The following is a 60,444-nucleotide window of genomic DNA, read 5'->3' as shown; positions in this document are numbered from 1 at the left end:
TATTGTCAATTAAAACCTAAAAAGTACACGGATGTTTTATTTAAAGTGAAGAAAAACAGAAAGAGAATCCCTCAGATTAATAAGTAATCATGTGTAATGTCTGTGCTGCATGTGAGGCCATCCAGTTGACAGCAAATTGACAACACAGCTCATCCTAAATAAAACAACCACATGTGTGTTTTGAGGATTCATCCGCAGAATCCGCAGCGGCCTCAAACAAGTCTTTGGGGGGATCTTCTCCCCCGCATGCATCCCACCAACACCGCTAGACGTCTGCCCTCCCTGTCTTAAAGCAGCCTTGGGGTGCTGGAGCTGCTAATCTCGCGCGCTATACAGCGAAAAAAATGGAAATGTGTATGTGGTGTGCACGCCGGATGGGAGGAACGGGCTGGGAGAGGAGAGAAGTGGCTGCCCCTTGCACCTTGGCGAGATGAAAAGCCCTCAAAGCCTGGAGAGGAGGAAAACACTGGCAGGGCAGAAGTCAACCTCCCAAGGCCGAGAGAGAGAGAGAGAGAGAGAGAGAGAGAGAGAGAGAGAGAGAGAGAGAGAGAGAGAGAGAGAGAGAGGGAGAGAAAAGGAAAGAGAGAGAGGGAGATCTTCCAAACTTTTTCTCTTGCCCCGCAGCAGATTGTGTATCTGGTCAAACCGAAGACCTGGTGTGGAAACTCTTTTGATTAAGACTGATTGTAAAATGTTGCTGTGCTCCGTGTGGGGGATGAATCCGTGCGCACCAAAAAAAAACAAAAAATAGTTTCAGTTTCGCTGTTTTATCGACAACGTAGTAACTATAAGTGATTAAATGAGCAACAGAGAAGCTCTTAAAGTCTCCCTCCGCTCAGATATGTGTTGTTCTTATTGTTCCTTCACTTGGACGTCTGACCTTCGTCGCACAGAGTGATGGATGTGCAGCGTTTGACACGTTGTTTATTGAATTCTTTTCACATTAATCCGCTGAAGGAGGAAAAGTTTCTTTGTGCTCAAATAAAAGTCTGAGTTTAACGCGCGTGTAGTCGGAGGATTTACTAACCGCGAGGAGGCCAAACGAGTCCTCGCGTGACGTGGAGACGCGAGGCGGCAGCTGTCCAGCTGTCACACTTTTGAGAATAATTATAATAATTACAAATTCACAGAGAGTCTGTAATTCCCAAAGAGGATGATGTAGGTGTAACACCCGGCGTATAAGCAGTCATTTTGGTGGAAAAAGGTGTTATTCCTAAGTTTCTAGACATCGAATCCTTAGATGCACAAAGAAAATGTTGTGAAAAGAGTGATGGAAACACGACACGCTCACGCTATGTGACACGTGTTGAAGTGAATATGTAACAAATGAAATCAACAGGGATTTGGAGAATCATTATAACTTATTAAACAAACAAAAAGTACAATTAATCTGCTCTCCTGAAAGACTCGAGTCAGACAACAGTCATTCAAACTCAACAGAAACTAAATAAAAGTCAAAAGCTTTCAACTGTTCCAACAAATCCCCAAATCTGGTTTGTGAGTTAGAAAGAGACACTGATAAAAGTAACAGAAATAACACTTTAACAACGGGAACGGAGTCCATCAACTAGTTGAAGCAGGTTTTCCATCGTCTAACCTGCTCAACACCATCATTTGGGTGGACAAGGAGTGTTCTTTTCTAAATGTCTAGCCTCCTAATGAATCCTGAGACGCAGTGGAAGCTCAAACAAGAATGCACGAAGAGACTTTCACCATATCGTTCGTGAGTTAAGTTCCTGGGACTTTATGTGGGTCAAAAAGCTCCATGAAGCTTCCACTGCAGCTCCAAAAGAAACAGCCGAAACATACGGATAACAGCTGAAACATACGGATAACAGCTGAAACATACGGATAACAGCTGAAACATACGGATGACACCAGACGAACGTCGCCTCATGTCAGCGCTCATCCTGCGCCCCGTCTCACAAACCACTCCGTGAACGCTCGACCCACAATTCCCTCCGTCTTAGTGCTAAACAGTCTTTAAAACCCTTCAAATGCATGTCCTCCAGCTCTGGCCGTGTTGACTGTAATCATTTCTTTGTCTTGTGCAGAAACTACAGTAAATTCACCCATTTTACAAGGATCAATACGGAGAAACACACACACACACTGCAGAGGCCTGAACAGCTGCTGCTGGAGGTGAAGCGTTCACATAAGAAGTGTTCGTGCCGAGAAAAGAAAGTGTGAAGCACAGACGTGATCCGTGTCCTCCAGCAGCACCTCGGCACCCTTGATGAGTGGCCGCTGTGATCGTGTGATGTAGAAGTGATGCGGCCCCTTCAGTCAGCTGACCGTCAGCGCGGCGCGTTACTGCGACGGGCCCCCCCCCCCCCGCCATGTAGCCGTGGCCGAGTCCGCGCGGCACGGGGACGTATCGCGCAGGTATACGACAGTCGGTAGTTATTCATCGTCCATAATGTTAACGATTACAGCATGTCGATAGCAAACCCAGGAGTTAAATGAGTTTGTGCACTCAGCTACGCCCGCGCCTTTGTCGGTTCAAGGTCACTCCCTTGCTTCTCTTGACAGGACCGATGATTCCTGATTCCTGGGGCCCGGGCCCCGGGGCCCCCGCGCCTCGGCTCAAGGTCAAGCGTGCCACTATTTAGAACAAATAGATACATAAAGCACTCAATCTCGCGGGTCGGTTAAGTACGGGCCGGGACCTTGGGCTGGGATAAAAGTTGGCCCGGCAGCTCGTATATTTCGTCCTGTACTTTTATTTCAGCTCGACACTTTGTCATCCCCCCCCCCCCCCCCCCCCCCCCACCCGCTTCACTCTTTTTCCCACTATACCCGCTTTAACGCTTTGAAGTCCCTCTCATGTGACCGAACGCAAAAAGTTAGCATTGATTTTTGTCTCGTAAGAGCTCACCGGAGTGCAATGCGGACGATTTCGTCAGGCGCCTCGGGACGACAAACGTTGCGTTTATCATTTTCGACCCGGTGGCCGGCTGAAATGTAAGACTGGGCAGCCTCCTTTTAAGCTGCTCTGTCGGACATGCCACGACCAAAAGCTGCTTTTCACCTATGGATGGTTTGGGGGGGGGGGGGGGGGGGGGGAGAAAACACAGAGGGTCTTTGTGTTTGAGCAAGAGCAGGACAAGGCCGGGGCGCGTGGCGAGAGGACACACTTGATTTGGAGTCAGTTAGCAGCTCATGCCTATCGTAATGGACAATGGGTGCAAGGGGCAAGTGTCTCCCTCCCCTTAGCTTTCCACTCTCTCTCTCTCTCTCCCTCTCTTGGCGTGCTCCCCCCCCCCCCCCCCCTCATGAGGAGACACGAGCCGGGGGCTGGGCGCTCTGATGGCCAAGCGTGACATTTAAACCCCTGCCCTCCGGTAGCTTTAGGGGGGGCTTTGTGGATGAGATAGGGAGGAGAGAGGGGGGGGGGGGGTTTGCGCAGAGAGGTCCATCTGAGCACAAAAAATAAAGGGGGTCCGGACAGAGGCTCGCCCCCCTGTCCCTCGATGCACACGTACTCCCCCCCCCCCCCCTCCTGCAGAAATCCTCAGTGTGTCAGTGCGGTGGGGGCCCCATTGTGCGCGGGCCCTGCCGCTGAAGAAAAGGGCCCTTTGGTGGTAAACAATTCAGCTGTCCACTCTGATCACAACGGGGGCACATCCCATTGCTTTGAGCATCTGTTTGGTAGAGTGGTGCTCGGCACCGCTGACCATACAAGACCCGGTGAGCGACTAAATCCCTGAATCTGCAGGCCTACTGCCACCTGCTCTCACACCCCCCCCCAACACACACACACACACACACACACACACACACACACACCCCCGCCTCCTTTTTTTTATCATCCACGTATTCGGATCAATACTGTTGACTCCAGCGCGTTGTCTCTCTCAAAAGACGAGTTGAATAGCCCCGCGTTGGCTGTTTAGTGGGAATCGCATGCTTTTTAAATTGCGTACAGTGCGGAGGCCAACTGTACGAGCTGACTAAGGCATGCATGGGAGAGAAGATGCTCTCTCTCTCTCTCTCTCTCTCTCTCTCTGTGTGTGTCGAGACACGCAGCTCGTTTCCGTGGCTACTCATCGCCCCCTTGTGGTCGTTCAGGAGATTTCAGTCCTGCTTGTAAAACTTGCTTTTTTTCCTCCAGAATAAGCTTCTTACTCTGCATGTGAACACACTGTGGTGGAATACGTTTACACAGCCTCGGGTAAAACACCACAGTGTAAACGTTCACTTAAAGTGTAACTCCTTTAAATAAAGGCTTAAAAGTGTTCTTCATCCACACTGACTTTGATCAATTTACATTTTAAATCACGCTGCATGTTTTTACTCTCCTGTTTGTTTCATTCAATTCTTTTTTCTTCTTTCTTTTTACTTTTTAACATCCTCTTTGTCTTTTATATCATGTTTTAATGCAATTTCATGTCAAATGCACATCGATATGAAAAGTAAGAGTTGTGATGATGCAGAATGGACGGTTTCAGTGTTATGCTTTTATATATTGTGTTATCGGACATGTTTAATGCAAACACATATTTTAGGAGTCAAAGTCTCATCTGCAAAGTTACTACAGCTGCCAAATCAAGTGAAACACCTCCCTCTGCAATGCAGTAAAGCAGAAGTATAAAGGAGAATAAAAGGAATATTATTGAAGTAAAACTTGTACTCAAGTTACCTTTAACCTCTGGTAACATACAGTTTATTGCCATTTTTATGTAAATGTATGAAAGAGAATAAGAATGTTTATTTCCTTCACGTTTGTTGTAACCGGACTTTGTTCATTTGATTGACATATTTCCTGGATTTCCTCGGATCTCTCCCTGATTCCAAAGGGCTAACGGTGAGCGGTGCTCTGCTGGGGAACAGCTAATCAGCTCCCAAACATTTGCTGCCCTTCTGGCAAGGTCAGAGGGGTCACGGTCCACTCCACCCCCCCCCCCCCGTGCTGGAGAGCCCGGCCCCACCCTTGGGGCCCGTAGGCCCTGCAGGCACAATCACCGCAGCGCCACCATAGGCTCACAGAAGCCGGCTTTAATCTACGGCGCCCCGGGATGGACCGCGGCTGTCTGTCAGGGTGTCTTGCCTTGACCGTGTCCGGGCGGCCCCGGACCTGAGCGATGTGATTGGTCTGCCCCCCCCCCCCCCCCCCCTCCCTCCCTCCCCCCCCCTCCTGCTGTTTGGCCAGCTGATTGATCTGTCAACACTGACCGCTGGACGTGTGTCCCTGAATTTAATTTCAGAATTGATATCTGGGAGACGTGTGCGTACAGACATAATGTAGAGGCGCGGGGATGAAGTGAAATAAAACCGCAATTTAGATTCCTTTACGATTTGGGACGTGCTCCACGTGAGAACATGGTCGACCCTAAAAACGTGTTCCTCTTGCTGTTTTAAAGTGGCCCGTATTAAAGTCTTTGTGCCTCCAACACACATATGTGTGTATTCGATACATTTTGCCTTTTGGGCGTCATTTATCGGTTCACTTCTGTTGCGACGTCTGGAACCGAGATACTGGTTTATCTACAATACAGGACTAGGCCTGCAAAAGGTGCCTTTTACCCTCAATGCATTTCATCACTTATCAATACCCTGAACCCCCCCCCCCCCCCCCCCCCCGCCTGTCGTCAAAATAATAAAAGAAAAAGTGTTGAAAAACGCCAGTGGAGGCCGGGCGGTGAGGAGGTTAGGTAACCCTGATTCATTTCACAGCTCATAAAGTGCTGTCAATGCCTGCTGGAGTGTGCGTGCGCGCGCGCGTGTGTGTGTATGCGTGTGTGTGTGTGTGTGCTGTCCACTGTGGATATCCCAGTCCATTCTGTCATCAGAAATACCCATAAAAAGAACGCACAGGCGATGAAATGAACGCGGTGGCCGAGACAATGCCCTGTGTAAGGAGGAAGTGAGGGCTGATTTGATGGATTCCCCCCCCCCCCCCGCAGACACAGAGAGGTGGGGGCTGCTTGGATATGCATCACAAAGGCTTCCTGCAGTATTGATCCGCAGTGGGTTAAGGCAGTCTATCAGCAAATGTCCCTCTCTCTGGGAAAAACAATAGGAGATTAAAAACACACAGCTTGTCCGGGCGGGAGGCTGCTGATGTGGGGGGGGGCGTTATCTGGGCCCAAAGGTCACTGTGTACAGATATAATCCACTTTCACTTAACAGCTTCATTTAAGGCACCTCGCATGCAAATGCGTGGCATTTCCTGGTCTAGTCTGTGTTTTTTTCGAGGCAGGCGACGTTGTATTTCCTGTCCCCAGAGAGGTGAGAGTTCAACTGGCAGGAAGCTGAAACTGTCAAATCTTTAAAACGGTAGACGACTGTGTTTCCTCTCTACGATCACGTGCAGGTGTCTGACGCGTCTCGACTGCTGACGGAAGCGACCGCCGAGCATCAGAACTGCAATTCTGTCACAATTCACTTCATCGCGTCTCCATAATGACGTCTTATGACTTTAGCACTTAACGCCATCACTGATATCAATGCTTTTCTATAACACATCCATGCTCTGTTTAGAGTATAACCTCCTGATGTTTCATTTGTTTGTTCATATTTGGTATTTTGGTTTTGTCTGCTTGTATTGTGTAGTTGTGGTTGAGATGCTACATCTCAAGAGGTTATTCCTAATGAAGATCTTCCATATGTTCCAGTCCGCAGGGCCAGAATAAAACACACACACTACTAAACGCGTACAGACCACAATTAATGCGAGTGCACTCTGACCCGTCTTCAAGACGTACAGAAAGACTCCTGCAGTTCATTTATAGCTTCCCTATCACTGCCAGCGTACAGCTAATAAAAACAGGACTCACATAAACCCGACACGCAGCACAGCCTGACTGTAGTCTCTGCTCTTTGTAAACAGTAAACTCTCCCAGACACACAACCTCTTATCATCAGCTGGTCATCAGGATACTTGCTATCTGCTTACCAACTTTTTTTCTGCATTATATTTGATAAAACAGGGTCACTGTTTTGGGAACATTGCATACTTTCATAATTAAAAATTATTTTCTTTGGTATTTTTGTCAAAAACCGATATGTAATGATGATTGATGGGTAATAACATACATGTTGATATTGTCATATCTCTATTTGATGATGTGAGGAGACGATGTGTACAATAAGGCTCATCGTAGCTGCTGTTTACAAGCATCTGATCCTTTCCTTCTAACTCACTCCATTACTGACCTGCTGCTGCTGAGAGTTCCTGTTTAAACGCACATCAGAAGTCAAGCTCACTTGACTTTATACCAAAGTGTCACAACCAGATGTCACCGTTTTGTTGTTGTATTTTATTCAGATATGAAGTCCAGGTTAGTAAACGAGGAACAGTCAAACAAACCCTGTTAGCGACTACACTAGTTCATCGGCATTCTAACTTCAAATCCACGTTTTACATTCAAATAAACTGCGGAGCAAACAAACTGTTGCAATAAAAAAACGTCTCTGTAACTTGTTGTACAGTCAAAATATACATTTAAAAACATGTAATGTAAATGGGTACTTCAGGTCAGAAGCGCTCCTTGGGCTCGCTGAATTTGCGCCTCTTCTTCTGCGTGGAGGTGGACGGCGCGTCCTGGCTGTTGTGGAGTTCGTACTGAGAGAACTGAAAACAGCAGGAGACACGCCCAGCTGGTTAAACAACAAAACAACAACAACAAAACAACAAGCACAGAATGCTGTGTGTCGACTGACTGACACCACATCCCACTTAGTTAAAGCGAAGCGATCGGCCGCTGACTCATCCGTGAAGCTAACGGGGCTCCTACGCATTTTCCTTCACAAAGCTCCAGCCCGTCTTCAGCAGGAAGTGCTTCTTATGTAAAAGTGAGTCTTTACACATTTATACAATATTTACAGTTCAGAGGAGAGCAAGTTTCTCACACTTTTGTCCTTCATCGTGGTCGGCTCCTTGTTGTTCACTGTCAGGTTTGTCTCCTACACACACACACACACACACACACACACACACACACACACACACACACACACACACACACACACACACACACACACACACACACACACACACACACACACACATCTGATGATTTATTATCATTTTAAAGCAACAGTGTTTTTTAGTATGACATTCACTGTGTAACTGTTCCCAGTGGCTACGTTTAGCTACACGCTACTCAGGTCAATGGATTTAAACATCAGAAATTATTTTAAATAAATAAGAGTTATTTGTCATATTCAAGATGGCCGACCTACGCTCAGTCTTAAGAGAGATGAATTCTGATTGGATCGTGAACAAAGACAAAGACCCAACCACAGAGCCCCCACCGAGGTGTCGGGTCATGGAGCTGTAACAGAGGCTGACTGACCGTAATGGACGTGAAGATCCGTCCGCTCCTGGTCCTCCTTTGGCTGTCAGCGTCGGGGGACTTCTTCACCTCAGAGTCCATCTGAGGGGACAGATGGCCGTAACGTGACCGACCATTAAGGGCACTCTAAGGGGCCCCTTCTTTTACGGCGTGTTTACAGAGAACTTCATTCAGTCTGCAGAGAAACTGGCGTTTTTGGGGGAAATCTCCTTTTGAATCACTGCTTGTGTTGAGAGACATTTGTCAAAAACAAGCTATGAAAATATTTCACTTTGCTTTTATGTTAGATGGGGAACTCTGATGAATCAGCCTGATAGGAATTCTTTTTGTTTTTGTGTGTAAATCTTCTGCAGCAGAAGCTTGTAATTACTTTACGTAGAGTTAAAGTCACACGTACCTCTGTGGCTTCCTCGCAGCTCTCCATCTTCTCATGACAGCTCAGCTGGATCTCTGGAGTTCATGAAATCAAAAAAGAAAAGAAAGAGTTCATATAGATTCATAAGTCTTGTCCAATAATAGGAGTTATTATTTCTGGCTAATGAGGATCTCTGTACGAGACCTTCCAACAAGCTGGAGACCTGTACAGCTGAATGACACGACACACACACACACACACACACACACACACTCTGGAGAAGGTATGCGTGAGGGTTTACCGGTGTTGTCCAAGTCCATGTCCTCGCTGTCGGGCTTCTCCACGTCTTCAATCACATGAGTCTGAAGATGAAAACATGTTATCTGGACGCCGTGATCACAACGTGTCAACACGCGAGACAACATTTCCCGATTCATCCATTCATTCGTGGCACACCGTCTTATATTGCTACACAATGTGACACTGATGTTCAAGTTGCTGTTTTTCTCCCCTCTGACTTGCATTTATTTTCCTCAGTGTTGCAATTTAATGTTGCAACACGGCAGCGTCCGCCATGATTGTATTATAAAAAGGAGAAGGGGAGTGTTTCCGAGGTGAGCTACCGCTACACTTCCCATCTGAGATCCCCCCCCCCCCCCGCTTCACTCACGGTTTGTGGAGTCTTTTTTTAATGTCTGTTCTTCTTCTTTGCCCACTTTCTTCTCCCTTCTTTAGTTTACAATCTCAGCCCGATCTTTGTCCTCATCATCTGGTGTTATTGAATCATTTCCACCTCTGGGTTCGGATCTTTAAAATGTTAATGTAGAGCTCATTTCCTAAAAAGCTAAACTGACCTGGCGGTCATTTTTTTATTTTATTTGAGCATAAACTGAATTACTATGAATATAAAAAAATCTTATTTAAGAGTTAAAAAGCATTACATCTTCAATCCCCAAACCTACTTTGGTCATGATTCGCTCTGTGTTTTTTTAAAGCCTTTTTAGTTTTTAGTGATTATTGATCACGGCTGAGTGTGAACTAGTTGTCTGTGTGCCGACCTGCGACACGACGCCCTCCTCCTCCATCTTCAGAACCCACTTCTCCATCACCTGAACGCTCTCGTCCACCTGCAGACATTTAAGCACATGCACAGCTGGTGAGGAGACGACAGGTGTTCATTGAAGACAGTGGATATAAAACCCTTCCTCTCATTCACCTGCTCCAGTCTCTGTCTCTCTGTGGCCATGTCCAGCTTCAAAGTGTGGAAGGGAGTGACCACCTCGCCCATGGTGAGCTTCACCGGCTCTCTCTCAAACTCCAGGGTGTCGCCGTCGGCCTCCTTGAAGCCGGGCGGCTGGTAGTCCTGAGGAGTGACTGGAAGACGGACGCACAGTGAGACAAACAGATTCCCTCATCTGCCCCCGACAAGCTGCCCCTGGGCGAGACACTGATGGGGCAACTTCACAAAGAATGGATTTCACCGTGAATTGCGCATCACTTGCAACCGCTGTCTGCACCGTCTCAAGGTCCGATTCAAAAAACGCGCAATCCTTTTCATGAATTCGGCTCAGAACCTTTCGTTTCTCACTCAAGTCAGATCAGAGCGTCAGCTACACAATGTGACACAGAAGCATAAACGCTTTCAGAGCTGAAAGCTGCAGCTCATTAAATGAAGGTTTTGTAACAAACAAATCAATTAACTTGCGAGAAGCTTTAAAATGTTTTGGCTGAATTCAGTTTCTCCTGCACTGGTATAAATGATGATCCCTGCGAGTTACCGTTGTCGTAGTACGCCAGCTTCATGTTGAGGCAGACGTTGTCTGGCAGAGGACCCAGGTTCTGCATCAGAGTGTAGAGCTTCCTCACCAGCAGGGTGCTGGCCTTCTTCGTGTTGCCGCATGACATCGCCGACACCTTGTTGTCGTTGTTGCTGATGAAGAAAGGAGGCAGGATGAGAAACGCTCACCATCAATGAGAAAATGACTCTACTTCTCTCTTGATTTATTACCTCAGTAAACATTGTAAACATGAGTTTATGGTCTCAATCTCTAGTTTCAAGTCTTCTTCAATACATTTTAAAATATAGTTAAGAACGTAGAAGTGTGTTTTCAATGATATAGAGACTTTTTCGATTTTTTTATTAATCTTATGTAATAGTGCAGTTTAAGTGTTTCACTCAGAAGGTGTGATAAAGTAACAGAATCTGTTTGTTTTTTTGTTCTATACTCTCCTATAGTATGGAGTGCTTATTTCCTACTTCAAGTCTCGTGTGAATTTAAGAAATCAAAGGTGTCAAAGGGGTTAATTCATGCACTGATTAGACAGAAAATCAAGTTACTTCCTGGTAGGTGAGTGTTAAGTTAAAGCCAGAGATGATTGTATTTTTCCTTTGTTAGTTTATTGCATGAATATGAGCTTTATTTAACGTGTTATAAACTTCTCGTGAAGATAAAAAAAACCTCACCTTTCAAAGTCCATCTCTGCTCCTTCTGCTGTGTAATGGATCCTGAACTGGTAATACTCGGTCACTTTCTGAAAGACAGGTGCTGTATATGAGATACGCAACAACCCGATAAACAGCTTGTTATCTGTGCAGTAGTTTAGCATTGTTAAACATCAACAATGGCAAGAGGACAGCCGGTACATCACCTGAGGGTTCTCTGGGTCAGTGTAGATCTAAAGAGAAAGGACCAAATGAAAAAGAAACAACATGACTATTTCTGGATTTCTTTCAGGCTTTATAGAAAAGACAATGAAACAAATATCACACAAGAGAAGTCATTAACAAAATACTCACAGACATAATGACGCTCCGCAGCTGGTGGGAATAAAATAAATAACAATAACTTTGACCACATGATGAGACACGGGACAAATATGGACTCACGTAATAAACAAATGTTGTGATTTATGGAAAAGGTCGAACGTAACTTACATACTTCTTCTGGATGGCCTCAAAGCAGCCCTGCATCCTGGAAGGATTTAATTAACACACATATAATTATCTTTGACACATGCAGGGGATATTGTTTTCCTTGTGATCCTCATATCATATCAATGACTTTGGCCAGCAAAGTGTCACGTCGTTGTTATTCACCATTGAACCATCTGATTGGCACCGGGACAGCTGCGCTCCTCTTTAATGATCATCACTTTCTGATCTGTGGGAAGAAAAAACTTCTACGGTCAACAGACGTAGAAAGCTCAATGCGATGAGCAGACAAATACCTTTCCATGCGCATTACTAACCTGCAACATATTTGCTGCCGTAGGCTTTCTCTGGGAAAAGGCCCCGGAGGTATGTGATGCCGGACACTGCGATGGCCAGAAGCTTCTTCATGACAACCAGGGACTGCTGCTCAGAGAGCACCTGATTGGGCAACAGCTGAGTCTCCTGCTTGAGTGAAACAAGTCCATCGCATAGTGAGGGCTGCTTATTAATCACAGTTAACATTCAGCTAACGAGTGAGCCTAGTACACTAGTAAATGTACTTAATTAAGTTACAATTACCAACGTTAATGCTAAAACACTGTATCTAACTGTTAGTTACTAGTTAAATTAACTTGTCAGTGTGGAGTGATTTTACCTGAGAGGTTCTAACTTGCTGTACACAGGCCATTGCAGTGGTGAGAGGACACAAAATAAAAGCTGCTAAAAAAAAACAGAGAAAAACTAGTTTATTACCGTTACATTAACGTAAACTAGTTAGCAAGTTCACCTGTTAGCAAGCTAGTTTATGACCGTACATTAACATAAACTACAGCTAGCAAGTTCACCTGTTAGCTAGCTAGTTTATTACCGTTACATTAATGTAAACTACAGTTAGCAAGTTCACCTGTTAGCAAGCTAGTTTATGACGTCACATTAACATAAACTACAGCTAGCAAGTTCACCTGTTAGCTAGCTAGTTTATGACGTTACACTAACGTAAACTACAGCTAGCAAGTTCACCTGTTAGCGAAGTTAGCTAATTATCATGTTCCATTTAGCTAGGCTGCCAATGGCTAAAACGGTTTCTGACACACTAAGATGGAACTTTTATGGTACTTACATGGCAACAGATGAAAGAATATTTTCCCAAAACGACAATATAATACAATCAGTACAACTTTTTCTAAAGATTTGGAAGTAAGCTAGCTAACGGTTCACGGGTGTTAACGTATAACAACGGTTCCCGCAAATTATTTGATTGACGGGCAACAACCGAGAGTTACAGCCGCGGAGCTTGTCCAAAGTGTAATAAAAAAATATAAAATTTATAATAACATGACTGCCGATCCTAACTTCAAACTGACTGTGGTGTATTCATTAATTTATATAACACGTTTCATATACAATATATCTTTTATGTTAACCAGGTGCATTGTGTTGATGCAGTGCGTCCCCCTCTCTAGCACCGCCCCCCCAGTCTCCACTTCATAAAATCATTGGGCAACGGGGCTGTCAATCTCAGAGAATGGCCCTATTAATGGCATACTATTGGCTTCTACTTGAACCATTACTGCTCTCCTATTGGTTACTGTATATGTCGGTTAGACGTGGGAAAACGCCCCCTTCGTTGGTGATGTCACATCTCGTTACGCCATTTTTGTTGGGGAGCAGTCGTGTCCAGAAAAGGAGGATTAGATTCAGTACAGGTACATCAGAACGGTAGCTCGTATATTCATCTCTTCGAGTTGCTAACGGGGACACTCTGCTTGTCCATCACACTCACACAATGTCGTCAGAAAACCTGGACTCGGACACTCAGGTGGACTACGAGGACGAAAAACAGGTGGGTTTTCTGACTGCTGTCTTGTGGATGTTGTTGGCTAACCACCCGAGCATGCTAGCTAGAAGTGGCTAACATCAGCTAGCTAGCACAAGTGCAGTGTGTGTATGCTCTGCGCTGCTGCAGCAGGCAGAGAGGGAGGACTCCTGGAAGACATGGAGGGCTAATGACAAGCCGCTCTGTGTGTTGAGAATGTCTTTTATATCATAGCTGTCACACCTCACAAAGCACCCTGTGCCAGTGTGTCACTTTGTTTTGTCCCTTTGCCTTTGTGTCATTGGCTGGCGAGTCCACAGCAGCTCGGGGCCTCATTGGTCTGTCCTGGAGGGTCCCAAAACATGTCATCTGTGTGCAAATGAAGACACATTTTGGTGGTTTTTACCTGACGCATGCTTTTGAAAACATTTTTGTCTTGACGTGCACATGGCTAGAGATCCCTGATGGTGTTCTCCTGACAGTGACGACAACTGCAGTGTGACAGTGCTTCCGCATTTCCACACGGTACCACAACAACGACAGTGATGTGCTGGTGGTTCAACACTGTGATGATTTGTTGACATCTGAGAATCGGTCCCAACGTGCACGTGTGTGATTTGTTTTTCTCTGCTTTAAAGGCTTTTTGTTTTGCTGTTGACATTTGATAATATATACATAATACTATCTATTACACATAAATAACCATGTCATGAACTTGAGAAATAATTTAGGGGAGGAATCTGATTTGCTTTCGTAATTCAGATGTCTAAATTGTTAATGATTTAATAAAGAAACGATACAAGAAATATTTTAATGTTTTAAGTTATAGTGAATTGTAATTGTTAGGACATGCAATACTAATGCATTTACGGTTAGACTTAAATAACACTAAATTAGGGACACATTAGGGCCTCCTAACAATCATAGCAATGCTTATTTAACTGTATTTTATTTTTCCTCAATATTATTTGGGTATACAATGATGCATTTAGGTACCCAATTTTTTTTGGATGTCTTTTTAAAAGTCCTATTGAATAATAATGCTATTGTTAGTGCTATCTCTACACGTTGGAGTACAAGCAGATACAATATATATATATGTATATATATATAGTGGAAGAAATGTAATATCAAAGTTTGACACCACCTAAGGGGACATATCACAGTCCTGCTCATAGCTGTTTAAAAACTTTGCACAAAGAATCGGTTTCTGCAGTTTTCCTGCATTGGTGCCGAATATAGCAGCTCATAAATTTCTCCTCTTGGACCCGAGTGAATCAGCACAGTCGGTGCCACGCGTCCCCCCCCCCCCCCCCCAGAGAGAGGGAATGTGTTCATCGGCGTCTGTGTCCTGAGTCACATTTTATCCCTGTCCCAGCAGGCTTTGCAGGCTGAGGGCCCCGTCTTGTCTAAGCAGTGTGCTGCTGGATCTTGGTGTAGGCCTGTGTGCAGGGAGCGGCCTTTGGAGTTTGTCCTCTGTTGTTCTTCGTGCACTTTACACCAACTAATTCCTGAGACGGTTCAGCCTGCCGTCAGAACACTTGAGTCTTGCTATGTGCACAGACTAGGTGTGTCCTGGTGGCCCAAATAACTGACCTGAATATCTGCCTGACAGGGACTTGAATGACTGGTATCTCACCAGTTTGGCTAGTATCAGCCTTCTGTAAGCCAATCCTGGTGCTGTAAGAGCTGGAGAGCATTGTCAACGGATTGTTGCTTGACCTCAATTCCCACTATTCTTTCAAAAAAAAATAAAAAGTACAACACAGGAAGCTGAAGACGAGGTTTGTTATGTCCACATTCATTTTAAATAACACGATTTAGAAATTAACAGATTCTGATGCTTAAAGGGACTTTTCTGGGATTGTGAGCACAACTAGTGTGTTAAGTTATCTAATGTGGAATACTTTATTTTCAGCAAACAAGACTTGTACAGACCTGTGAGTTCATTCTTCGTCAACTAGTTTTAGCTTCAACAGATGCATACATGATGCTCTTGTGCATACAATCCTTGTAAACATGACGACCGAGGAGGACATTTAATCTAAGCTTCTAAACATCATCTAGACCTTATTTTACAAAGCGTTGTCCTCATCTTGAGTTATTTCTTCTCAGTTATGATGGTAATATGTGAGACTATAACAGAAGAACATGTTGTGACTCGTACTAGTACCTTCAGTTCACAGTAGTCACTGTCATAGCACACTTCATACAAGAGGCCCAGTTTATGGCAGTAGGCTGTCCTGCAGGAATGTAGGTGCTAGTAGCGGAGGGCGACCATGAATGTGTGTCTGTCACAATAACGACTTTTCCAGGTGTGCTTCCATTTTTCACTGAAGATGTCTCCGCTGACTGTTTGAAGGAGCCCTGCGTTGAAGTCCGGTTTGTTCTTGCCTCCACAGGACTCCCAGGAGAAGAATGCGAACCCTGTGAAGGCAGAGGAGGCCAAGCTGAAGGCCAAGTACCCCAGCCTGGGCCAGAAGCCCGGCGGCTCCGACTTCCTGATGAAGAGACTACAGAAAGGGGTAGGCCACCGCGGTGCAGTTACTACATGGTCAGAGACGGGCTGAAGTCCACCAAAGACAATCTTGGTTCGACTGAAATCCCCCCCCTTCTCTTCAACCGGTCGATGGGTCGATCGGGGGGAAAACAATTCTGTTCCTCTAGAATCTAGATGAACTAAATGTTGACTGCCCTCTACCTGGTAGCCTAAATGAACTACACATAAACATAAAAAGTGATAGGCAGCATATCAAATTCTTTTTAACCGAATCATTTTATAGCTTAATGAACACTCGACCGTGACGCTGGTGCGGTGGAAACAACGATTTAATAGTACAGAGTGAGTCCTGTGATACTGAAATGAAGACGCATTGAGAAAAGAAGTTTGTCTTTAAAGTATTTATCCTCCGTGCTGAGAAGGTTCAGTCGTCATACAGAATGCAATGCGGTCTGAAGGAGGAAGAACCCAGAGTGTTGGTTGTGTACGACTCATAAAGGCCCTCAGCACATGGTGGGGTAGGAGGAGTTCATCACTAGGACATCTGGACAACAGGGAGACCACTCATTGGTCAACCATTGAATGATTGCATCCCCATTCAGCCCCTTATCTAAGCTGACAACATCGTGCGCCTGATTAAGACACACACATACACAGTATTACTCAACCTGAGAGGACCCTCGCTGACATTCATTAACCTGACTAAGAGAATAAGGGCCAACACACTGAGTGGTCTCACGATAAAACTGTGGAAATCTGCCATCACACTGGTCCGGGGTTTTTTAAAGCCTGCACCCACCCGACCTGTTTAGAGAGCCAAGTCGCCACGCCTGCAAAACTATGCATTACCTGCAAACCACCGACTTCATGCCTACAGTAGCATCATCATAGGGACTGTGGCTCAGTGGGAACCTCGAGGTTGGTGGTGGTAGGATCCAAGTTGCTCCCCACACTGCGCCTAATGCTTAAAACGGCTTAAATGCTGAAGTCAAATGTAATGTTTTTACCTGAATGTATGTAAATAAACATGCATTTTGAATGTCTGAGAGAAAAGGACAGAGACATTTAGCCCTGCAGCTCTCCTGCAGTAGTGGGAGGATCTATGGCTCAGTTAAGATCTTGTTGTTCTTTATAACAATAGAAAAAGCAGCAGCCCAACCCTTCATTACAGACGTGAACTCTGTCTCTCGACACTAAGTACTGCTCACTGCAGGGCCAGTAAAACGCCACGTCAGGCTAGCAAATCTAGCAACTTACTAACCCGGTTAATTAAACACGTCGTTTTCTCTGGAGCTGACGATGCAAGTAGCTGTATCGCTTCCTCTTCAATAAATAATCATTAAGATTAAACATTAAAAACATGATACGTTATTCAATATTTGTAACCACAAAGGCATCGTTGTCTCTCCTCTCTCACTGTTCCTCGTGTGGAAGGAGTGTTGCTCTCTCCACCTACACGCTCCGTGTACGTCACAGAGAAGCTCCCCCTCTGGAGATCGTTGAAAGTCACTGACTATGTGTAGGAGTAGCTGAGGCAGGCTGAGGGGAAGGCCACAAGGTCAATCGCAGTACTTAATCATAAGATAACTTCCAGATTGAGCCTCATCAGAGACTAATGATATCAGAATAGTTAGAGAATCCTTTATTCTTCCTCCTGATTGAATCTGCAATACGACACTCTCACAATGTGCTCACACATAACGGAACCCTTTCTTCTTCTGGTGTTCAAAGGTTACATTGTGATACAATACTCTCGCTGTAATAATCCAATAGTCCAATATCACTTCCACATGTGACTCCAATTCAAGATATAAGGACACAACTTACAGAAGCATTACGGGGAATTTCATACATCAGAAGACCTGAGCTTTGAAACATAACTTGACAGTAACCGTCTCGATAAGAGTACGAGCATCGATAACATCCTCATTAAGAAGAGTCCTCCATAGAGCCAGTATGGACGGGGTCAACCTATCAACAGCTTGTTCTCTCTGCACGTCTCTGAAGCCGCGTTGTTAACCTCTCATCTCTTCTCTCTCACAGCAAAAGTACTTTGACTCAGGCGACTACAACATGGCCAAGGCCAAGATGAAGAAGCTCCCCGTGGCGGGGCCCGACAAGAACCTGGTGACCGGCGACCACATTCCCACGCCGCAGGACCTGCCCCAGCGGAAGTCCTCCTTGGTGACGAGCAAGCTAGCCGGCTAGCCTCCATCATCCTAGAAGCACCATCACACCCCCCCCCCCCTGGGGCTCCTGTCAAATCCCCCCCCCCGTGTCCCTCGTCCCTCCCCACCCCCGCCCCTCCCTTCCCCTTTTCATCCCCAGGCACCACTGGCTTTAACATGTCGGGCAGAGTTGTATGAGTTGAAACTCCATTTGCTTGTATGTGGGCGGGGCGGGGTGGGCCGGCTGGAGGTTTTAGGCGACCCCGCGAGGTCGCGGCCTTCTCTGCCCCCCCCACCACGCACAGCTCTGCCCCCTTCTGCGCACACTCTGCTCCACCGCCTCCCTTAATGTCTTGGTTTTTTCGGTGTTCCGAGATGCATCACAGTAGGTGTGTCATCAGGCAGGGGTTGGATGGGGTGAGTTAATGCACTTTGTAGTCTGTATAGTATGCTTTTGTTCATTTTTTTTTTTTAATTTTTAATTTTGCATCCTAAATGACACCAAAATAATGTGTGTGAGGGAGTTAGGAACCATGACCGTTGATCTTTGTGTTCCCCATCTGGCTTTAGCGGAGTTGTTGGACAGATGTGTGTGAATAACTGCTTGCATACCAAACTTGTGAGGGACAGCTGCCTAGCTTAAGCTCTTTAGCGTTCACCGACACCATATTGGGGAAATGAACAGAGCGTCCCTTCATCTCATTCTCTCCCCCCCCCCCCCCCCTCTTTATTCTTTCTCTCCGCTCATGTTGCTTTAAATCCTTGACTCCCTGAGCTCCTGTTCTCTCTAAATATGCTGCATGATTGTAACAAAACATTCAATTGAACATGTTTTTTTTGTTCGTTTTAACGGGAGCGTATCTGCTTAGTGATGGGAAGAATCAAAACAAACACACGGAGCCCTAAAACATCCTCAGTCACTTCCTTCCTTCCTTCCTTCCTTTTCCTTTTTGCTGTCCCGACAATCCACGTGCACACGCTCATCCACGTGCACACGCTCCTGTTAGCGGCCCAGGGCAGGAGCCAGCTGAGTATGTCCCTGTATTGTTTTTGAATGGCTGGACACCGTGCCAATAGTTTGGTTGCTGCTGAGTTGCATCAAGACGTGTGTTTTACTATGAGCCGAAAAGATTAGTGGGGGTATTGAAGCACCCGGCATAGAGTGTGTATGCTTCTGTAAATAAAAACAAGCACGTCATTCGTGATGAGCTTCAGACATCTTACTCGCTTGCCGTCTTTAAAAACACAGAATCTGAACACAGCTGAAGGTTAGCGTCTCAGTGTGACACACACGTGTTTTGACTAGACCGCTGTATCCGATCACAAGAAGTCCCGGTGGAAAAACAAAAAGACAGTCGCAGCCTTCACGTGTGCTGTGAGAAGTGTGGGACCGACCGCAAGAATTATTCTTAATCAAGCTGCTCGATAAAGCTTTAAAAAAAAAAAAAGGATGTTGTTTTCTCATCTTTTTGTGTGGGAGATGGGTTTTCTCCACGTTTTTAACACTTTCAGAATCCCCCTGTACAGTCAGACGTAGTGGTTCCCTTCACATTCACAAACACTAACTTAAGTAAAAGAATACTACGACTACTGCTTCCCTTAGCTGGAGTGAAACACCTGCTTCTAGTACCAGCGACCGTGTTTTCCTCCCGAAGCCGACGCACTCCACAGAGCGGTCTCTGATCTCAGGGGGTGTCAGACCCGGTAACAGCAGGTGTCAGCCGGGGCTTAAAGTGGGACACTGCATGTCTGCAGGATGCGCTCACTCCCAACACTTGGCAAAGCAGAGAGATTTTATAACACGCGGGGGGGAGGGGGGGCTCTTATCCCACCTGTTAATGTGGTTCAACCTCTGAAACTTTGACAACACACACACACACACAGGGACGCCGGCGCTCACTGGGAATCAGCCTCCTCGTATAATACTGCTTCAGGGAAACCTTCACAAAACGCACTCTCTCCACCGTGTAGGCTCGGTGACCATCGCATTCTCAACCTCACTTCTTTCTTCTTTTCTTTTCTTTTTTATTCATTGAGACTTCAAAACGTGTCAAATGTTGGCAGTGGGAGAAAGGGAACGGACCTGTACGTATGAATGCACTGCTTCTTCTCTGTTCTAGCCATTTGTAAATAGACTTTCAACAGGAAGGGATTTATTTTTGTTGTGTTGTTTCCCCACCTGCTTTTCTCTCTCTCTCTCTCATGGCCCGAGCTATTTTCTGATTCGACGGTTCCTCTCTCCTTTCCGTTTGACACTACTTCTGCTCTGTCTTAGTGAATTGCAGAGGCTCTGTGAATCTGTATCATATGAAAATACGTGTAAATGCTGCTGATTTCAGTCAAAGACAAATCTAAGCGACGATACCCTGTAAAGAACACCTGTCCTCTTGGTTCTACCAGTCCGACTCCCCGAGCGTCTCTGTTTCAGCGTCCTATGAAGCTCTTGTGGCGAAGTTGATTCAGTCGAGACTAAACCTCGATGTAACGGCTACATTTTAAAGGTGCATTGTTGCATTTAATCCCATCTTTCGGTCTGGACAGAGCCAAAAACACTCTGACAAAAACAGATCATCTAGTATCATATTGTGTTTCAGTTTGATCCTTAAGTAGAGATTGCTTCAAAGAGAATGGGTGAATAAACGACATGTTCTATGAAACGGCAGCGGACAGGAGTTCTTGAATGCTACTTGAGGTTTGGCTTTGCACAGAGCGGTTCAACGAGAGGAAATGGAGGGTTTGTTTCTAACCCAACACACAGGGTGTCTCTCGTTCATGTGCCAGAATGTATAAAGAAATGACAGGCCGCGTGCTCTGAAGTACTTTTGTGCTGCTTTTACCTGATCTGTTTTCTTGTTGTTTTTTGGCAAGTAATTGTTTCTTTTTTTTTTTAAAAATTTTCTTGTGTTCTCTTTACTGCATAATTAGTATATTTCATCCTGGCCCAAGATAACTGCAGGGAGATCAGAGGCACCCTTGCTTCCAAGAAAAAAAAACAACAACAACAAAAGGGTTTACATGATAAACGAGGATGACTGGAGAACACAGGAATGATTTTAAGACTTCAGAAAGTACCGGTGGACTTGGAATGTTTCAGTTGTGTGGGAGTAGGTGAGAGGATTTTTGTCAGTATTTGAAATAAACTTTTACATTAATACGATGTCCTTGTTGTTTTGTGTTGATGTTGGAGAAGTACCTCCCTCTGTCCACCAGGGGGAAGCACAATCGTTTATTTCTGAGCGATGGAGAGAGTTCTGGCTTTTTCCATCATTCCTAACGTTACATGGAAAATTTTAGTAGAACCAAAGGTCAAAATGTCTCACAGACTGGAATGACAGGAAGTCTGTCGGCCTTAAACTTAAGGAAACGTGTCAATTAACCCTCATGTGATATATAAAGGTTATGTTTGGTTATGTAGGACAGGGTGACTATATCTAAATTACACGTCAGTGTAGCCTACTGCCTTTATTAGTATCAGTGTCAGAGTTTAATGTCATTGATAACATGTAAACAGATCAAAGGACTTGAGCCACCGGAACTGCTGGATAACACAACTTCACTTAGATAGTCTTTCTAAAATACAATGTCATAGTATAAATACATTTAAAAAACTCTTATGTTGTTGTTCTAGCTGCTATTATTGTAATTATCTTTAAATATATTATTATTAGGCCTTATTTATATATAATATATCATATAATATATATTGTGTAGAATATATTACATAGACCTTATTTGGGCATTTCCGGTAATGACTCTTAGGTCTGAATATTTTGATGCCATGGAAAAAATCGGAGAAAATACAAAAATAACCAACAAATAACCCACAATCTTGTGGCTTCCTGTTTTTATTATTTTATTTTCGGCTTTAAAATCATCTCGACTCAGAGTCCTTCTTTATTTTATTCATATTTTATTTTAAAACACAAAAAGACCAAACCGGTTGGAAAGCCGTTGGGTTTTTTTGGTGACGTAAAGCAGTGACGCGTACTGGCGCACCCACTCACTGATACTACTTGAGGGCGAGTATACGGAGGCTCACTTCCGCCATGTAGACTCAGTGAACGCTCTAGATTAAAAAGACTAGCTCATTTTTTATTTTGGACACAGGCTAGCAGCGTTTCACTATCGCCCCTAATTTTTTTTTTTACGTCGAAACAAGCGTAACGTCCAAGGTAATCCAAATGAATATAATTCCGACTACGAAACGAGCCGCGTTTAACATGACCGGAGTCATGAGCTGTTTTATTAATCCTCAAAATGGAGTCGCGGAGGGAGCCATGCGCTACGGCTCAGGAGAGTCATCCCCGCAGATAGCCATGGGCTCGGCGAAGGACTCTCACAGCAACGGTAACCTGGTGGGGTCCTCTAACGACACGCCGAAGCGGTCCAAGATGCTCTTGGCGGTGAACTCCACCAACGGCTACGCGACGGCGACGGCGAAAGCGCTCCGGGACGACAGCCAGGACATCGACAACGGCTCGCTGCCGTGTACCCCGGATGCAGACGGAGGCGAACTCGACGTCTCCGGTTCTTCTGCGGTTCTGGAGAACGACACGAGGCAACTCATTAGCCGCTTCCTGGGAGAATTTACTGGACTTTTGAAATCTCAGTGGAATGAAAGCAGAGAACTAAAAACAATGAAAAGAGTCGTAGAGGACGTTTTGGAGAAACACAGATATGCATTCAATGGTAAGGGAGTAGTGACAATAAGTGTGTGTGTGTGTGTGTGTGTGTGTGTGTGTGTGTGTGTGTGTGTGTGTGTGTGTGTGTGTGTGTGTGTGTGTGTGTGTGTGTGTGTGTGTGTGTGTGTGTGTGGACGTGGACGTTAAGTCACTGATAGCTGCTCATAGCCTTTTTATCTATTGTGTTTGGAGCCATTTTACTCTACTTTTACAGTTACATTAAATCCAACAGTTATGACTAATTACACTGGAAGTAGATTGAGTGGATGGCGTCACAGAATGTTTCATTATATGTACCAATAAAACAGATTTATGAACCTCAAACATTCAATTTTGTTGTCCTTTTTTTCTTTTTTTTTAGGCATGGTCAACAAATTGTCATTGGACGACAGGAGTGATGATGCCAGTTTTGTCAGAGCGGTAGCCACGAGCCTGTTCGCAGACAGAATCACAAACTGGGGCCGTATTGCCACCCTGGTGGCCTTCGGGGCCGTGGTGTGTCAGTACCTGAAGGAGAAGGGCCGGGGGAACTGTGTGGAGCTGGTGGGCCATGAGATCTCCACGTACCTGCTGACTGACCAGAAGGACTGGATGGTCAAAAACAATGCCTGGGTGAGTCATTGACTAATGGCTGAATGATGTAAAGGGGGGGGGGGGGATTGTGTAACTGCTCTCATTGTGCAACTACATGACTGGTGAACATGTTTTGTCACACTCGGATTCCCGTCTAAGATATATATTTAATCCTTTGTTTCCAGGATGGATTTGTTGAGTTCTTTCGAGTAGCAGACCCAGAGTCAACAGTGAGGAACACGCTCATGGCCGTGGCTGGATTTGCTGGTATTGGGGCAGCAATGGCCCTGATGATCAGGTGAATCTTTGGACACTCAAGAGACTTACTGTCACATAGTGGATGCCTTCTCCACAAACCGCCGATGGGCGGTTCCTGTCGTCTTTTCTCTGGCTCCCTGCCACCCCCAGCCGAAACAAAAATAAGTACACACGTTTGGCTGTTGTCAGAAAAGAAAGAAAGGACGGACTTTTGCCCACGACAGCCAACTTGCAAAACAATTAGGGTTTATTTAAAATACAGAGAAATTTATTTTTTCAAATATGTGTAAAAATGTGTATATGCAAATTAAAAAACAGTAAGGGGCAGTCAGTTGACCTGATTTTTGCTTAATTGTCACCTCCACTATGTTAACCAGTGTGTTCATGATTATATCATAGCTCCCTGGCTGTGCTGGTGTTTTGTAAGTAAGCCCATGGCCAAAGCAGGAAGGGAAAGCTGCATTTTTCCATGTAATGAAGGCCATTTCCATAGAGCCCATTCATTACCCCTGGATCCTTTGTAAGGACACTTCATCCTCTGTGAGGGAAGAGGGGTGGGGGGGATTTGCATTTGGGTGTAGCTCTACTTCCGTGTTATGAAAATATTTGGATCTGCACTAGGAGACGAGACGCAACCACATGCAGGACTTTTTGGCTGAGCAGCAGCCTGGAAAGTGTGAGTCTGTTGGAAGAAAATGAACATGGACTGAGAGTCGGGGAAGACACAGATTGTGCTCTTCGAGTGCACGAAGATGTGGGAGGGGGGATCCTCCAGAGAATGAAAGCAGTCAATGATTATTAGCACAGATCTGGTTGTAAGCTAACACATCTGTATAGTTTGAGTAAATAAACTTTACATGACATGACCTTTTGAAAACTGTCTTACTGTGAAGACGGGATACATCTACACTCACACCGGGTTTGTTGTGCTGAAATACAGCTCTCACTCTTAACGCCGCAGCACTTGATAGCCGTTTGATGTTTATTCACACCACAACCAGAGTCAGAGCGATAGCTGTCGTTTCCTAGAAATTTGATGAGGCGGATGCAGCCTGAGCAGAGTTGCAATGGTGGCGCGTTATCTGCAAAGAGCTGGTGTGCGACAGCTGAATGCACCAGCTAGACTGAAACTGGGGTAAAAAACAGTTCACAACATCCTGAAAATTGCATAACACTGTCTACTTCCTGTGTTGGAAAGCTCTACATCTCCCTAGGAGCTGATGACTTCAGCAGATCTGCATTTGGTTAGGATATATCATTAAATATATCATCGTTAAACAAATATAATGCATTTGTTTGAGTTTGGTTTAGTGCCCTGATGCAAAAAAACAGCCATTTCCTCTTTGATCCTCTTGCAGCTCTGATGTGGCTGCAGACTATAGTTCCTTTCTGCTCTGGTGTACTGACGCATGTAACATTTAAACTAGGAATAAATAATATTTTTGCACTTATTCTCGTCTAAATGTCATCTTGAAGCCTGAGTGCAGACTGTCAAACCTGAAGCAGGGGGAATCCTTGGTGATGGAAGTGAGGCTGCGCCCTTGTTTGTTCAGATCCTCCCGTTGTGTCGGGTTACAGGACAAACACAGCGCTCATCAAGGTCTTATGTGGAAGTGGAGTAGAGCCTCTCCATGGTGACGATCCACGGCGGACCTCCCCGTGTCCTCTCCTGCGGCTAATGTTAGCCCGCCGCCGTGGTTACCCCTCTGCACGGTTCATTGTGAAGAACGGGCCGCTCCGCAGTCGGGGGAATTGAGGCTGAGGCAATAGCACAGGGCGGTTTGCACCATACACCAGTGGATGGGGGGTGCAGAAAAACGAAGCAATGTCTTGGGGCTGAATATGCAAAGTGCACCGAGTCTTTGAACGGCCCTGATGTTGGTATCTTATGAGAGCAGTGCAGTGTGTGTGTGTGTGCATACATTATCCTCTCCTCTACCTAGAAATATAAAGCCTTAATGTTGCTTAATATCTGGATAGAGAGCATGCCTTTTTAAAAATAGCATCCAAATTGCTATAAATTTGCAAACCACTTAAACAGTCTTCATTTTTAGGCCTCAGTATTCTAGTCATACTGAAAATGAAACTGTTGTGGTTGGCTGTCAACAGGGCCTTTTAACACAGTAGAGGTTTAGGCGATGCCAACTTATCTTTCACAGCAACAAAACAAAAAGGGAGTTGTCAGCAACATTGTTCCTTTGAAAAAAGCTACAGAGCTCATCTAGCATGTTGCTTTTATTTGGGTGCTGCAGCATCTGCACAGCAGTGCAGCTGTAGAGGAAGGCTGGTAGAAAGGTGAACACATTCCTATCGTGGGATAGTTTTCAAGGAGTGGTTTTGAAGGTATTGTTTACTCGCATACCTAACATTTGAGGACTGTAGGGAGTATTGATTGTATTCATACCACAGCTGCCCAACCCAGAGAATACTAAGAACTAGTCCGCACTAAACCTGCTCTGCTCACATGACCTTTTTAAAGTTTCTGTGCATTAACTTTTCGATTTTTAAAGGAACTTAGTGGTTCTTTGCAGACATTTTTGGGGGGATGTGGGCTTTCTGGTGGCTCCAACAAGGAAGTCTGTCCTATTGAAATGGTTTCACAGCGAGATAAAGTCCATTTCAACAGGCCTCATTTCTCAGTCTTCTTCCTTTCCACATAAACCAGTCCGCTGCAGTTTGTAACTTGAGCTTTGAGGAACGGCCAACGGTAGAATTGGTTGAAGGCCTCTCCACTTCCCCGTAGCAACAGCCCGCCCCGTTTTTAAAAAAAGCAACTTGTTTCTGGGAAGTCAGCTGACACACAAGTTTATCTTTAACAGGAGCACTCAGCTGCAGAGTTACTGGTTAGAAGCTGCGAAATACTCTGAATTCAGGCCCCGAGATGCAGAGATAGGTTAGCCGAATATGCTGCGGTTTGAAGTGAAGCGGCGTAAAAGGGAAACAGTTTGTTAAATGAGAAACTTCAGTAAGTGCTTACAGGCCTTATCAACAAAATACACAGACTCAACAAGTCCTGCAAGATGTTACTAGAGCTGCTCTGTAGAGAGCTAGAAGGTCTGCAATGAGCTTTAGTCACTGCAAGACACTATTTGTCTGCCGCTCGGGAGTTTTATCCCCCACTTTTAAAATCTACACACTAAATGAAGGAAAGACTTCAGACCTGATGTCGTTAAATGTCCAATGTATATTTCATAAAACTCATGACATGAACGGTTGATTCCTGTGTTTAAAATTACATCGTTGCTTCAGGGGGAGTATTATTTTTGGGGGTTGGGAGATCTGTACTTTGTAATTATCAATGTTAGTAGTTATTTGCATTAAAAACACACAATTCAAATCATTGGGAAATATTATATTTTTATTTTAAAGGCAGGGTTGGTAATCCTCTCCAAAAACATTTCTGATATTTTTTTAGAAAATCATTACATCCTGAATCAAATGCTCTGAATAAAAAATAAAAACACAAAATTTTACTGATTTAGAGCTTGAACGCATCATAACAATCAATGCAACCTCCGTTAACGTTAGCCGTTAGCCAAGCAGAGCTGTGACGCCCACCAGCAGCTAACCGCTAACGTTAGCTAGCTCAGATTTGTTCACAATGTAGTAGTGTTGGGGGGGGGGGGATGGGGTGCCTCCCCTCAGGTGTCTCCTGTCCAAAACCTACTGAAACATGACACAGCATGTGAATGGCGTTATGTCATTGTGAGTGCTTAACTGTCAGAAAGCGTCAATAAGAGGAATGAATAGTCACCGAGGCGTGCGGTTCCAAGAAAGCGCAAAGGTTTGAGGGTGTTAATCTCACACCCTGTTGTCGTCTTTAACGACATCTTATCCTCCGGTCTTTGCTGCGCTGTTTGAATCTACACTACATGTACATATGCAGAGCACCCCGAGGGTGTCCGCTCAAATCTTCCCTCTGTCAGGTGACTGAGTATAACATGTCAGGTGAATGTTCTCAGGGTTTTGCTTTACATAATATGTAGCTCCTGTTTGTGCCATTTTGCCTCCCTGTTTGGTGCTGAGCGATTCCCCGTTGTGGTGCTTCTGCACTTCTTCCCTTGACTTTCGTCCTGAAGCTCGAGTAGGTGGCGTACTTTCTGCGCCAACTCCTCATTTGCGAGAAGCTTTTTCCCTGGAAACGCTTTGCACCGCATCCATCAAACTTTATGCAAAAAGCTGAATTTTTGCATATGTCATCTCTCTAAAACAAACCCTGCACTCACGTAGTTCCCTGTAATGTCAGCTATTTTTGAATTACACACAAGCCCTCTACTCATTCCTGCAATTATCTATAAATGGACGTCAGTGTTCTCCTGTTTGATGTAAAGCAGACGGTCTTCATTGGTCCTGGTAATGTCCATTAGCACAAAGGCAAAGCACATAATCTTACATTTGTTTTTGATTGATTTAGATGATTTGAACAAAAAGTTCAGTCCTAATTCAGAAGAACATTTTATCCAAATGCTTCAACCTGGTCCTCCTTTTTTTAGAATCACACAAGATTTTAGAGAAAGTGTTTGTTGTCACAGACTTTGTGTTGTGTTCATACAAATGCTTTGCCTGCATGAGCTGGTTCATATTTAACAGTATGGAGTTATGGGATGCAGAAGTAGAGGACTAGCTTTAAATAGTGAGATATCACAGGTCAAAGGGCTCTCATTCATCAGCGCCGCATGTCTAAACTCTGAACCTGTGGTGTTTGGATACTTATCACATATCGAATTTAATCCACTGGGTGATGTGTCGTGTTCTCGTCTGAGCTGAGTCATCCAGTCTTTTGAAACTTTATTCTTTGACTGTTGACCACAGTGCAGTATTAATAGACTGCTTATCTGCGTTGGCAGCTCTGGCCTGCAAGGCTGCCCATCGTCTTTGTCACTGCAGGAGGAAAATAACCATCCATGAAGGATTACAGAGTGCTGTGAGCCTGATCTATAGTAGATCAAGTGTAACAACAGCCAGCATAGGCCGACACACCTTAGGTATTTACCTTAAAGCTTCTCGGTGACAGTACATCAAAAACACTAGCAAGCAGAGAAGCTCGAGATTCTTAGCTAAAAATACGGTGCCGTTGATTAGCTGAAATTCAGAAAACTCATGTAGACGTACAAAACACGAGTAAATACAGAAATGCGCTGCATGTAGCACAGACAACTAAGAAGAGACGTGCATTGCTGTGACTTACTTGTTTTTGTCATGTTTGTGGATTAGGAAGTTATTGAAGTTGGTTGTCCATTAACAATGTAGTAATTTTGGTTAATTTTAACATTGTGCTCATATGATCGCAGTCATCTGCAATATAAGAACGGGCAGCAGAAGACTATATTGCATGCTAACCTCGGTCGCTGGTGTCACTTCATTGTTGGCTCATGACAAGTTAATTACTGTCAGGAACTTTTAACCGCTTATGAAACCGTCTCGATTCAATGCTGATGCCTCCATATGACCGATGAGTAAACGTGAACATCAGCGAGAGGATTGGCTGTTGAATGCAATGAGAGGTTTTCTAAAGGGACTCTGGTGGTCCGAAACACTACCTCTTCTGTCCACAGGGGCCGCCAAAATCGACAACAAAATGAAAGTTCCTCGTAGTAGCTTTAAGCAAAGTGATTGATTTCATTTTATTAGTCATGTCAGTAAAACCCGTACCAACAGTTTAACTTGCTCGTCACCTATTTCAGGTTTTGACAGTTACTGTTAACATTACTGCCAGCGAACATGACGTTAGCCTGATACACAAGTAATTGTGTATTTTGTTTTTTATTTGGCAACTTGATAATAAGCAAAAGGCTAACGCTAGGTTTACAGCAGATGTCTACAATAATATCAGAATCAAAGGATCACCATGTTAAAATAAACCAAAAGAAGATTTTAATTTGAGCTCATTGTCCAACCCGTGTGCATCACTTTCCTCTCAAACTGTTTCGTCTGCTACTCGCAGAGCTTTTCTGTGTTTCATTGGGTTTTCTCTATTTGCTTTCTTTCTAAATGCTGAGCATGCGTTTGTCGAATTGGTGAAAATCTTTTCTCAATGAGCTTTAACTAGTTTCTTTTTTATCTCCATCATTTGTGATGTGAGTTTTCATGAGCGTGTTGCCTATTCCCTCCGGTCTGTTCTGTTCTCAGACGGCAGCTCTGCCGTCACAGTCTGCTCTCTGTGCGAGAGAACACGGTGTACTCAAAGCTGACCCTGCATCAGGTCACTGGAGGCTTTGTTTCACAGAGGAGAGAACAGTTTGTAACAAAGCCGGCGTTCTGTCTGGAAGGGCAGAGATGTTCCCAGCAAAATGCCCAGCTTATTATAGACGGGAAGGAAGTAGAAGGACGTTTGTTGAAATAATAGAGCCTTGGGAGTGTACACTGGCACACATTCAGCTATCTTCACCCCGTGATCAAGACTAAACATGCCAGTGGTTTCCCTCTTTATTCTTCCTCCTTCCTTCTTCTTCTTAATCCAGTTCAAAATAAATTGACAGTGAATTTCTTTGCATAGACTCAACAGTGCACAATGAAAAGAGTGCAAATCCTTTTATTTACAGAAAAAACAGGAGAAGAGACACTTTGTTAAACCTAAAGGTGACAGATATACTGTACACGTGTTTTTTTCATTTTCACTTCCCGGAACCCGATTTTCTTGACCGGGTTTACACGTTTCTAAACGTGACCGCAGTGTGCAGCTCTGTCTCCCAAAAATGACATCTCCATGAAACAAAACGGCTTCGTCGTTAATTACGTCTCAAGGGAAACTTGTTTTGTCGTGGATTAAGTTTTGCTTTTGCGGTATCACAAATAAGTTTCAAACAAGTCCGCAGAAGTTTGCATATGGAGGAGGGCGGTGCTGGCCGTCACCCAGTGGATCGCTGTTCATGACCCGTGTGAAGTACTTTTGTTGCATTTTTGTTTTGGTTTAATTTACTTTTAAGCCAAATCATGTTTTTTTTTTACTAAACCTTACAGTGGGCAAGGTTTTGTACCTTTTTTTTTGTTTGGTTTCAATCTGCAATGTTACCTTATGTTTCAAACTGTTCAAAACTGCGACTGTAATTCAGGAGAAAACATGTTTCACCCACAGACTGTGTTTGAGAAGTGGACGTAGTCATCGTGACGTCACTCATTGGTTTGTGGACTGATGTTATGAAACCTTGAGTTCGGCAATTTAGCTGTCGCCATCTTGGCTTTTTGCAACCGATAAGCAGAAGTGACCCTATTTGGAATGAGGAGTGACGTAGAGACGCTGTATACTTCTCTGGTAGAGACCTGTCAATCACAAGGTAGCCCCGCCCCTAAAGCATACTCTGCTTTATGGTCTGTTTGACTCTAAATGGACCATCATTTACTAAATGAACATCATGCTGTGTTGAAGAAGACTTGAAACTAGAGATTGAGACCATGAACTCATGTTTACAATGTTTACTGAGGTTATAAATCAAGAGAGAAGTAGTCATTTTCTCATAGACTTCTATACAATTTTCTTTTCTTTTGCAACCAGAGTTGCCCCCTGCTGTTCAGTATAGAATGCAAGTTTTAACACACTACGGCATCGGCTTCACTCGGCAGAACTCCTGGTTTCCCCCAAACCGTCATTGAGAAAGCAGTTTAGTCGTAAAGGAACGTAGTTTTGTAGGAGACAGGATTGCGGTGTGACAGCAGATGTGCTTCCATCCAAAATAATGAATAAAGTCTAAAGTCTACGTAAGTTGAACAGCAGACTGTTTGCAACATTTAAACAGATTTGCTCTATAAAGAAGCTGTACTCTAACTACACTTGTTCTCTCAAACGTTCCGACCCAAAAGATAAAGATGCAAAAGATCCGAACTTTTAAAGCTGAAGCCCCGTCACACCTACAGTATGCCTGCTTAAGTTTAAAAATGCGGTTTGGATCAAATCTGATTCCTGACCAGCTGCTTATAACCACGTTTGACAGTAAGCAGGTCATTGTAGTGCCAGTAAACAGTCTTAGATCTCCTGCCTTCATCAGTTCACTCAGTTCTCCAAGTAACTCGTACAATCTTCACAGAACGACCTAAGCAGAGATGCTGATTTCAACCTTTTTGCCTTGTTTCTCTTTATCGGCGATACGGTTGTTATGGAGCTACGAAACTGGCGGACAAACATCTGAGATGTAGGTCACCTATTTCATTTTCTTTAGTGTCTGAACTCCTATGAACTGTGACAGAAGATGCATTGGCTCCATGGAAAGGAGCCAAGATGCATTGGCTCCTTTCCATTGACTCGTGCTAATTCTGGGTCAACCCTGTGACAGGCCCGGGCATGTTTGACCTCAGTGCTCCAAGGTGTGATGTTGTTATGTCTGGACGAACCCTCAGGTGGGTTGGAGGGTCAAACAGTCAGTGTCTGTTACAGCTCGTCGCCCCCCCCCCCCCCCCCCGCCCGTCCTCACCTTTGTGTTTGCTGAGCATTGATGATGGTTGGTTGACGTCTGCAGCCTCCAACATTCCACACAACAATCTGTGGAGCTCAGTGGTTCAAACGCCGTTTGACCAAGCTGAAGGGGGGAGGGGGGGGCATTGTGTTTTAAAATAAACAAACAATGGGCTGCTGATGGTCATCTGTTTGTGTGGTCCTTTGGCGAAGCATGTGGCTGAGAGCAACGCATATGACCAATTTCTGCCATTGCGGACTTGGAGTCATGCATCTCAGGGTCACATGTTTTCTTTTTTTTGCCATGGCGACGGCTGAATGGATGACTGTGTTGAAATCCTTGTTTCAGCTGGAGGATGACTATTAGAGAAGTTCAAGGGATGACCTCATTGCCAGCAGGATAATTATCCCCCCCCCCCCCCCACACACACACACACACACACACACACACACACACACACACACACACACACACACACACACACACACACACACTCTGTTCTACCCTCATCCGAAGCTGGGATCAGCACTCGGTCAGCAAAAAGTGAACACAGAACCTTTTGGAAATGAATCACGTGAGTTCATCTCTTTGGGCTCGAGATGAAAAGTCACTACTCAAGCAAAACCACAGCTTTTTAGGTTTCGAGGCAGATGGCGGGTGCTGAAGGCGGGACCTACATGATGACTCGTATCCTAATAATGCCTATCAATGTGGAAAATATGATTATGATCACAGCAAGTTAGACTTTGTCCTGCGTGAAAAATGGGGCCAGTTCGCTGGCGAATCGGGAGTGTAAGGTGCTGTGGTAGTCATAGCTGGTCAGGGTTTGGGCATCAGATAAGCCTTCACATTCAAAGTGGACTTACCTGGATCAGATGTCATTGACTATATGCTCAAATATCACAACGCCGACCTTTTCAAGAAGGTGTTTGAAGGAATGAAAGAGGGAGGCTGAGTTCACACGGTCCAACGAGTCCTCCGCCTGTAGAACACTTAGAAAAAAACATGACTCAACAAAGCACAATGGCACAAGCGGCTCCTGCTGTTTTTTACGTTAATGCACGGCTGCATGTAAATGGGAATATTCATTTTCATTAGCCACGTAACGCTTATTAGGAATATTGTCTTTTTCGCAATAAGGGGCAAAAAAACAGAATATTTGGTGCATGTTAGCGTAGTCATTGTCGGGGCTGTTTTTTGTTCTTCGTGCCTGCAAAACCTGTTTCCGCTGCAGGAAGTTACCGTGTTACCTTTTATCTATGGAATGAATTTTTGTTCTGGCCAATGAAATGGAAAAGAGATCTGTGGTATGTTGGCATACATGTAGTGGTACATTTTCAAACAATCTCAGGCAGCTCTCTGTTTCCCCGTCCACAATTTGAGTGTATTTCCCACATTTCGTACCCGTTTTCACACTGATTGCAGTGCTCTGAACAACACCAAGTTTGTTTGTGTTTTTTTACTTTGGAAGGAATTTGGGGTGTTTTTCCCACACTACGGATTTGGTAACTGAAACTAAAGAAAACAAAGAAACTACTTTCTAAGCCCTTTTTAAGCCTAAACTCAGACAACCCAAAATGAAGTGTGTTTAACAGGACTAGTATCAAATATTTCATTGTTTCTTTATTTGGCTTTCCCACAGTCTCAGAAGAAGAAGTGTGTGGGCTTGTGTTCAAATCGAAACGAGAAAGTCTCCAACACACCTCGACCGCCTACATACACATGGTGTAGGAACAATATTTAGGTGAAGCCTCGAACCAGAATCTTTTCGTTTAACTGGTAAATGTACATTGCTGACGTCTGGTCATGAGAATGTTGGTTCTACTGCTTCATCACAGCCAAGTGGGACAAACGCTGTTCAAAGATTAACTTGATCTCGTTAACCTGAGCGATCACTGTCACAGGAAGACCTTGAAGATACAGAATGTTCTTATTTCCAGTGAAATAATTCTGTTGTCAACCAGCATCAGAGACAGCCGACGCGGAGCATTTCAATCATCCGTCATGTGGCGTGATGGCACCTTTCTTTGATCCAAACCAGAGATTTGTTCATGCGTTTCTTTATTGTTCGCACTTTCGAACCACAAGGACATCAATCCTGGTAAACAAAAGACTTAATAATCGGTTCTGAAGTTCTTTGTCATTAGATGTGGTTACATTTCATGGGATCACAGAGCCAGACACATTTGCTTCCTGACAGAATCTAGCCTGGGAAAGAAAACCCTTTGGTGTTATTGTTTGTATTTAGCATATGGTTTTGGCTGGAGTGTGATCAGACTGCATTAATTCAGAGTTTTGGAAATCTGACAGCAATGCAAACAAAATCTAATTTATGTCTAGGCTTTCATTCCAGCTCTACCAAGCAATGTTTTTTATTCTAACCTGAAACAAATGACTTCTCAGGAGTTATTGAACCAAACAAGGCATTACAGATGAGAAAGCACAGTCCAATTGGATGTTGCTCTGTCTCTGCTTCATTTGAAAGATTTAAATATAGTACAATAGCTACATTTAAATATCTAAACAATAATTCTGCACATCAAGAAATTTGCATTTTGTCATAAAACCTGTTGTAAAAATACATAAATAGAAAGACTACACACCCAACATTTGCGTAAGTGACGTCTCTCGCTGAAGGAAAACAACTATTGTTAACGACTCTTTTGGATTCTTATCACATTTGTTTGAAAGGATGAAAATAGATGCAGGAGAATCAGACATGTTGTCTTCATTCCACACATTCCTCCGTCTTGTCAAAAACAATACCTGCATTACCCACAATGCAGCTTGACCGGCATAAATTCAATCAGAGATTGAGATTCGATCACTTGAGGTTAGTTTATCAGATTTTGCCCAACTCCCCCTGGAGCCACAACAGTGTTTTTATACAATATTTGTCCCCCGCCCCCAAAAAGGCCTCTGGGCATTTTCAGTGAGTTTCAGTGAAAAAACAAATGTTGCTTAAGAAGCTGTTTTATTGGACGGAGGCTAGTTTTCACCCTCCAATGTTTTGGCAGCAAAAGTAGAACCAAATAACTCCACAGTGTTTATTCTGTGAGGAGAAATGTAGCTTTGTGGTTTTCCCTCATTTCTTTCAGGCACGGTTCCCAAACAACTCTTATCTCCTTTATAAAGGTGTAGTTTCTGATAGTTGGTGGTAATTATATTTACAGATGGGATGAGATCAGATGAGTAGGTAATAAATCCACTAGCCTGGAGGAAAGGAAATCAAATAAACCGCTTTCTCTGAACTTCTAAACAGCTTTTAGGTACTTTCCAAAATACTAATTATGGTATCCAGAGTAACTTTCCTGAGCTTTAACGGCATGGACTGTGTGTTAGAAGTGGAATGAGATGTGAATCTGCACACCAAGAAAATGCCCTCCTGTCTGAATGCGAGGTGTTGTCCAGACTCTGGTAAATGTTTTACTCAGCAGATGAAGTTACTGTTGTCAGCGCGTGGTTCCCCTGCTGCAAGCGCACCTACAAACCTTTTATAAAAATATACAGTTCGGGGCTTTTCTATGAGCTTTGCTATTGTTTTGTCTCTCAAGGCCTTTCTGTGAATTTGGGTCAGGGCTGAAATCTTTCATCCTCCCCCATGATGACGATAGGGGGGATTACAGCACAGACAAAATAACCGCTCAGCTGATAACCAAAGACACAAAGAGGCCTGCCGGCTCCCGCCTGCTGCCCTCATATTACCAGAAAGAAAGCTGTTTGCTTAAAGTGTTGATCCCCGTGTTGTCAGTCAGTCATTTCACAGAGACAAAGGAAAAGGTTGCTCACTGTGATACGGAAAACGCTATTTTATAAAAAGAATCCACTCAAATTCAGCTGTGAACGCTCATCAGATGGAGTCCTAGAATTATCATGAATATTTGCGATATTTTTGTACTTTGTCTTAATCCACTGTTTTTAATCCTCCTAGAACTCAATCAAAGTTCCTTTAAACCAGCTAAGAGGTTTAGCAGTTTAGGAAACGGTGTCCATAAACACCCAGGGTTCATGTTGAAGTTCCTTTTTGGGCAACATTTCAAAGGTCAAAGCTGCGGATACTTCTTTGTTTTTCCCATTGTCTACAAAGGTCATGAAAAGAACAAAACCAACAATGAACATGTCCTACTAACAAGTATCACCTGTAGCCAGAGGCTGATGTTTGTTATTCCTCTGCAGCTAAAGCTCCATCATTCACCCTCAATCCCACATCAGGCTGTTCTCATAGTGTTGGTAGCTATAGACCAAAATTAATACGCTGTGATTTGTAGATATCCCTCGAATCAATTCGCATGTCACACTCGAGTAACGCCACTTCCGTAGATTATTTTACCCAAACTACAATGTTTCCCTAAACCTACGTTTTTCACCATCTTTTTCAAACTAAGTGGTTTCCTGTGAAGACGAAAGTTTATTTAAAAAATATTCATGTAACGAGTAGAAATTGACTCACGAAAACTGTGAGTAACTGAGTAACTTTTTTCACGTTGCCCACATGATCCTTATGCTGGAAATACTTACTAATAGTCCCAAACAAATGCACTTTCTACTCCTGTTTGACAAACGTCTTCTAAAAACGGCCCAGCTGCTTCAGGAAGACTTTTAAGAAAAATACATCTTACGTTAATGACCAATTTTTAAAGATGTGGTACCAATCACAACAAAAGTCTTATTCTTTAAACCCCTGCATGCATCTACATTTCTAGTTATTGAAAAGTTATCAATATGTTATCACTTCAATTGATCAAGTAAACTCTGAAGGACTCTGTTACCTGCTGTGTTGATAACGCCTTCACAATAAAACGAGCATTAACCATGTTATGTTTTTATTGGTTAATTGTGGGACATTTTAACTGAATAACAAAGTTAATGATTGATAATGCTGAATTTCCGCACCCTTATAAACCGTGTCGGGACAAATCAATAGAAGAAACTGTATGAAGGTGGAAGTTTATTTATCCTCCGTAAACAGAATTAACTGTGAATTAGCATGTGAACCCTGTGAACTGTGAACCCCCCCCCCCCCCCCCCCCCCCCCCCCCGGGGCCAAACATGGTGTTAAAAGGAAACGATTAAATCTGATTCGTGAATGTTTTTCTTCTAAATGAAGCGAAAGCTCATCGGGGCTGTAAATCGGATCAAGAGTGCAGAGTGTGGGATCAAACTCCCTGAGAAATGACTGCGTGGGTGATGCGAGTATCATGTTGAGTGGATGTAAAGCAATCATGACGGATCAGTATCGGTTAACTAATTTGACGATGGCATGCTTCTCAGATTAGTGTTTTGTCATCGTGGCGTCGCCCATCGGTTTGTGGACTTCCGTTAGAAAACGTGGAGTTCGGCGATTTCGCCATCGTCCTCTTGGATTACGGCCTTTGCCATGTTGTTTTTCTTGCTACCGGTGAGCAGGAAGTGACCATATCTGGACTGAGGAGTGACGTAGAGACGCCGTATACGTCTCTGGTAGAGACCTGTCAATCACCGTGTAGCCCCGCCCCTAAAGCATCCCCTGCTTTATGGTCTGTTTGACTCTAAATGGACCATCATTTACTAAATGAACATCATGCTGTATTGAAGAAGACTTGAAACTAGAGATTGAGACCATAAACTCATGTTTACAATGTTTACTGAGGTAATAAATCAAGAGAGAAGTAGAGTCATTTTCTCATAGACTTCTATACAACCAGAGGAGCAGGACCAGCGGTTGCTCTTGCATAAAGTCCTGTTCTGTAGCTGTTTGTATTGTTTATCAGGCATGAAAAACACATCTAGCAGTGGATTGGCTGTCACACAAGCACAGATGTCACATGTCAGCGTTTTACTTCCCATGAGAAGCAGCTGACCTTTCTAATTCTTGTGTGTACTTTGTGAACAATAATAAAAGTCACAGCTCAAAACACTGAGCTGCTATCCGGTGTCCCGCAGAATGAAATGTGCATATCTGTTTGTGTGCAGGGTGTTTGCCGTGGGGCCGGTCTGCATGTCATCTGATCCCAGTCTGTTTGTGCAGGAGCTGTTTGCATTTTCTGCATCTGCTCGCTTCCAACGGTGACCTGCGGCGCGTTTTTCCACTTCCATTTGGTCGGTATCAATGAAAGCTTTTCACATACCGTGTTTTTCAAAGACACTCATCTGCTGACCAGAGGAGCGTTATTTACCGATTCAGTTCTGTACATTGCGTTGGTTTTAGAGTAATCACTAATGCCATCGTGTAACGTTCCCCATGACACGTCTCCTTGTCTGAAGAGCTCGTAAGTCAATAAAGTAAAATCCAGTTAGTGAGTATTTGGCACTCGCAAGTAATGAGTGGAATGAGTTTCCTCATGACGCGCTATTATGAAGTCGATGGGGAAACCACAGAGGAACTGTTCTCGTTCACGTTTAATTAGTTTGTACCTCTCATGTAAACATTCTATGTCTGTCCTCTTGCATTCACAAGGTGCGTCTTCTTCTGTTACCCAAACAAAGATGGCTGACCGATGATACTTTTGACTCGTGAAAGTTGATTTAAATTAAATAATTTCTGTGTTTGGAATGTTTTTCATACCAACACGGTAGAGGAGCCTTTGACGATTTTGGCAACGGTTTGCGACTGACGTCACATGACCCCATCACATGACCCCGCCCGTCGCATGTCAGAAGTTTAACTTTTGGTTTTCACGAAAACAAAGGCTTCAGTGGAATAGTATTTTGGGAAGTATGCTTATTTGCTCCCTTGTTGAGTTAGATGAGAAGATGTTATACCACTCATGCCTGGGCTTAATATGAAGCTGGAGCAAGGAGGCGGTTAGCTTAGCATAAGAAATGGAAACGGGGAAACTGCTAGCCTGGCTCTGTCCAAAGTAGAAAAATGTGCCGGTTCCGTCGTACAGACATCTCTTGGCCTGGTGCAGTGACTTTGTGTGGTTTTCTTGTCCCTATGAGGTTGACGGGCAACCAGTGGTCATTTTTACACTTCACAGATATGAGTTAGTTTGCTCTTTGGACAACTATTGCAGCCTTTTTCTTATTTTTTCTTTTTAACTGAGCTAAGCTAACCATGTCCTGGCTCCAGCTCCATATTAACTGTACAGACGTGAGTGCTGTCAATCATCAGGCTGTTCTCACACAGCGTTTGCAGGTGTACCTACGGAAATCAATACCTTTTATAGATATCACACAATCAGTTTGTGTGTAATCGTGAACCAGGAAGTACAAAGACCGCAAAAACTCCCACAGGGTGGGAGGGAGGTCTTTCACTCAAGAGACCGTTTGAAACGAGAAGTCAACATTGATTTATTTGTCACGTACCTTTCGCACTCAAGTAACCCCAGTTCTGTATTTATTTAAACTCAAACCACAATCTTTTTTTAAACCTAAAGTAGTTTTGTTTCCTAAACCTAACTCGGTTGTTTCCTATTATTTCCTATTTTGAAAAGACTGTGTGCTCGTTAGGAGTGTAAATTGACACGTTACTGGACTTTTGTAGGAAAACATGACAAATGAGGAGAGACTTTTTACTTTTAGACTTTTAGATCTCACACATCTATCACACATCTATCACACATCTATCTCACCGCCAACACATTGACCATCACACAGTAAAGTTGTTGACATATTGTACAAATGCTACCTGCTGATTTTGTTCCATTTTATATTTGATGGCGCAAACGGCAGTGAAACACAAACATTTTTTTTGTTTTTGCTTTGTTTGTACTAGAACCACAGAAGAAGTTTAGCAAATGACAAATGACGCAGGCAGAGGACATGGAGTATAAAGTGCATAATCTGAAATGTGCTATAAACAACCGTGTCCTACTCATGACTGCATGTGAGTAAACAGTGCTGTTCACATCCCTCTGGCCCCAAACACACACACACACACACACACACACACACACGTGCGTTGAAGGACACAGAAAGAGAATATCACCCAGGCAGTGAGTGATGTAACTCTGCTCGGCTATTTTAAAGTTTTATGAGCAGAAAGAGGTGTTCAAACCCGACCACCGGAACTGTTCAGTCACTTGACACCCAACTGGGGGGTTTGTAGGAAATGATATATATAGAATTTGAGAGCACACACACACACTGTTTAGTCGTAATGGAGTTTGCAGATCCTCTGCCGCCACAGATGTAATGTGTTTATTCCATGTTTTGATCGTTCTTGAGTGGTTCATAAAGGGGTTCGTCCTGTGAACTCAGTATCTGCTGACTGAAAGCCGATTCCGCTGATAAATCTGAGATAAGTTATCTGACCTCAGTGAGAGCAAACTGCACAGTGTGTTTGATCTTGAACGTGCTGCACGCCGCCTTTTATGTTCCTCTGAACTAATGCCACGACCCCCCCCCCACACACACACACACACACACACACACACACCCCCCACGCTGAAGGTTGTTGATCACGGCTTTTCTGTCTGAATCCGAGCCGGTTGGAGCTGAGAACTGTTGTGAGTGAAGGTGAAACAATCCTGTTTATTACATCGTGGGTCTGAACATCGTTTCTATTGGTTTTAATAACTAAATACTCTCCAGTCAGACTGAACGGGACACAAAAGATCAGACGAGGTTGTAAACAACTACTTGATTGATTATTTAAATCTATTTATTTCGAGGTAAAACTGAGAATTGGCAACAAGCAAATACTCAGAAAACAGTTTGCCTACGACTACGGCAAGTACGACCAGGAAGTCTGTCCGAAAAATGTCTCGGCACGTCTGAAACCCGGTATCCTTCTCTTAGTGCGTCCACGGTGAACTGTGACGAATGGTTTGGGTGATAATACAGTTCACCTTTTGTTCTCTCTTCTGACGAAGTCTGCCTGACCTGCTGGTTTGTTTGAAACCTGTCTGAAGGTTTCATTGTTGTTTTTGTACAATAGTTTTATTATTGAAGCACACAATGACCAAAAGTACAACACAAGACCTTTTATAGCTGAAATAAAGGTAACTGTATGTTCCTCTCTTCAAAGTCTGTCAGTTTTGGGGATTTTTTAAATTCTTTTTCCTCCAGTAAGTCTCATATCTTTAGAGCAGGACTGAAGATCTGCTTCGACCAATCTAATCCACCGGATCACAGCCTTCCTCTGATATTTTCTCTTTAGAGATCAATTCCTAATTGATTTTTTAAACATCAGAAATGAAAAGGAGCTGCATCCACATCCACTGTTTACTCATGTGTTCCGTTATCTTCCGTGTGATCCAGCGAGAGCCCCCTTGGCCTCCCAAACAAAAACACCCGGGTCGGGACAGTTTGACTTGAGAAAATAGGTGTCGACTGAAAACTGCATCGAGTTCGCGGCGTCTGAAACATGAGAGGCGTGAGACGGACGGGAAGGAGACGAACACTCCCATGTGACGACATGGAACAGCCGATTAATAATAGACGCGAGTGTCTCTGAGGCCGATCCGTCCGACCGAGCAAGGACACCCACTTGAGGTGAAGGAGAAGCTTCATGTCCCCAGACTCCTAAATCTTTACTCACCAATGTAACCAGACAGCTATTCTTGTTTATCTTGTTTCCTATTCCCCCCCCCCCCCCCCCCCCCCCCCCTCCCCCCCCTCTCTCTGTTTATTGTACACAGCTTAAATGACTAGAGGTGAGTTTGTGTTTGTTGTACTGCAGAGAGCTAAACCCATCCCATCACCTTTTTAAATGATGTCAGAGAAAACAAACTTCTGTCAACTCATATTTTGAATTATTCTTTATTGGAACAGTCCTAAACACTTTACTTTGACATCAAACATGATGGAACCAGCAAACATTTGATGCAGAGATCTTCCTCCTCTGGCCCCCCTGCAGGTGTGTTGACAGACCTCCAGGTGTCTGTGTCACATGCATGGGGGGGGGGGGGGGGGGGCATGAAGTGTACACGCACCGCGTTGCACTAGCTCAGTGATCCGAGGTGTTTCCAGGCTTCGCTTAATGCCCCCCCCCCCCCTCTAAACCCAGTGAGTCCAGGAAAAACAAGAGCTTAGCGTGAAGGAATGCAGAGAGCCCTTCACTGGACCCTGAAGAGGCTCCGCAGCACATACAGAGCGCAGCAGCAGTGTTGTTTTTCTCTTGATCATGCTCTGGTTTGCTACTGTGTCTTTTATCAAAGGATTGTTACCTGATAGAGTGGGTATGGAGGCATAGTTGGAACAACGGTACAGTCCCAGATTCTGCTCAGAAACCAAGGTGTTTTGGTTGCAAAATCATGGAAAAGCAATGATTTTCTCGCACATGACCGAATGTTCCAGGAATGCCATCCCACTGTTTTGGCACGTTTTCTCCGTCTGGAATGTGCCGATCGTGTTGTGGCTGGATGGTTCACACTGATCAAATGTCAGTCTGCATCCAAATGATGTCTCGAGTGTGAGGCAAAGCGCCTCGGGCTGATGGCGTACACATATGATTTGTTTACTGAACATTACTTGTTTCTCTACGGGTTCACATTTTCTGAAGTTTCAGTCATTTCCTCGTCACGGCCTCGGGTCACATCCAGAAAAGCATGTTTTCTTTCTGACAGCTTTTCCTGTAAGTCTGTGCTTCATCAGCCCCCACAGAAAAAATGTTCCTGCTTTTACCTTCAAATAAAACCAAACACCTCACACCTTCGGTGTTTTGAGTTAAATACTCGCCAACTTTTGCCTCCCACACACACACACACACACACACACACACATCTGACTTAATTAAAAGGCCCTGAGTCTGTGGACGGGGGAAAATCTGAAGCAGCGTTTGGCTGTCTCCCCACATTCTTTCACTACGCTCGCCCACGCTCTTAAAGAAACATCGCTCGGGTTTCATGTTTTCATGACACTCCTACAGAAGTTTCAGTCTTTGGCCGCGCTGATAAGAGCGGCTGTGTTTTGGTGATATTCCACCCCAAATTAGGCTTTGCAATACGATACACTCCAACCCCTTTAGGCTTAAAAATGTCTCGTAAAAATGTAGTTTTAGTGTCTTCACGTAGAGCAGAGTTATGATCAGAAATATGTTTATTTCCAACAGCAGCAACACAAGTTCGATGACCAGAATCCTTCAGAATAAAAGCTTCATCTCCACAAACGGCAGCCGAATATAAAACAGCACAAAACTATTTTAAAGGGTATTTTTCCTTTGGGAATGTGACTTTTAAAACAAACTGATTCCCTGTTAGATTACAGTAAACTGTCTACAGTGTGACTACTGTAAATGACTTCTGACAGTAATATACTGTATTTCTACAGTGTTGCCATTGTAATCTACATTAACTGTTTCTAACTGTTACAGTAATCTACTGTAAAATGTTCTTCGTAGTCATTTGAGCTAACCAGTCAGCGTCATTATCAGACCGTCGGAGCAACTGACGTAGTATAAAGAGCGAGAGCGTCCGTTGGGGGGGGGGGGGGGGGGCGGGTTGGAGATCAGACGGGTCAAACTAAAACAAGACTTTTACTCAGAAGACAGCTGTTCGTGTCCCGTGTGAAACGAAAACACTGTTGAATTGTTTTACCGTCATTTTGTTACATTAGTTACGTAAGAAAGATAGTTTTTTTTACGTAAGACACTGACCTTGCGGCGATTATTTAATGAGTTGGGAGTGGGAACATTTAGTTCGAGCTCACAGGGACGGAGTGTTTTTTGTTTAAAGTGCCGTTTTTAAAGGCCGACTCATGAGTCACCTTTGCCCTTCTATCTGGTTTAGAATGAGTCAGGTGGTGACCATTCGAAAAAAGTCATCGTCATTCAAATTCCTCAATCTTCTGATGCCGGTGTCAATGAACTTTGTCCAGACTTTGTTCCCAGTTAAGATTAATCAGCTGTGGAGCATCCGGCCGGATCACGCTGCCGGACGCCCTTTAAACAGGAAGTGGGTGACCTCATGACTGAGTGACATCGGCTTCAATCAGCCGTGCGGTCCACCGTCTCTGCTGGTTCAGGTCTTAATGTTCCGTTTGTCTGAGCGAGTTTCATTTCTCTTCCCCGGTTCCTGCTGGCTCTGTGTTCTCGTTTTTTAATGAACGAGAATGAATGAATTTAACTTCCCCGTTATTGTCCGCCCTCCTGTTTTCTGACCTTCCCTCCACATTGTCACGCTCATCATTGCCACGGCAGCAGAAACTTTGTACCACATTCATGCCGCCCACACATTTATAACTTCACTTCACCTATAAACTGCCGGACCTTGATGTTGTCTATAGTGTGCTTTGACGAGGCGGTCATCTGTTTGCTCCCCCCCCCCTCAGCTCGTCTATCAGCTGACTGTGTTTGCTTCCTCCTAAAGTAAATTTACCCCGTGGTGCGTCTCACAAGAGCAGGCTTGTCTTTGGCAAAGTCGTATACCTGTAAAACGCCCGTCAGCCCACACCTCCCTCTTTCATTGCTCCCATTTGATCTTTTTTCTCGCTGCCCTTCTTCTGCAAAGCGTTTCTCCCAAGAGAGCTGCAACTCTCCTGAGATAAAGTGCAGAGAGCGGGGCGGTTTGTGTCTTGTGTTTGGGAGGAATTTGCGGAATGACGATTAGGACAGAGGAAGAGACTGGGCAGACTTCCAGAGAGCCTGGGAACATCGAGTACTAATATAACTCTACCAACAGGGTGTGAACCATGTAAAAGGGAGATTGTGTGTTTGTTTGGAGGCTATTCGAGGCCTCTGCCGAGAAACAGGAATAGCGAGAGCTCTTACTTCGGTTGCGATTCATTAAAGCTTTTCAGCCTTGGCCTTTTGTCCCTGCTGTGAATAGCAAGGTAGACTTTGAAGCGCTGCCCTAAAAAAAGACAATTGAAAGCCGAACCTGGCAGCTGCTGGATATGCAACTGCCGTTAGCGCCTCTCAAGTCAAGATCCAACCTGCTCTTTTTTATTAGAGTCACCCAGGCGTTGGTTTTTCCAGTTTTCCTTTTGTTTTGGGTAAACAGGATGGTGTGTGTGTGTGTTAGTGTGTGTGTGTGTGTGTGTGTGTGTGGTAACTCGTCTGCAACGTGATCGAGGCAGCAGCCGGTGTGCTGCAGAGCCCCAGTCAATAATGTTCCCACACATTTCTCTTGAGACGACCAAGCGAGGACGGAGATAAACAAAGTCAGCTGACTGTGAAGGCAAACTTGCAGCTCGGGGGGGGGGGGGGGCGGGGTAAACGTAACACAGCAGTCAAACCAGCAGCTTATACGCTGTTTACCTCTGGGATTAAGTTCACTTTTCAAATGTACACAATGCAAATACAAAAAAAAATGTACGTTTATTGAAACAACGCATATTAGCCATGTAATGCTATAGTGGAGGGGTGTGTGTGTGTGTGTGTACACAGCGCCTTGTATTGTTGACATAGCCGTGCTGTTAGTGCACGTTCATAGCCGAGCTGCACAAGCTTTTAGTGCACGTTCATGCACGTGAGCGTGCCCCGCTGGCTCTGCACTGCTCTAATGTGACGGTTACAGCTGATAGCTTTGCCTGTCGTTAGCATCGTTAGCTGTGAGCCTCCAGCTCACCTTTGCCATGTTGAGAGCTGTTGAGAGGCAACCGAAATGCTTCCAATCCAAGCGGCAACTCAAAACTTCTCTCTACTGACCAGCAGGGGGCGACTCCTCTGGTTGTATAGAAGTCTATGAGAAAATGACTCTACTTCTCTCTTGATTTATTACCTCAGTAAACATTGTAAACATGAGTTTATGGTCTCAATCTCTAGTTTCAAGTCTTCTTCAACACAGCATGATGTTCATTTAGTAAATGATGGTCCATTTAGAGTCAAACAGACCATAAAGCAGGGGATGCTTTATGGTCTATATGCTCAAACTTACTTCATCGCGCTAAAACCTTTATTTTTTGGGTTTTGTCGGAACGCGAGTGTCTGCACGGCCACAGTGACGTCACATCATCACACAGGCCTTTCGCGGTGGTCCGGTGCGATTAGCTTTTTCCCGTTTGTGCACATCCGACGATTTGAGAGTTTTTAATGCCGCAAAAATTCAACTTCAAAGAAATTTCGACAGCCTCAACAGTCGACAGGAGAGAGAAACACAAGCAGCTGTTTACAGCGCTTCCCCCAGCTGATACTCAAAGTATACCGAGTGCTCTGATAGTATCACGCTCTTATTTAAATGCTCTGATTAATAAAATGTAGTTTTATTCCTTGATTTTGTTATTTGTGAATGATCCTCGTTTCATTTCCACATTTCCTCGTCACTGGCTCCCTGGATCAAATTGTCAACTATTTAATTGGTATTTAATTAAAGCTGATTTTTGGGTGAGTGGGTTAGGTTTAGTTTGATGATGACGTGTGTGTGTGTGTGTGTGTGTGTGTGTGTGTGTGTGTGTGTGTGTGTGTGTGTGTGTGTGTGTGTGTGTGTGTGTGTGTGTGTGTGTGTGTGTGTGTGTGTGGAATGCTCACTTGGGGAAACCCACACGTTTCCCACACTCTGTATCTGGTATCTTATCTCCTTAATTTAAGGAAGTGACTGATCGTTGGTTCTCTGCTCCACCAGTTTCTGTGATTCAGTCAATCAGAAAAATATAAAAAGAAACGACTCACAAACCTAAAGCAAATGGTCAACACATTGTAAATACTCGTACATATTTTAATAATATTACATAATGTACCAACATGATTTTAAAATGTAAACAGACTGATAGCGTTAGATGAGTAGAGTAAATGTTATTTTATATTAATGATAATAATATTTAAGTGTGAATTATTTTCTCATTGCCTTAAAACCATAATAACATAAAAATGTATATTAACATTTCTTAATCATTCAGATACTTTGTGTGACTTTATTTAGGAGACTACAGATTTTCAATCTAGCATTAAAACCCCATGAAAAGCTTGGTTTCAGGTCTTGAAGTGTTTCTTAACAACAGTCAATATTCATGAATTAAAAAGCACCAACGTCACACGGCCGTGGTTTCATATATTTCTTAATTATTCTGACGACTTGCTTCCCAAAACAGTCCGGTACAAACACTTGCGTCACCGATGACGTGGCGTTTTCTTCACGCTTCTTCTTTCTGCTGCTTCTTGGCAAACGGGTCAACAAATCCATCCGTCTGTCGGACGGCTCAAGATGTTTTCTGCTGAAGCGCCACAGAAAGCGTCGGGGTGGAGCCCCCCCGGCTGCTTAGTGGCGCATATCAGCTGCTGTGTTTTTGTTGGTGCAGTGGGAAGTACCTAAATGTTTCTGTCATGAGAAATACTTGTGAACAGAAAACTGCAAATTATCGACCCATTGTGACCTCGGTTTACTGATAGATTTGACTGAATACCGCTGAGAGTGCTGCAGCTGTGGCCTGACGAGACTTGGCTCAGTCAGCGCGTTGTTATCAGAGGCGTGTCTCTTCCTGTAAGGCAACATAAACTGAATAAAAGAAGGGAAGGGCAAAGGAGCTTATAATTATGAGAGGCTTTTCAAAGCGTCTTTATATTTAGCTCGTCCGGTGTTTTCATTGTGTCTCTGTCGTTGTTGCTTAGTGATCACTGCTGCGGTGTTTCCACGGCGGACTTCCCAAAAAGATCCCCCGCCATTAAAAACGGCGTGTGCCATAATGTGACGTCCACTTCATTCATTTTCTGTGGTTGTGGCTGGAAAAAATACTAAACTTGCCACAACGTATTACTTCCTGAGCATCAGAAGATTCCCCCCATCACAGAGCATCACTACAGGCCCGCAGTCCTAAATCCTGCAGCTCAGTCCCGGACAAATTAAAATGCAAATCAGGACCAGTTTCTCTCCACACAAAAAATGTCCTGCAGAATGAAAGATGCAAACATGCAAAGCATGCATCTGCAAATGCTTTAATTTGTGCACAAGGAAAGAGCTGTTGTGTGTTTGAGGCTCATAAACATTCAGATCCTTTTTAAAACCTTCAAGTAATTCAGTTTGAATGTTTCAGCTTTCATGATTCTGTCTTAGTTAACTTCAACAGGTTAAATTTAGTGACCGCATACACAAATATCTCAAACTAACCACTGTGAGCTAAAACTAAAACGTGTATTTACCAGCCGCGACAGTGACTCTGGTTTTGTTTTCACCCTGTGAGAGTGTGTGTGTGTGTGCGTGCGTGTGTGTGTGTACTTGTGTGTGTGTCATCGTGGTAAAATGGGCTCCTGGAGACGCTAACTGCCACAGAGGCGGTACTTACTTAGCAGGTGTTTATGTCTGTCTGTCTGCGGACAGATTTTGTCAACGTGAGCGAAACCCTGACTTCTACAAAATGACGTTCCCACACAAATAAACTGCTTTCTCGATTACGTTTTGAGAGAAACCTATTTTCTCATGGATTACGGTTAAGATTGTGAATTCAAAACAAAACAAAAACGCAACAAAATGACTCGGTAATGTTTCATAAAACCTCACAGTTTGGTTTGAAATGTTGCGTCATTTAAGTCACGGATGTAAATTCAAGTAAATAATCTTTGACTTTAGGTTTCATACGGGACACAAACAGCGGTCTCCTGGGTGCAAGTCTTGTGTTGACAGACCCGTCTACTCTGACCCCTCCTCCCCCCATGAAGAACTCCACAGAGTATGATTAGAAATGTATTTATGAAACGTGAAAAACAAACCTAATCTGGGAGAAAGTTTCCCTCCAAAACGATCCGGTTTTGTCGTATGGGAAAGTAATCTTTAGGAAAACCAGGCTGGATAGCGTCCCCACCGTTCAAGCTGCAGTCACGAAACTTTACAGGTGTGTAGTTGAGATCAAAATGAAGGCCTAAAGGCAAAGATGGCTGTGGTCCAAACCAGGGCGCCAGAAGTAGAGGCGTAGGAAGTGGAGACGGGGCCTGATTTGGCAACAGCGGCTGGTGAGATCCCAAGTTGGCCTCCAGCTTGTGTATGTAATTCTTTTAGATCCTTAAAAGGAGCAGTAATAATCATGATTAGACCTGTCCTCACTCACTATGATTAATATAAAGGTTTTTTTTAACCCCCCCCTGTTGTGTCACTGCAGCTGTCTCTGCAGCAGAGCCCAACAGCTGAGCGAGGATCAAGGCTCCGGAGAGCTGGATGACAACATGCGCTCTAAATAAAGGGCTCCCATCATGAGTAATTGGGATTGCACAACAAGTTAAAGACCACTTGTGTGAATATTCTGGCTCACTTCCCTTTAACCTACATTTAGATGGCAAAGGCCTGTTGCTGAGTTCATCTGCTTTTGGCTCGCGCTCTGTCCATCGTTGGTCACAGAGCAGCTCCAGTGAGCGAGGAGGTTTAGCATTGAGTTTGCTGCTCAAGGGCACCTGGTCAGAAGCTCTTGCACATTAGAAAGGTGAGAATTTTCCAAAGGCAGAGTCAAATCTTACAGCTCGGTGTGAACCATGCTGCATGGCAAAGCTGCAGTTACAGTTTATTTTTGGGAAAACACCAAACAAGACTTAACAAGAGTCAACAGCCACCGCTGGAGGACTGTGAGGCTGTTGTTGGGCTTAGTATGTGCTCACACCACGGTTCGTATGATATCTTACTCATCGTTCTTCGTGCGTTTTCAAAGAAAAGCCAGCAACACGTGTCAATTTTTCCGCCTGTTGTATGCATGGGGTCTTTTCAAAATAAACTTCATTATGAAAAACAACCTGTTGGCGCATAGTAGTTCTGCTTATCCTGTCCGCTCGAAGGACGAGTTCCGCACATGAGCAGTAGATCGCTACGCTACCATTTGAAGCCTAAACGTACGCCCTCCGATGACGAACTGTACGTCAGGCAGACCTTGCGTTCTCTCAGGAAACTTTAACTTGGGCTTAAGTTTGGTGGACTTTCCTGGCCATAACTAGAGGAAGAAGGAGAATCGGGAACACGGTGTGGTTTCTCGTGCCAGGCTCCGCAAAATCGAGCGCACCTGCAAAACCACCACAGTCTGCATCCCACACCACATGCACGCAGCTCCCGATTGGTCTGCGCTTACCTTACGATGCAGTGCGGCTGCTCCTGCTTTATTCGTCTGCAGTGGCCTTGTTGAGTGCAAAGGCAGGTTTGCACAATTTAATTGTTGCAGATTGTGCACACACAAGGAGGGGGAGGACACGTGTCTCCGGAATACACCCCATGTTATCTTATCTGGTGGGCAATTTGACCGTATAGGTAGAATGAGATAGACTCACCTGGACAGGTGTGTCGGCTGCAGTAAAAATCAAACATACTTCATGTCGACTTGTAAGTGCATTTTTGCTTAGAAATGTCAATGCCGGCTGTTTTTTCTTGGAAATGCAATGTTTGTTTATGTGAGTGTTTTGATTCCATTTAGCTCAGTTTTTTACTTTGGATCAATTCTTCATACCAACCAGAGATTGCTGCACACACACACACACACACACACACACACACACACACACACACACACCCACCTTCCTCAAAAGTACATTACAAACATGACCACGCCAAGTGCAATTTGTCTGTGTGACAATCCAGAAAGCTGTAAAGACAAGAACAGATTAAAACACTGCAGCCCGGATGGCCGTGTTGATTTACAGTCATGTGGGTGCAGCACACCCACGCCATGCCACGATAAAACAATACTGTGTTCCACAGTATGTGAAACACAGTATTGTTTTAGCAGAGTCGATGGTCAGGGTTGGTGCTTCCAACCCGGATGTTTACCGGCCCGCCGAGCTCCATAACTGATTGGAAGCAATGCTGTTGGGAGTTTTTTTATTGGGAGTTTTTTAAAGCGTGAAAAAAAGGTGCCAATATTTTAAATGAAAACAGATCGCCTCTTATCTGGTTTGGTGAATCGTTTTACTTTAGATTTGTAATGAAAACACAAAGGCATGATTGGTTTCTCACTAAAACAGCTCACCAAAGAGATCAGATGATGAGGCCCATCTGTCTATAGGCAATGGTGTTCATCTGTCCCTCTGGTCCATTCTTTACTTCAGGAACGTCGGAGGGAATTTGTTTGGATTTGGCACAAACGTCCAACTGGACTCAAAGATGAACTGACTCGATTTTGGTCGACTTCGGTCACTTGTACCTCATGTTCGTCCCGTTCTCATGATATCTCTGAAGACGTCTTGGGCGAATCTCTTCAAATGCGTCACAAAGGTCCAACACGGGCATGGATGTGAGCTGTAACTAGTTGGCGGAGGCATAAAACCTAATTCTAGATTAGCCATTATTACATTTTATCTTTTTTTATTCCTCCTGGATGATGATTGTTGGGTTGAGTGTTTGCTGTGGATGGACGTAATAACCTCTATTTTCTGACTTCTGCAGCCGCTGCGCCGTAGTGTGAGGACCAGTGATCTTCGACACTCTGGAATGAAAACTGGAAGGAAGTTCGTCAAAAAACAAACCTGTTCTATGGCACCATTATTTACTGCCATGTGACTGAACACCGTGATTCTGTGTCTCATCCATTAAACAGAATGGAGCCCTCCCCTCAACACTCTGACAGATGGCACTAGTACTTTATCCCCAATCATGGCACATATCTCTGGGTTATATTAGCACTTTAATATCCGTTTTTAATTACCTGTGCATCCATTATGTTAACTTCATTCTACTGAGCACCTTTTTGGGGATAACTTGTGGTTAAACGGTCAGTTCGCCCAAATTACAAAAAGACTTTCCTTTAGTGGTATCTAACCATGCAAAATGTTTTTGAGACGTGTGTCTGAGACTCTGATTCAGTGGTGATGGGTGTGAGTTTGTTTCTGTTGCTCACATGATTGAAAACGGATGTTTTTAAAAACATTCGGCAGAAACTATTTTTCTGACCTCGCCACCCCGTTAAGTTGCTTTCAGCTGCAACAATATAATTCCACTCGCCTCCGTGTGGAAGCAGAAGATTTAGAGAAAGACATCTCTAAACCTCGGCACATACAACTGAAGTTGCATGGCTCGATATGACTGCAGGTTAGTAAGAGAGAGAGAAATGGTATTAGTTTGCTTTCCTCACAAGACTTTGGGGATTTGAATCAGTGTCTTTATTTTCACGAGGTGGTTTGTTGTTCATGTCTTGGTCTTTGTTCAGACCGCACTTCATATTCATAAACTTGACTCATTCATACAAAAGTAATCTGTTAGTTTGTTGTGTACGGATGACGATTAAGGCAATGTGGGGGAAACAAAATGTTTTTATTTGAAATAGTTTAATTCTTGATGACTTACTTCGTATTTTATCGTCTGTCTGAATTACGGACGCACCGATCACATTTTTCAGTCTTGAAATCAGAGCTTTGTGTATCGGCCGATACCGAGCACTGATCTGAGACCAGTGTTAATAATTAGCTCTATTCCTGTGTGCAACAGACCGGGATCATTATTTTATGTGTGAGTACAAATCAGGCTCGGCATAAACAATAAATACAATAAATAAATCACATTTAAGTCACATACGAGTGCAAACAAACTTGATGAATACTAAACATTCAATTAAATTATTTGTAAACTTTTGGTGCAAATACAAATTTCTGTTCCAATATAAAATAATAAAGCAGGTGAAATGCTGCTGAATGCTTCCGGAGGAAGTTGACATTTTTACGTTTTCCAGTGCTGCTGCCTCCAAACACTGGCTACAACTTGTTGGCGTGGCAAGTGTGAAAAACCTCCGAACAGCTGACATGTTTGTTGTTTTCTCCCTCGGCTCTGCGGTCTACCGCAGGACGTCGTAGGCGAACGTGCAATCAGACGCAAACACTTGAATTTTGGTTAGATCGGCGTTTGTCACCAACACCTGGTCCAGCTGTTTAAATCAGTACGGGCCCGATATCTGTATCACATCTGTGCGTCCGAATCAGAGCTCTTCATTTATTCTCAGTTAGTTTTTGCCTGATTTTTGTCATCAGGATTGTAATATAACTGAAAAACATTTTCGTTTTTTGTTTTCATTTTGCCCTCATGGTCCTCCGTATCTCGTTCTATAAAACAGATCTCATAAAACTAGACAGAAAATAAGATTTTAGTTGTATCACTACAGGGAAAACGCTTTGCTTTTTGCACTTTACAACGTATTTTATAATTGTATTATTTTCTTGAACCAAAATGTGAAAATGTAAAGAAATTCATTCCAGCGTGTTTTGTTTCGTCAGAAACTTTTTTACATCTGTGTGGGTGGACGTCTTATTTTGGAATGAAACTCATGGGCTCTTTGTTCTCATGGATGTTTCTATGCAAATAATAAATCCTGACTTTAACACCATCCACCATGTTGTTCACTCTTTACAAACGTTCACGTCCTTTAAATCCCTCCCTACATCCTTAAGCTATGATTTTGGAATCAGACGTGTTGCCCCAAAGCTTTTTTTTTCCATTTACCTCAAATGCTTTCAATAGAACCAAAAGCATGTGGGCGGGCATGTTTTCTTTTTTTTCTTTCCCTCGCTACAGTTGTTGGATGTCTCTGGGGAGTCTGCTGGATTATGGAGGGGATTTCTGTTGGATTTCTGTGAAATAAAGACTGTTTCTTTTAACCGCCGTCTCCTGTTTCGTCAACCAATCACAAAGCCTGCAGACGTGACGTACCCTTAAGTGGTGTTTACATTCGTTCTTTAACATTGGACATCTCCGACTGTAAGCTGTGTATAATTGAGTGTTGCATCATGTCATTGGAAACAGAATGTGTGTGTGAGGCTGTAAGCCTTTTAAAACAGCACTGGCCTACTTTCAAATCTAAATTGCAAGACCTATATGGCTCTGTGTTGTCTGTGATGCGGTTTTCTATAGGAGGCAGATGATGTCACAACATGGAGTTTGAGATAGTTATTGATAAAAATACATTTTATTTTGGAAGTTCTTATCAAGAAACTCAGCCACTTTATGAAGCAGATAATATAGAGAGAAATAGTTGTAACTGTATAAAGAGCAAAGTGGTAAAATGGCACCTGTTTAAGGCAGATGTAACCTTGTTACTTCTAACCGCCCCACCACGTGCTCCCTTGACCCGATCCCCTCTTCTCCTCTTCAGTCTATTGCGACTGAACTCCTTCCCTTCCTCACCCACCTCATCAACACATCTCTTGTTTCAGGACTGCCACAGTCACGCCCCTTCTGAAGAAACCATCACTTGACCGCTCTGATGTCATGAACTTCAGACCGGTTTCTCTTCCACCCTTTCTGTCCAAAACAAACGTGCTGTCTTTAACCAACTGGCGAATTCTCTCTCCTCCGTCCTGATTCTCCTGGACCAGATCCTCCTCTCCACCCTCGAGGGGATGGGTGTCTCAGGCTCTGCACTCTCCCTGTTTGCATCCTACCTGACGGGTCGATCCTACCAGGTGACATGGAGGGGGGGCCGTGTCGGAACCGTGCATGCTGACTACGGAGGTTTCACAAGGTGCAGTTTCTCTTCTCACTCGACACAACATCTCTGGGTTCTGTGATTCGCTCCCATGACTTATCTTACCATGGTTATGCCGGTGACACTCAAGTGGAGGCAGGCATCGCTGCATGCTTTGCTGACATCTTGAAGTGGATGGCGACACACCACCTGAAGCTCAACCTGGACAAAACCGATCCACCCTCTCGTGTCGCTTTTGGTTGAAACAAACATGGCGACGGCCAAAAACAAACATGAAAAGGAATGAAATTAGTTTAGCAGGAAACCAAAAGTATTTGACAAAGATTGGTTCTCAATGAAAAGTTAAGGGATCACCAAAGTTACAATCCATCCTCGTGGGAAACATGAATGTCTGAACCAAATGGAATGGCAATCCATCGAATAGTTGTCGAGACATGTGACTTAAAAACTACAAATGTCAACCGCACGGAGGCACTACAGGAAACGGGGATAGCCGCATTCATTAGAATTCATCCTCTGCTAAACATGAATATCTAAAGTTTCTTGGTGATCCACTCTATAGCTGTTTGGATATTTCAGTCTGGACCGAAAAACAGACAGACATTACCATCCCTAGAGCCATCCTGCTAGAACGGCTTAACATGTCGTTATAATAATTATTTCCCTGCATTATTTGAAAAATCATACAAGTTTATGGTAGTTTGTCCAGAAACTAGGTCCAGGAAACATATATTTTGGAACAAAAAGGTAAAAATGCTGCAAAAAGCAAGGAAAACAGCTGTTTAGAGTGTTAGTTAAGGACATGCAGAACGGCCGCTTGTTTTGATGCTGCCAGTCCTCATAAATGCTGCATCAGTAGATGGGAACATCTTGTTCTCAGCTGCAGTAGCGAGGCAGATTCCCGCACGAGGCTGAAATAACTGGTTGAAAAGTGCATGTCCGGACTTGCCGAGCCTTACGTAAGAGGTGGATGTAATCCCATCAGACGTGACTGGGCCTTACAATAACACGGGAGGTTCATAAGATTGAAGCAGGTCAGACGCTGGCCCGACTCCAAGCTTTAGTGATGACACACCACCGCAAGAACAAGGCAGGGATGATGAGAAGAAGTGCTACTGGGCATTTTCACATGACGCACTGCATCATTACAGACACACGGACTGCAATGTCACAGTCGGTCAGTCGGCCTGTAAGGTCTACATCTTTAACCCTAACTCGAGGACACATGGTTGCCTATTTTTATAATGCAAATTCTCAAACTGTGGGTCCTTTATTTACCTCAACTACCAGAGAGAACCAGACATTTTCTGGTAATTTTGTAGCCTTTATAAAGGTTTCTAATGACTGGACACAATTCAACTTCGTCAGAGTATCTGGGCGATGTATCGACCATTTCACAGATGACGTCGTCAAAAATGTGTCCCGCGTGTTGGCGAAGGAAGTGGCGCTTTGCCCCAGATATACAGACGAGTTAGCAAGCTTTAAACGTAAAAATAAAAACCCTTAAGAGCATCAAAATGTCTGTTTGGTGTCAGAATCAATACTCGAAACAGTGGACTGAAGTTCTGCAGGATTCGGACAGGATCACGACCGTTTCAGAGCAACTGGTGCTTCAATTTAAGGTGTGACCTTGTTAACTGGTGACTTTCAGCCAAATGCGTCTGTTGTTGCTTTTAGTAAGTTAATGGTTGACGTAGATAATAAACAGTAATTATAATGTATTTAAAATTGATTGGAGGCTGTTACGAGGACACCTACATGTTCTGCTTTTGTTTTCAACAGCTGCCGTCACTACGAGCAACCATGACTCAATCGGCTGACGGTCACCGGTTAAACATAAACACCGGCAGCGTCTGTGGCTGCAAGCTATGAAACACGTGGATACCACTGGACTGTTCATTTTAATACTCAATAAACCTGTGAGTCTGTATCATGGTGTTTGATGTTCTGCACATGAACACGAATAACCTATTTGGAAGTTTCTTGTGTCTTAAATCTCTGGTAATCTCTGGCAGGTGTAACGTTACACTCTAGGTTTCTCCACTTCATACATGTATATATCTGACCACTTGCTAATTTATTCTACCCGTTCACTTATGGCACTGGAAAGTCAATATGCTGAGGTTGCATTCGCCATGTCTGGTGGTTAAGCTTGCATAGCGCGATGAGTTATTTCACATTGCGGCACTTCCGTTGCCAAACTGCGTGCTCACACATACGTACGGTATCATAGTTTACAAACTGTAGAGGTGTTTGAAGTGTTAAAAAAACATGTTGCATTGGTATCTTTTACATTTGGTTTCTGTTCTTTGTCAAACAGATATTAGTTTCTCTTCTGTTCTGTGTAAAGCAAATAGTTTCTCTTTGGGAAAATGAAGGTTAATTACCAAACGTCCTTATTTATGTGGTATTTGGTACATGTGCAATGTCATGTAATCGCATGTGGGATGGACCGTTGCATTGATTTGACACAAAAAGAAAAAGAAAATTCATTCATATAGCGGTATGTAAGGGGACAGGTGTGTGCCAACTCTTTTCTGGAAGTTTTATATCAAATATCCAGACGGTTCTCATACAGCGCCACCTAATTGTGAACCAGGAAGTATAAAGACTGGAAACACCCACACAAGGTAGGTGGTAGGTGGTAGGGTTGGTCTCTCACCCAAGAACCAATGGAAGTCAATGTGAATTTATTTGTCACGTAACTTGGTATTTAGGGGGATTTATTTGCAGAAATGGAATATAATATTAATAAGTATGTTTTCTTTAGAGTAGGTTTTTGTTACCTTAGAATGAGCCGTTTGTCTACATACGGAGCTCCTCTTCACGGAGCCGGCCACCATGCTTCTACGGAAGCCCTGAACGGACAAACCAACTTGCTTCGGCTTCCACGACCGTGGTCGTCAAAACGCTGGGGGGGGGGACACACTGCTGTTTTTGTCTCAAGGGCTGGAAAAATAAACACTGTAAACCTCTGCTGTTCTTGAGGAGCTGCAGCATTTGTTCCCGCACAAACTGCTACTTGCGCTGGACCTTCACTTGAAATCCTCACCGCTAAACTAACTCTCTACTGCCAACTCGTTCGCTCACGCAACTTCCCACTGCACACACATTGGCTCTGCTATTCCCTAAATAACCTACGCTAATCTCGCAACAACTGGCTCTGGATAGGGCCATTTGGATTTTAGACTTCGGCCATTCGTGATTTACCGACACACTTGGGAAACGTTGCAATCTGCTACCTCACCGCTAGATGTCGCAAGATCCTACACCCTTCCGTAATTATTTCATCCCAAAACAATCTTTTCCTGAACCGTACCAAGTGGTTGTGTTGCCTGTGAAAATGGAGGTTTATTTTTAAAAGACTGTAAATGTAACGAGTGGAAATTCGTAGAAAAAGGCACAAAAATGAGACTAGTGTTATTTTGTTGTGTGAGGGTACGTTGAAATATCAGTACGTCCGTGTTAGAAATCCTCTGGTCGTCCTTGTAGGTGTATCAGTGGAAAGGTTGAGAAAGATACAGATGTTTAGTGACACATTCTTTCTCAGGAATTTGTTATCCGTTCACGGGACAAGTCGAGGCTGGGTGGGGACATGTCTCATGAGTGTGTAACGCATGAGAACATTGAGTCCCAGACAGGATGATGCGTATCGGAGTGTTTGATTAGACGATGGAGGTGTTGTTGGGTGTAACTACTGGAGGCTGTGCTTTGACTTTAGTCATATGTACCTGTATGATATGTGTGTGCTTGTTTTTCGTGATGTGGTATCATCGTGTTCTTACCTCAGGTTCTGTGACGCAGGCTCTGCTAGTCCTGCGATGACTGTTTTTAAGTCTTGAATCTATCTGCATGCCTTATCTACATATTTCCTTGATCCTCTTTCTTTCTTGATTTCTTTAGAAAACTCTCATTTGTGCCCAAGAATCGTCAGAAGACATCTTTTGACTTCTGCATTGTGGCAGCCTGCAGGGCTTTACTGAGCATTTTAGGATATTTACATGATTTGAACATGGATCAAGAACATTTTCCCAACAAGCCTGTCACTGCTGGGTTTTGCCAGAGGCTTTTATGTGCCTTCTTCTAACAGTTCGCTGCTTTCGCTTTCATCCTCCCTTTTCTGTTTTCGTTCTGAATCAGTCTGCTTTATTTAACTTGGCATGTAACATGATTTATCTACTGGAAGAAGTTTCCCTTCATTGACTGGAATAATTGTGATTTACTCTGCAGACAGATAACATGATTATCAGTTTGGGGCTTTTCCATTTTACACCGATCAGTTTGACACCTGAAGCCTATTTGAGTTTCTGTTTGAAGGCACTTTTGTTTTTAGCTGTTAGCCTATTAGCCCTCCAGTTATATAGCTGGCACATTTGAGGTCTCATTTGTGGTGTGTGTATGTGGCAAAAATGATATTCACTTTCTTTCCTTTGTATTAAATAAGAACGATAACACTATCGCAACTACCAGGAGATGATCAGCCACATTTAGCATAGCCTATATTAGCTCGCTATATACAGCTACCGAAAATTAACATGTTGTAATCTGTTTTATCCGAAATGAGTGGTGCTTTTACTCATCTCTTCAAGAAAGCAAAGTGTATTTATTTCCCACGCCATTGCTTTGAGTGGCTATGAATAAAGTCCATGATTAAAGCCATGCTAATTTGTCTTGCTTAGCATGAACAATTAGCCTATTATAGCCCCAGTTATATAGCTAGCACAGAGGCTAGCATAAACGTATGACCAGGATCACTCATGAAGAAGATGACTTTTTTACAAATGTTTGAGTTCTCAATTTATTGTGTGTTAATTCATGCACAATTCAGGAGACTAACAGCCACAAAATCTTTTTTTATTTTTATTTCAACGCCATGCAAACACACATCCATTGCATTGAGGTCACAGTTTGTACAACCCAAACGCTGTGGCTGCTTCCTCGTAGTTCACCAGGGAGAGGTCTAGCACCCGGACACTGAGCTGGTTTCCTGTCTCCAGTGGGATCACCTCTCCCTGTGTGACCGTGCACAGGCGAGGGGTCGATGCCGCCCCGCTGCCGCTGTGCAGATTGCAGTAGGCCTGCATCACAACCGTGTCCTCTACTGTCTCGTTCTTCCTCAGCATCACCCAGCTGACCAGCGAACTCTCAATGTCTGATTCCATGTGTGTGATCGCGGCTCAACCACCATGCGTGCTAAGGCTTTGTATTGTTGCTAGTTTGTTGTTTCCTGCTTTTCTGAAGAGGGAAGCTGCATTCCATCTTTGTAGTAGAGAAAGATGAATCCTCGAGTCGGACCTGCTGAGGCGCGGAGGCACCAGTTCCAGGCTAGTCTGGTGAGTGTTGATCATGATGATGATGAGGAGTAGTGAAACCTGGAGAGGCCTGGTCTCCGAGACATCCCATTCACTTCTGAGCCACAGCTCTCTCAAGAAACTGAGTTTTTCTCCCACTACTTCCTTTTTTCTTTTGTCACTCTGTATTTATCTGCCAATGGCAATGCTTCCATTCTTGGCCAATGAGAAACTAATTGCCAAGTAGTTTAGTATAATTTTAGTATAAAAATAAACTATAAAGGTTTACTTTGTAGAGTGCAGATCTCCGCCAGGTGTGCCTGCAACGACCACTGATGTTACAGTACACTAGTAGTACTGCTAACCAGTGTACTAGTAGTACTGCTAACCAGTGTACTGGTAGTACACAGAGGTGCACACTCAATCAGTCATGGACGCACAGTCACAGACACACACATACGATCTGACCTAATCTGACCTCCTTGATTAACAAATTAATTTTACATCTATGGCATTTCTTCTTAATGTCGTCTGACATTGTAGCCTAGGTTTGTCTTTTTAACTTCCTCTTCTAACAATGAAATCATATCAAACACTGTTGTAGAAAGTTGGCACAGAGCAAATTCCCAAGGAAATAGGTAATGCTTAGACTGTAATAAATTGCCCCAAACAAAGAATCATAATATCCAAGTCCATGCTTCCTTTCCTTTAAAATCTGCTCCATGTGCTCCATTTCGTTGTCAGTGCTTGATTTCTTTTAATTTGCAGATGATGAACTTATCTCCTAACAAGACATTTCCTCTCTTGCATAATTCGGACTTAATCGCCTCAAACCAACCGTGAATCCAGACCTCAAACTACACGCAGGTTTCCAGAGGGGTCTGTTTTCTCAGTTTGGTCCTCCCCTGTCCTCCTCCCTCCCTGCCCCTCCCCCCCCCTTCGCTCTGGCTGTCTGTGTGTGTGTGTGTGTGTGGCATGTGGTTTGGATTCCTGCCCATGGACTATTCACTGT

The 60,444-nt window shown here is 43.9% G+C and overlaps 3 protein-coding genes across 3 annotated transcripts; 2 read left to right on the top strand and 1 right to left on the bottom strand.

Annotated features, from left to right (window-relative positions):
- Positions 1–7,317: 7,317 nt before the first annotated feature.
- Positions 7,318–12,275, bottom strand: hormad1 (HORMA domain containing 1; the record flags this gene model as incomplete). The annotated part of the gene is made up of 15 exons (XM_079164458.1): positions 7,318–7,576; positions 7,855–7,908; positions 8,301–8,381; positions 8,698–8,750; positions 8,957–9,161; positions 9,714–9,782; positions 9,872–10,029; positions 10,434–10,585; positions 11,120–11,187; positions 11,305–11,331; positions 11,453–11,473; positions 11,591–11,627; positions 11,753–11,816; positions 11,905–12,049; positions 12,243–12,275. The coding sequence occupies 15 exons, from the start codon at positions 12,273–12,275 to the stop codon at positions 7,481–7,483; spliced, it is 1,263 nt and encodes a 420-aa protein (XP_079020584.1). The 3' UTR covers positions 7,318–7,480.
- A 979-nt stretch (positions 12,276–13,254) lies between these two features.
- ensab (endosulfine alpha b) lies at positions 13,255–21,228 on the top strand. Its single transcript, XM_079165261.1, has 3 exons — positions 13,255–13,430; positions 15,806–15,928; positions 17,947–21,228. Exons 1-3 carry the CDS (start codon positions 13,374–13,376, stop codon positions 18,109–18,111), a joined length of 345 nt encoding a protein of 114 aa, XP_079021387.1. The 5' UTR covers positions 13,255–13,373; the 3' UTR covers positions 18,112–21,228.
- Positions 21,229–22,111: 883 nt separating this feature from the next.
- On the top strand, positions 22,112–24,450 carry mcl1b (MCL1 apoptosis regulator, BCL2 family member b). Its single transcript, XM_079165558.1, has 3 exons — positions 22,112–22,760; positions 23,115–23,365; positions 23,512–24,450. The coding sequence occupies exons 1-3, from the start codon at positions 22,253–22,255 to the stop codon at positions 23,626–23,628; spliced, it is 876 nt and encodes a 291-aa protein (XP_079021684.1). The 5' UTR covers positions 22,112–22,252; the 3' UTR covers positions 23,629–24,450.
- The last annotated feature ends 35,994 nt before the right edge of the window (positions 24,451–60,444 follow it).

This window comes from Pholis gunnellus (assembly GCF_910591455.1).
Source record: "Pholis gunnellus genome assembly, chromosome: 8".
NCBI lineage: Eukaryota > Metazoa > Chordata > Actinopteri > Perciformes > Pholidae > Pholis > Pholis gunnellus.
This window is presented reverse-complemented; position numbering and strand designations above follow the sequence as displayed.

Bases quoted from the DNA above. Each gene is read 5' to 3' on its own strand.
- ensab (XM_079165261.1), top strand. From the start codon at position 13,374: ATGTCGTCAGAAAACCTGGACTCGGACACTCAGGTGGACTACGAGGAC. The intron at 13,431-15,805 runs GTGGGTTTTCTG...TTGCCTCCACAG, and splicing joins ACTACGAGGACGAAAAACAG to GACTCCCAGGAGAAGAATGC. The intron at 15,929-17,946 runs GTAGGCCACCGC...TCTCTCTCACAG, and splicing joins TGAAGAGACTACAGAAAGGG to CAAAAGTACTTTGACTCAGG.
- mcl1b (XM_079165558.1), top strand. From the start codon at position 22,253: ATGAATATAATTCCGACTACGAAACGAGCCGCGTTTAACATGACCGGA. The intron at 22,761-23,114 runs GTAAGGGAGTAG...CTTTTTTTTTAG, and splicing joins ACACAGATATGCATTCAATG to GCATGGTCAACAAATTGTCA. The intron at 23,366-23,511 runs GTGAGTCATTGA...CTTTGTTTCCAG, and splicing joins TGGTCAAAAACAATGCCTGG to GATGGATTTGTTGAGTTCTT.